The following is a 72,089-nucleotide window of genomic DNA, read 5'->3' as shown; positions in this document are numbered from 1 at the left end:
AGGCTCATAGAGGCTGAGCAACTGGTGGGTGGGAGACCTGGGCTGCAGGGGAGCAGAAAGATTTCTGTGGAGTACATAAGGAAAGTGCACCCCCTGCCTTGCCCTGCCCTGCCATGCCTGATCCTGCAAACAGAAACAGAATATTGGAACTTCTGCTCACACCCGACGACTCTCAGGCATAAAACAGGGCTCGACCCATCTGACACCTCAACCAGTGGAGAACCAGGGACACAGACCAGATACAAGGGAAAGGTAAGAACATATCACTGACAACAAAATGGCAAGAGGAAAGAGAAAGAGTATATCCCAAGGGAACCAAGACAATATAGCAACACCAGAGCCCAGCTCTCCTATAACAGCAAACATTGGAAATCCAAACACTCCAGAAAGAAAAGACACAGACCTGAAATCATGCCTCAAGACGCTGATAGAGTTAATTAAAGAAGAAAGGGAGGAAAAGCAACAAGATTCAGAAGCTTTTAAAGAAGAAACAAGAAAAACACTCAAAGAACTCAAAGAACTAGAGGAAAACAGAACCAAAGAAATAAAGAAATGGAAGAGGAAAATTAAAACAGAGATTGACACAATAAAGAAAACACTAAAAGAGATAACCCTAGAGTCAGAACACCAAAAAATGAAATCAGGAGTTACAGAAGCAAGTATTTCCAATAGATTACAAGAGATCGAAGAGAGAATTTCGGGGACAGAAGACAACATTGCAAACATAGACAAAAGTGCAATAGAATATGCAAAAAACAAAAAGCTCCTAACCCAAAATGTCCAGGAAATCCAAGACACAATGAGAAGACCAAACCTAAGGATAATAGGAATAGAAGAGGGAGAAGAGTATCAACTAAGGGGCACAGTAAATATCTTCAACAAAATCATAGAAGAAAACTTCCCTACCCTCAAGAATGAGATGACCACAAGCATAAAAGAAGCCTTCAGAACTCCAAATAGGTTGGACCAGAAAAGAAATACCTCCCGACACATAATAGTAAAAACATCAAGCGCCCAACGTAAAGAAAGAATACTAAAAGCAGTAAGGGAAAAAGGTAAGGTAACATATAAAGGAAGACCAATCAGACTCACACCCGATTTCTCAACAGAGACTATGAAAGCTAGAAGAGTCTGGACAGACATCATGCACTCTTTAAAAAAGCACAAGTGCCAGCACAAGCTGGTATACCCAGCAAAACTATCAAGCACCATCGATGGAGAGACGAAGATATTTCAAGACAAATCAAAATTCACACAATATCTGACCACAAACACAGCACTACAAAGAATTATAGGTGGAAAACCCAATACAATGAGGGAAAATACAGCCTAGTAAGAACAAGAAACCTCCTAAACAAGAAAAGTAAAAGAAGAAAAAAACACAGACACAACTCAATCCAAAAAAGCAATAATGGCAGGAAACAGAAACAACTATTCCTTGATATCTATTAACATAAATGGTCTCAACTCCCCAATAAAGAGACATAGACTATCTGACCGGATACATAAACAAAATCCAGCCTTTTACTGCATAAAGGAAACTCACCTCAGAGACAAAGACAGACACTATCTCAGAGTAAAAGGGTAGGAAAAAAACTTCCAAGCAAAGAGCTCCAAGAAGCAAGCTGGAGTGGATATTCTAATATTGAATAAAGTAAATTTCCAACCAAAAGTTATCAAAAAAGATAAGGAAGGACACTTTTTACTTATTACCGGGAAATCTGTCAGGAGGAACTCTCAATCCTTAACGTATATGCTTCAAATAAAAAATCACCCACATACATAAAAGAAACCCTACAAAAGCTTAAAAAATACATTTCACCCCACACAATAATAGTGGGAGACTTTAATACCCCACTCTCACCAATGGACAGATCAAGAAAACAGAAACTGAACAAGGGCACTGCAAAACTAGCAGAGACTTTGAACCAACTAGAATTAATAGATATATACAAAACATACTATCCCAAAGTAAAAGAATACAACTTTCTCTCACCACCCCATGGCACCTTCTTGAAAATTGACAACATAATTGGACAAAGAACGAGCCTCCATCGATATAAGAAGATTGAAATACTCCCATGCATCCTCTCAGATCACCATGGTCTAAGGCTGGTCTTTAACAACAACAAAGACAACAAAAAGCCCACATACACATGGAAACTAAACAATGCTCTGTTAAAGGATAGCAGGGTCAAAGAAGAAATAAAGAAAGAAATTAAAAATTTTCTAGAATTCAACGAAAACGAAAACACAACATACCCAAACCTATCGGATGCAATGAAAGCAGTATTGAGAGGAAAACTCATAGCCCTAAGTGCTTCCTAGAAGAAACTGGAGAGAGCTATTAGATGAGAAAGTAGGGAAAACCTTAGAACACATAGGTACAGTAGAAAATTTCCTGAACAAAACACCAATGGTTCAAGCTCTAAGGTCAAAGATTAACAAATGGGACTTAAAGAGATTGCAAAGTTTCTGTAAAGCTAAAGTCATCGTCAAGAAAACAAAACGGCAACCAACAGAATGGGAAAGATCTTTACCAACACCACATCAGATAGAGGCCTAATATCCAAGGTGTACAAGGAACTCAAAAAGCTAGACACCAGAGAATCAAATAACCTGATTAAAAAATGGGGTACAGAGCTAAACAAAACGTTTTCAGTTGAGGAACACCGAATGGCCGAGAAACACCTGAGGAAATGCTAGACATCCTTAGCCATCAGGGAAATGCAAATCAAAACAATCCTGAGATTCCACCTCACACCAGTCAGATTGGTCAAGATCCAAAACTCAGATTACAGCAGATGTTGGCGAGGCTGCGGAGAAAGAGGAACACTTCTCCAATGTTGGTGGGTTGCAAGCTAATACAACCACTCTGGAAATCTGTCTGGTGATACCTCAGAAAATTGGATATAGTACTACCTGAAGACCCAGCTGTTCCACTTCTGGGCATATACCCCAGAGACACTTTAATACACAACAAAGATATATGCACCACAATGTTCATAATGGCTCCATTTATAATAGCCAGAAGCTGGAAGGAACCCAGATGTCCTTCAGAAGATGAATGGATACAAAAATTGTGGTACATATACACAATGGAATACTACTCAGCCACCAGAAACAATGACTTAACCAAATTCTTAAGAAAATGGCTGCATCTAGAGAAGATCATCCTGAGTGAGATAACCCAGTCACAAAAAAACAGACATAATATGCAGTCACTGATAGTGGGATGCTAACCCCAGATGCTTGCACTCCCCCAGAAACAACTCACAGACTGTATGAAGTCCAAGAAATAAAGAAAACAAAAAAATATACATATATTTACAAAACAAGAAGACTTTGACTATTTCCATGTTGCGATTTGTTTTGCATGTACTTTATGCTTATTGTAACTATTATGTTTTCAATGCATACTGTCAAGCCCTTGAAAAAAATCAAGTACTGCCTAAAAAAATATATTCACATGGTTTTATGTAAAAATTATTTCAATGTCTGAAAAAATGGTACTGACAAAAATGTATAATTTTAAGCAAAAAATGTTTAAAATCTGTACTTTTATCTTTGTTTTGTAAAATAAAGTCATTAAAAAAAACAATGACTATATGACAATTTTGGCAAATGGATACATTTAGAAATTATTATACTGAGAGAGGTAATACAATTTAAAAAAGATACATAGTATGCATTCACTGATAAGTGAATATTAATATTTTCTGATAAGTGGATATTAGCCCAAAAGCTCAGAATACCTAAGATACAATCCACAGACACATGAAGGTCAAGAAGCAGGATGACTAAAGTGCAGATTTTTTTTTTATAAGGGGGAACAAAATATTCTCAGGAGGATCTACAGAGGCAATGTTTGGAGCAGAAACTGAAGGAAAGGCCATCCAGAGAATACCCTATTTGAGGATTCAGCCCATATACAGACACCAAATCCATACAATATTGTTGATGTTAAAAAGTGCATGGGGACAGGAGCCTGATATAGCTATCCCCTGAGAGGCTCTACCAGAGCATGACAAATACAGAGGCAGAAGCTCTCAGCCAACCACTGAACTGAGAAAGGGCTCTTTAATGGAAGATTTAGAGAAAGAAGTGAAGGAGTTGAAAGGGTTTGTAACCCCATAAGAACAACCATCAATACTAATAAACCAGAGCTCCCTGAGACTAAACCACTATCCAAAGAGTACACATGGATGGACCCAGGATTCTAGCTGCACATGTAGCAGAGGAAAGTCTCATTGGGCATCCCTAAGAGGAGCATCCCTTGGTCCTGGCAAAGCTTGATGCACCAGTGTAGGGGAATGCCAGGACAGGTAGGCAGGAGGGTGTGTATGGATGGCTGAGCACTCTTACAGAAGCAGGGCGAGGGGAGGGGTTAGGAGATATGGAGGGGAATCCTGGAAAGAGGTTAACATTTGAAATGTAAAGAAAATATACACAATTTAAAAAAAGAATCAAGAAAAAGAAAAAAAAAAAAAACAAAAGTTCAGTTTTGCCCTTAACTTCATTTTTTTATGAAATGGAACACAATTGTATGTTACCCTCGAGATTCTCATCTCCCGTGGCTCGGGTACTAAAAAGATCAAAGATAAGCATCAATGAAGCAAAGCTTCGTGAAATAGTCTACAATAGAATGACTCATTTTATTTTTAAAAGAACCTTTTTCTTAATGGGGTATTTTCTGTTTCTTTTTCTTTCCAATAACTGAGTTCTGTGAGCAGAGCACCATGAATATTGATGATGCTTTGGTGTTTGAAGCTTTAGATCCTAAGAGATGTCCTTTTGTCCCCAAAGTTCACCGCATTCATGTCTATGTTAAAAGTAATTCTATGATTTCTGTGCTTCTAAATACTTTAGGCATACTTTGTACATCTTTCTCAAGTCTTGGAATAGAGGAGTTCTCCAACTTCATAATTGCAGAATAATTTTAGAGTTCAGCAGTGATATGCTTTAGTCCTGATTCCCAGTATTTTATACTTTTCAGTCTTAATTCTAAATTTCTAAACATCTAGCTATATTTTTGATTATGTCTGTTGCATTTCTTTTCTTGGAATAAGGTTCATAAATGCCTACTGATTCCCAAAACTACAAGGACATACCAACGCAATGACTCCATTTATGCTGATCTTGTCAAATCAATAAATTTCCTGGGCTCATTCAAGTCTGGTGATATGTTTACGTACAGGAGAATTTGTGATAAGAAAACAGTTTTATTGCTGACAAGTCTCACTTCACCATGGATTAATTCCCATCAAAGACATATCTTGTGGTATTGTGTACAACTTTAGTACCCCCTTAAAGATATCAACCCCATAGAGACACATGAGCAGCCTGGACACAGAAGAGCCTGGTATGAAGCTTCATGAGAGAAAGTATAATAGTCCATTTTTCTCTTAGTAGAGAAACAGTCTCATAAATCTCATATTCCCAGGTATCATATATGGTTTGGATTTTCATTGCCAGGACTATGGTCTAACATTGAGATATAGATGATAGATAGATATAGAGATAGAAGGGTTAACTAATTTGTAGATATTAGTTGTATCATATAAAATGTGTGATCTGGGGATTAATTTGATTAGTTAATATTAGTATAAAATAATATTTACTTATCTCAGCCAGATATCAAGAAAAGTGAGATTTCTTGCTAAATTGGTTCATCAAAATTGTCATATTTTATGAATCCATTTTTAAATGTATTTAATTTTAATTATATGCATGTGTGGAAATATGTGCATATAATTGCAGGTGACAAAGACATTACACACCTTAGCTTGTCTGAGTGAGAGTTATAGGTGCTTTGTTTAAACATTTTATGTTGTAAAACCTATATATGTACATAAATTATTACACTTTTTATAACTATGTAGCATTGTACCACATGAACTATACAAATGTGATTTGCTGATGGAAATTTATGGTTAGTTAAATTTACTTTATTAGCAAAATGTTTAGTATGGGTGTCTGAGCATACAATTTCAACTCTGTGTAGGCTTTGGCAGAAATAATACAAATTAAAGTCCAATTTGAGCTTAAGAGCAAAAACAGATTTCAGAACAACACAAGCTACCAAGAGAAAGCTTGTGTCAAGTTAAATATTTGCTTTTGTGACATGTGTGTATTAGGTTTATGTATGCATGTACATGAGTAAGTGTAAGCATGTTCATATCCTAAGATTTTTTATGGACAATGTAATGAGAATCTGCTTTAAAAAGAGGACCGAAAAAGAAAGAAAAAAGTGTACTAACATCTTTAATTTTTAATTATTTTAAATAGGAATTAAGTAAAATAAAATGCTAAAAGGTTTCTTTAATTCAAAACTCAAACATAAAGTGTTCATATAAGTTGTGGAGTACTGTCATTGTACCATTGGTGACTAAATATAGTGAGTCTCAGTCAAAACAGGTGAATTATTTCAAAGCTGTGTTTATAGGTTTTTTTTTTTTAATTTTAGGTATGCATCCCAAAGTATTTCTTTTATATGAAAATGTTACAAATTCTAAACTTCTAAACACCTCCAACCCCAAAGATATTTAGATAATAAATTTTTGCTAAGTACTCTAACTGAAAACCACAAATATTACTTTTTCACAACGCAAACATATTGAATCAATCATCTCTAAATTGAGTTTATTATTTGATAGATTTTATGACATAATTTGAGATATCTTCCTCAGTGACATCTAGCATGGGGTGTCACAAGAAATAACTTTAGAGAGCCAGGTAAGGAACAAACACATCTACAAGGAACAACAGATTTAAGCTGGACTGGGATTTATGTAACCACCAAAGGAAGTACTTTTGGAAACTGTCAGCTTTGCATAAATCTTTCTCCCACATAACTGAATTTGCCCCACAATTCTAAATCCTCACAAAAGTTGGGAAATATCTCTTAGGGTCTTGGATTTTCATTCTGTGATAAGTTGAGTAATTCAGTTCATCAAAAAATTCTATCACAACTCTGTTTTTTCATACACAATCTTTTTTTTTTTACTAATTCATATTTCAAAGTAATAATCTAGTAAGGGACCTTGGCAAACTATTTCCATTGAGTTTGTACTGGATTTTTGTGTCAGACTGTATAACGATTTAATTTGATGTTTCATCATTTTGATCTGGTGTGTAACTACATTGCCAAAATTGTTTATGACACCTGGTCCCTTCTGCCCCTAGTTTTAAAACTCTAAGGAGATTGAAGTAGCTGAGAGTACAGTTGTATACCATCAAGTTCATGTTAAACATCTTTTAAAAATACACATAATATTCCAATCAATCAATAAGTCACGAAGGGTGATAAACAACATACATAATAAATTATTGATATAATAATTTATCATAAACAGACTGCCTATATGTAAGAAACATTTAAAATGGTAAAGGTAATATCTTTATTTTAAATATTTTAAATATTTAATATTTAATAAATATTTAATGTTTAATAAATAAATATTTAAAATATTTTAAATTTTGTACATCTTAGATGCCTCATGAGTTGACAGGTTCTTCTTTCCTCTCCAGTTGTATCTATACAATAATGAGTGTGCCAAAAATTCACTATTATTTTTGTGTGAAATTGACACAGCTGATCGTAAATATTGTCCTTAAAAATCCACTAAATCTTTCATAAATTATAGATCACAACTGTTTGAAAATGTGAAATTAAAACTCAGGAATTCCTTGAATTTAATCTTAAACTCACTGCTCCCAGATGTGCATCTTTCTGAGCACTCCATTAATCAGAAAAGCTAGAAACTATTCATCATACTTTAGTGTAACAATCCTTTTATATGTTCCTATCTTTGTTGGACTATACATTTTAAAAATTGCTTACTCTTGGGCAATTTCTCCATTTGAAGATAAAATATCTTTCCATCAACCTAAAACGTCTTCTATAATGTTCCAAAATGTGTTGTTCATTTTGAAAAACATTTTGGCAAGCTGACAAGTTCAAACAGTCAGCATTTCAATCATCACTAGCATGAAAGATTTGAGTACTAAAACAGGCTTATATAATTTACAAAGTCATCATATGTATATATGTGTGTTTGTGTGTGTGTGTTTATGCTAAGGGAGAGTTTTCATTCAATAAGTCCAATTGTTGTGACTTTTTAGAATTCAAAATTAATAAACCAGAGGCAGAAATTATCCAGAGAACAAAGGTAAATAGGGTATTTTGGTGACTGTTTCAATTGCTGTATACTAGAAGAAAATTTTTCAGTGTCTTAATTTTTCTACAGTTTCCAATCGTATTTGTTTACCTTCCTACTTTTAGTAGCACAAACACTAGTAAGAAAATCAAAGGAGATAGCAAATGATTTATTCTTTCATGCAATAAGATTTTTTAATTATCCTAACAGTTCCTGAAAGACCACATTAGATGATTCATGTCTTCATCCAGGAAACAGTACTTGTTATATATCTACACACTTAGTTTCAGGGTCCCAGTGAGGTGTACTGAATTCCAACTTTCACTTCATTCTCATAGCTGCAAATGAGCCTTGGTAGACAATGTTTAGTTTATTAGAATGAATTTAAATAGATGTTAAATATGAATAGTTACTAAATCAAGGAAGATAATTACAGACATGATGTATCTACCACGGATGTTAGTCACATACCATTTGAAAGATATTTCTATTTTGTGGGTGATTTTTTTCTGTATGCAGCTTATAGGAGGCAATTTATAAAAGTAAATCTTAACACAACCCTTCATTTCTATGGCATTTTATGAATGGTACTTATAGCCAAACAAGCAGTTTGATAGCATGTGTTGTATGTGCATTTTTCTTCTAAAGAAGAGCATATAATAAAGAAACTTGCTAGAATGGGACATGAGTTCAGTTGCCTAAGCCAATTTACTCTGCAGTCTCCATTATAATATATTCAACAACCTGTCTCACATTATTTTCATAAATGCCACAAACTAAACAATTTTCAGTAGTTGTTACCTAAAATTATTTTTCAGTTCAAACGTTAGTGTGTCACCAGATTAGGTTCAATTTTTGTTGTTTCCTTAGTTTAAGTTATTCAAATCTGTACCAGTTATTATAAACCAGGAAGTAATATTATATAAAAATGAATGCCACAGTTGCATAAATATATCATGACCTATAATTTCTTTTTATTTTCATCATTTTTAAAACATATTTTAGATTTGAGTGGTTTTTTCAAATACATAAATTGATTTATAGTTTTCATTAATTTACAAAGCTATGATATGTAAATTAATATCATTATGACAATATATTCCTTTGTTTACTTTCTATGTACAGAATATAATCAAAGAAAAATAATTTGAGTTTGATATTTTTCTTAAACTCAGTGATAGAAAACCTGCTCAGATCCTGCGTAAAGTCTTTGGATCAAAATACCTTAAATTATTTTATATACAAGTAACAATGAACATTATTCCTCATGTCAAAAAGTATATTCTCATGTACACAAAATACAAAATAAAGATCTCATCTAATTTTTTATATCTTTAGGCTAATAATGAAGTTGATATATATGTTTCTTAACAATGAACTATGCTTTCATCCTTTGTAAATGAGATACTAAAATGAAACCCAGGAGTCTCAGAAAATTCAGACATATCTCCTTGTCTCAATTTGAATGTAGCAAAGAAAAGAGTGGCATTGATGTAATTAAGTTTTAAATTAGTTGGATAATTAAATTGTCTAATTATAAACATGGTGAACCACTTTGGTGAGGATTTTTTTGTTTCTTTGTTTGAATGATTGATTAGAATATTTGTTTATTTGTTTGTTTTGGTTTTGGTTTGTTTTCAGTTTTTAATCCTGTGGGAAAGAGGTCATCTGGGACAAACATAATTCCATAATTAAATCAGTTGGAAGGGCTCAAAGACTTTTGGATTTCTCCAGTGAGTCTCCTTCCTGTCAGAAGTTTTTTTGTTTGTTTTTTATTTATTTTTGTTTCTGTTTTTTTTTTTTTTCAGTTCCAGAAAACTGTCATGTCCTTCTTTCCAGATTACTTGCACTGGTTTATTGGCCCATATTTTCATACACTGCATCATATAGGTAAAGTGGTCCTGATTTCATATCATCAGGGAACATGTAATAAGAAAAAAGAGATAAAGTTTCACAGTAAAACTCTTAAACCACTTTCCATCACACATCCTTTCCAGATGCAGTTCTCATTACCTCCTAAACTTATTTGTTTTTTTTTTAAAGAACTCATTCTCCAAAGAAGTAAGCTGGAAAACGTGAGTTCTCTATTTTCAGAACTGACTTAAGGTGAGGGTGCTCTCTCACACAGCCTTCCCCAGGATACTTATTACAGCAGCAGCAGATGAATTTAGATGTCAGCTAATGATGCAAGTTGGGTCACAGTGATGAGTTTTATTAGAAAGTGCAATAGCCTTAAGAAAATGAAAACCTAAACCTATGCAATTTACATGACACACTTAAATGACTCTAAACTTTATTCAAATGTTAAAGACTGTCTCTATTTCAGATTTTAATGACCTTTGTATTACAGTCTCATATTGCACTTGTGAGTTTATTTTCCTTTATTTCCTAACTCTGGATATTTTTCCATGCTTTGAAGAGTATGTATATATATATATATATATACATGTCTTGTTTGTAAATTAGAAACATGATACATGAAGCTTTTTTAAAACGTATAGCAAATTAACCATAAATTAATTGTGATATGAACAAAGTATTTGTCAGAAAGTGATATGCTGATTCTTGAAAATTCAGTTCCTCCTTGGCCATTATTTAAGCCTGCCAAGATAAAGTTGATCACACTAAGATTCAGCTGGTTTTGTCCTTTAACTTTGTGAATATTTAGCATATAAATTAAATGAAGCATCATTTACAACACAGCTCTCTAATTAAAGCCTCCTCAATTGATTGGGTGTTTCACAGTAGAACTCCATTTAACTAACATTCACAACTAACTTCACCCAGACCCTTGCACCACAACTCATTCACCATATACCTTGTTTCTTTTACCAGGCAAGGAGGAAGATTACTTCAGAATACTGTGTCCAGTAAGGCTTTGCTCCTCTTATCACTTTGTAGGGCAGTCTATACAGGATAATGGATGATGACAGAATGTAGAAACTGACATCAGCCCTCTGCATATTGTGTCACTCGGTTTTCTGTGGTGGGAAATGCTTGACTTAGAGAGTGGCACTTTTAGGAAATTTGGCCTTGTTGAAGTAGGTGTGGCCATGTTGAAGGAAGGTAGACTCTGAGACCCTCCACCTAGCTTTCTGGAAAACATCAGTCTTCTATTTATCTTCCAAACCAGATGTAGAATTCTTAGCTCCTCTGGGACCATGCCTGCCTGGATGCCACCATTATTAAAAATGGCTGAAGCTTTGAATCAGTAAGCTAACCCCATTTAAATATTTTCTTTTGTAAGAGTTTCCTTGGCAATGGTGTGTCTTTGCAGTAACTGAAGCACTAAGACAGCCCCTTAACTGTAGGAGTGTGGCTGACTATGAGCCTTTTGTGTGCTCTTGAGACCCTCATTCTCCTTTGATGTTTTTTCATCTAGTCTTGATAAGAAGGTACATGCTTAGTCTTATTGTACCCTGTTATGCAGTGATTAGTTGATGTCCCTGGAAGGCCTTCTTTTTTTCTGAATGGAAATGGAGGAGGGTTGGATATGGGAGAGGAGGAAGTGTCAGGGAGGCACTTGGAGGAAAGAGAGTAAAATGTGATTATAATCTGCGAGAGAAATATGAATAGGTAGATAGATGATTGAAATATGAATAAATAGATACATAAAAGACATATACATATGTACCTATACATATTCATACAAGTATACATACATACATTGATGATATACCAATGAACTTAAACTTTCCTACATTTAACTCTAAATATTGGCTCTTCTATAGTTACCTTCTATTTCCCAAGTGCACTAACTCTCAGCCAAATTTGTAGAGTTATTTATACATGCACTTTCATATACTCTTTGCTAAAATATATTTTACATAGAATAAAATCTGTTTTGAATGTCTGTTTGCATTTAGTAAACACATGTATCTACATAAATTATTTCATAATGAAGTCATAAAGCAATTTTTAATTCAGTATAGTCTCAATACCTTTTTTTCAAGTCACGGTCTCCAATAAATATCCTATCTATTACCAGTTTTCTTCTTCATTAAGCATATATTGACTTTTCACAAATCACATGTACAGAGGTAAAATTATATGAATATTATCTGTCCAGTATCTAATCAAACTGTATATATAAGGTATAAAATTTTAGAGAATATCTAGTAAATAATTAAGATGAAAATTTGACCCCCAAAATAATTATATATATATAATTATATATATAATTATATATAATATATTCATATACATATGTAATAAAATAATTCCTATATATATATATGAATATTACAATTTCATACCAATTATTTCATTACATATTAATTTACATTATTGCCATGACTTTACAATATAAAATGACTCCCTACCCTTAGGCCTGAAAACGAATCAGTTTTAAAATGTATTTTTCAGATTATTTATATATGAAATAAAAAAAGACAGGCCAAGATTCTTGCTTACTGTTCAGACTTAGCAAGCCGGGTCAAATCTCTGAAACTCATATATATATATCAATCCAGAAACTGGAAAGTTTTTTTCACATTCTCAATGTAAAGTTCTCATGTTTGTCATGTTTGTCACATTGTCTTTTCTAAATTTTCATGTAAGAGAATTTTGAAATAGGTTTCAACATTATCATAAAAATTAGCAACAAAATTGTTTTCTATTGTGGTATTATTTTTCCACAAACGTATTATCATCTTTTCAGTCCACAAATTTTGGTACCTTTTCCCAGGAGAAGGCCTTCAGCAAAATAAGGGCACTACAGAGCACCAAATAGAGGAATTATAAAACTGTCATAGATGTCAGAATATATTTCAGTCAGCAGCACAGTACCAATGCCTGGAAAGCAGCCATTTCATCTAAGGATCTCTTTATGGTTTGGAAAATCGCATTACATTTAAACAAAATAGAGATGACAAAATAGTTTAATCATTCAGTACATGGTTAATTTTACTGCTACACATTGTTTTTCATCATACAATATGTTGTTAATTTTGAATTTTAGATACCTTAGTACATATATTAAAATGCTTATTTTAAAACTAGGACTCATATGAATAACAAGAAAGGACAAAATTACCCCTGACATTTTAAAAATTCTCAAAATATGAAATATAATTAACAATGTGTGTTCATATACATATAACTAAAAAAAACAGAAAGAGAAAATGAAAGTCAGGAACTCCTAAAGCAGAACCAGAGTTAAATTACATCTAAGCAAAGTAGAAATGACAAAATGGTGCTATCATTCAATAAAAGTTCACTTTTCTGAAATTCCCCCATTTCTTCATCATATGATATTTTGTGCAAGTAGTTAATCAAATAAAGTTGATTTAATTCAAAAGTCTTAAATCTTGACTACAACTTATTTTGAATAGATATCATTGATACTTAGTATATTGTTCATGTTAACATGATTCTTCTTTCTATGGCTACATTATTTTATCCTTTTTTGTTCCATTTTTCAACTTTTGGGTGATTTTCAAGCCATTGCAGTCATTTGGTAATGTCATTAAGAAATACTGGATTCAGGTTTTTATTATTTGATTATCGAGTGTTTTGCACACTCTGAAGCAAATTAGTATTCCAGCTTCTGTGCTGACTGCTAGACACTGAATTCAGAGAGAACACATTATGCATTAGACCAGTTAAGAGGTTTTAAATTAGATTTGTGACTTGAAAGTTTGAGTAAGAAAACTAATAGAACACAAAATGAAGCAGAAGGAAAATTAGATTAATTATCTACATCATTCAGTGTGAACAGCTGATGATGTACTGTGCTGTTGAGAGGTATATTTTTATTAAAACATGCCACAATTCTAAATTCATTCCATAATTATTGTGCAAATCCACATGCATATTTATACATCTTGGACTACATTAACTCTGACAATATGCCTAAATAGGTCAACCATATTCATTCTATCTTCAAACAGAAGTACTTGTTGTGATTATCCCAAATATTTATTTTGCAGATTTTTCTCCTTAAAAACAACTGGTATAAAACAAAGCACTATATTAATTCAAAGATCTATACACAAATGTAAATAATTTTCTTTACATTTTTATTCCAGTCGGCCTCTGAAACATATTATGGTGAAAAGTGTTGAATGAGGGACAATAGAACAGGTAAAATTTCAGATTTCATCATAAAAAAAATTAGTTGAGATACTGCTTATTTATTGAGAGTCTACCCCAATTTCTCATAACTAACTCAGACAACAGAAGCAACATTGGGGTACTGAATTCAGTTCATGTACCACAGTCTCCTGTACTGCATCATGACTGTGAGATTGATGGGTGTGTTGGTATGTCTTTTCCCAGAAGACTAAAATACTGTTACTGAATAGAAACAATTTCAGTCTATATGTCCTGATGCTTGAATTAAAAGCTACAGTGCAAACATCAGAATGAATGATTATTAAATGTAGAGAGAAAGTGCCCTTTACATGCAATAGGAGTGACATACAGATGAGCTCTCAGCTCTCCCTCTGAGTCTCATCGGGATATAAACTTCACTTAATGATATGCTGCACAGTTAGTAATGGATGTCCAACATAAAACAAACTCGGGGGACCCATGGCTCCAGATGGATATGGAGCAGAGGATGGTCATATCTGCCATCACTGGGAGGGGAGCCCCTTGGTCATGTAGAGACTTGATGACCCAGAATAGGGGAATGAGGCAGAAGTGAGTGGGTGGGTGGGGTGGCACCCTCATAGAAGAAGTAGGAGGCAGAAAAGTATAGGGGTCTTGTGGAGGGGAAACTGGGAAAGAGGATAATATTTGGAATGTAAGTGAATAAAATAACAAAAAAAATTAAGCATAATATGTAAATAAAATTAAACAAATAAAACCTGAATGTTAGTTTTGTAGAGGTTTGGTCTCATATTGCATTTTTTTGTGAATTTTATCGTCTTGCTCTTCTTTTTATTATATATTAAGATATCCATTTTTTATTTGTATAGGTTTTGTTTGGTGTGCATGTGTGCGTGCATGCGTGCCTCGGTGTGTTTGTGCGTGTGTGTGTTTTAGGTGTGTGATTCTTATATTCTTGTGCTTTCATTTGTTTCTTTTACTTCTGTACTCTATTTGCTTTCTAAAAAGTGAAAGAACAGACATGAAATTGGAAAGAAAGGGAAATAGGAAAGACTTGTTAAGAGTTGGAGGAGGGAAAATTATGACCAGAATGTACTTCATTAAAAAATTATACCAACAAAAAACAAAACATTAAAAACCGAAAACTAAATAAAAACAGCTTAGCCCCCCCAATAAAAACCAAAACAAAACAAAAATAGTATCAACTATATCCCTCTTGGCATATACCCAAAAGACACCTCGTAATACCACAAAGACACATTCTCTACCATGCTCATAGAAGGCTTATTTGTTATAGCCCAAAACTGAACATAACCCATCATCTGTCCCTCAACTGAAGAGTGGATACAGAAAATGTGGGTTATTTGCACAATTCAATATTATTCAGCTATTAAAAATGAGGAGCTCAGGAATTTTACAGGCATATGAAGGAATTAGAAAATATCACCCTGAGTGAGGCAACTCAGATCCAAAAGGACATGCATAGTATGTCCTTAACTGATCAGTGGATATTATCCACAAAATACAACATACCAAGAATACCATCTACAGAACATAATAGGTGTAAAAGGCAGAGAGACCTAAGTAAGGAAGCCTCAGTCTCACTTAGAAGGGGGAAGAAAGCAATCAGGAATAGTAGAGGGAGGAGGGACCTGGTTGGGAGAGGGGAGAGAGAAAAGAAAGGAAGAAAAGGAAGAGATATTGGGGTGGTGGAGGAGAGAAGACCAGAGGGTAAAGTGAATGACTGATAGGAGTGGCCTCAGGGGGTGGGAAGTATGCGGGACCCTGTAGAAACTACCAGAGATCCAGGAGGTAAGAGACTTTCAGGATGCAATGCGGATGAACTTAGCCAGAATGCCCAACATCGGGGAACAAGAATTCAAAAGTCTACATCCAGTAGATAGGGCCTCGAGTAGAGGGACAGGTTTGCTAACACACAGTCAAAATGTTTGACCCAGAATTATTCCTGTCCAAAAGATGTACTGGGACAAAAATGGAGAAGAGGTTGAAGGAAAGGTGGTCCAATAGCCAGCACAATTTAGGATTCATCTCCCGAATCACCAGTGAGGGGCACAGAGGTTTACCAATATTACTGATGCTATGGTGCACTTTCAGGTGGAAGACTGGCATGGCTGCCCTCTCAGTAACACTTCCAGTCTTGACTGAAACATATACAGATACTTAGATCCAACAATTGGACTGATGTCAGAAGCCCCTGTGGTTTAATTAGGGAAAGAATTGAAGAAGCTGAAAGGGATAGTGAACCACATAGGAAGACCAGCTATCTCAGTTAAACAGTAACCCAGGGAGCTCCCAGAGACTAATCCAACAAACCTTAGCTTACACTGGCCAGTTCAAGGCCCTTGGTTATCCAGGTCATGCATCAGTGGAAGAAGATGTGCTTAATCCTTGAGAGATTTGAGGCCCCAGGGAAGGGGCAAAGCTGATAATAGAGCACCCTCTCAGAGATAATGGGGAGGAGGAATGGGATAAGGAACTGTGGGAGAAGACACCGAGAGGGGGCAAAGACAGGAACTTAAATAAATAAACGATTTTAAAAAATACAGCATCAGGTGCCCCTTCAACACAATAAGCTACATTTTAATCTACATTATTTGGTATATTTTTAAAATCTAAAAACTGTTGCTTACACCCAGAGTTGTATAAGTCTTATATTCTTTGGATAGTGAATGTTTGTCAATCATTGGTAAATATATTAATTACAGTCAAATAATATTTTCTAGTTAATACTCTGTCTAGAATGTTGCAAATTAATTTTCTGAATACTGGGGTAAGAATAGGCTTTATTTCTGGAGAATGTTTAAATAAATTATAGGATACTTCATTCTCTTACTTACGATTTTATTTGTGTTTAATTTTCAATTGACAAGTAATAAAACAATGCCACATTTAGTATGAGAGCACAAATTAGTTTAGTCAAAATGCTAGTATTCCTGGGCAGGATAACACCATTTTGAACATCAAAATAATAAAAGGAAAACATTTTTATCATATATTTTTATTTTAATTTTGAATATTTAATTTATACATTGTCATTTTATCCTCATACTCTCTTTCATTTCTCTCTTTATCTCCATTTGTTTCTCTCTCTATTGCTCTCTCTCTCTCTCTCTCTATCTCTGTGTGAGAGTGTGTGTGTTTGTGTGTGTGTCCATGTGAGTGTGCACAGATATGCTCCAATATTTTCATCTCTACAATATATGGGTTGCATCCAAAGCATTTTGTATTGCTCCTTTTTATCCTCATACAATTTAGTCTTTACGTTTTATTTTCCATGGTTTTCTTTTGAGGATGCCCAAGAATGGATGTTATAGTAGTCTCATTGAGGTCTAAGCATTCTTGTATCTCCAAGATTTTGATGAATTATGAGTATCGTTTCATAAGTTCCATGCTGTTAAGAGTTTTCATTGAATTAATTCATAAATATGCATCAGTCTGTGGCATAAATATTATTCAGAAATTTAAGGTTCTGTCATAAAGGATTGTTACTTTCTTTTTTTTTAATTTTTTTTTTATCTTTTAAACGACTTTATTTTGCAAAACAAAGATAAATGTACAGATTTTAAACATTTTTTGCTTAAAATTATACATTTTTGTCAGTACTGTTTTTTCAGACATTAAAATAAATTTTACATAAAACCATGTGAATATGTTTTTTAGTCAGTACTTGATTTTTTTTCAAGGGCTTGACAGTATGCATTGAAAACCTACTAGTTGCAATAAGCGTAAAGTACATGCAAAACAAAATGCAACATGGAAATAGTCAAAGTCTTCTTGTTTTGTGAATATATGTATATTTTTTGTTTTCTTTATTTCTTGGACTTCATACAGTCTGTGAGTTGTTTCTGGGGGAGTGCAAGCCTCTGGGGTTAGCATCCCACTATCAGTGACTGCATATTATATCTGTTCTTTTGTGACTGGGTTATCTTACTCAGGATGATCTTCTCTAGATGCAGCCATTTTCTTAAGAATTTGGTTAAGTCATTGTTTCTGGTGGCTGAGTAGTATTCCATTGTGTATATGTACCACAATTTTTGTATCCATTCGTCTTCTGAAGGACATCTGGGTTCCTTCCAGCTTCTGGCTATTATAAATAGAGCCGCTATGAACATTGTGGTGCATATATCTTTGTTGTGTATTAAAGTGTCTCTGGGGTATATGCCCAGAAGTGGAATAGCTGGGTCTTCAGGTAGTACTATATCCAATTTTCTGAGGTATCGCCAGACAGATTTCCAGAGTGGTTGTGTTAAAAAGCTAGACACCAGAGAATCAAATAACCCTATTAAAAATGGGGTACAGAGCTAAACAAATCATTTTCAGTTGAGGAACACCGAATGGCCGAGAAACATCTGAGGAAGTGCTCGACATCCTTAGCCATCAGGGAAATGCAAATCAAAACAACCCTAAGATTCCACCTCACACCAGTCAGATTGGCCAAGATCCAAAACTCAGATAACAGCAGATGCTGGCGAGGCTGCGGAGAAAGAGGAACACTTCTCCACTGTTGGTGGGATTGTTACTTTCTTGATAAGAATTAAGCCAAGATATTTTACATTATTTGTTACTATTGTAAAGGGTTTGTTTTTTAAATTTTGTTCCCTGTCCATTTATTGTTTGCATAAAGCAGTGCTAATTTTTAAAGTTAATTTTAAATTTAGCTCTTTGCTGTAGATATTTATCAGCAGTAGGAGTTTTCTGGTAGAATTTTGTGGGTTATTTATCATTTTATCCTCTCATATAATGCAATAATAGTCATATTTGGCTTTTTTCCTTGGCAATTTGTATCTTATTGATATCTGTTTTTCCCTAGTTCTAGCTAGAATTTCAAGTACTAAATTAAATAGATTTCATAGAGAAATAGAGAACGTGGAAGCCTTGTCTTGCTCTTGATTTTAGTGGAGTTGCTAAAAGTTTCTTTCCATTTAGTTTGATTTTCGCTATTGGCTTGTTGTAAATTGCTGTTATTGTTTTTCAGTATTTGCCTTATATCCATGATTAGTCCAAGACTTTTAACATGAAAATGTGTTGGATTTTGTCAAAGGCCTTTTCAGCATCTAATTAGATGATCATATGATTTTTTTTCTTTCAGTTTGTTTAATGATGGATTAAGTTGATAGATTTTGTGTATTGAAATCTCCCTGCATCTCTGGGATGGTAGAAGATGTTTTTGTTGGATGGAGGCAGATGCAATGACACTCAGGGTACCATCATGCAGAGTCTGGAGAGATTTCTGGAAGAGTGATGGATGAAAATGAACAATTCATAGGGGTCATGGACACCACAAGAAGATCCACAGTGTCAACTAACCTAAGACCATGTGACCTCAAGGAGCTTGTTCTACCAACCAGGCAGCATGCAGGAGATACAACACATATGTAGCAAATGTACAGTGTGGTCTTTATTTGGGTTCTCTAACATGTAGAGCAAGGATTGTCTTCCTTTCTGTTCCCTGCCATTGGTTTCTGTTTCCTTTACCTGGCCTGGCTCTTTGGCCCTCCAGAAACAGAAAAATATCTAGTCTGCTGAGATTAGGTGCTCCAGGATGGTGTAGGTAAGAAGAGAATCTCCCCTTCTCTGATGTGAAGGATAAGAGGAAAAGGGGGAAGGAATTTAAAAGGGTAGGGTTGGGAAGACGGAAGTACAGGAACTGGATCAGGTTTTTTTTTTTTTAAACTTTATTTTAAAAAACAAAGATAGAAGAAAAAAAATTTTAAACATTTTTCCATAAATGTATACAAATACAATTGTGTCAGTGCTTGGCTTTTTTTTTTTTTTTTTTTTTTATTGTTTGATACTCTGCATTAAGGTCTTACTATTTACAATGAGCAAAAAGTACGTGTAAAACAGGGTGTAACCCGGAATTAGTCAACATGTTCTTGGTGTGTAAGGATTTAGCATGACTTTTTTTTGTTTGTTTGTTTTCTTTTCTTTTCTTTTCTTTTTTTCTTGAACTTCACACAGTCTGTGAGTTGTTTCTGGGGCAGTCCCAGGCTCTGCGGTTAGTATCCCACTATCAGTGACTGCACATTATGTGTGTTCTTTTGTGACTGGGTTATCTCACTCAGGATGATATTCTCTAGATGCAGACATTTTCTTAAGAAATTGGTCAAGTCATTGTTTCTGGTGGCTGAGTAGTATTCCATTGTGTAAATGTACCACAATTTTTGTATCCATTCATCTTCTGAAGGGCATCTGGGTTCTTTCCAGCTTCTGGCTATTATAAATAGAACTGCTATGAACATTGTTGTGCATATATCGTTGTTGTATATTAAAGTGTCTCTGGGGTATATGCCCAGAAGTGGAATAGCTGGATCTTCAGGTAGTACTATGTCCAATTTTCTGAGGAATCGTCAGACTGATATCCAGAGTGGTTGTATGAGTTTACAACCCCACCAACAGTGGAGGAGTGTTCCTCTTTCTCAGCAACCTCGACAGCATCTACTGTCATCTGAGTTTTGGATCTTGGCCAATCTGACTGGTATAAGGTACAATCTCAGGGTTGTTTTGATTTGCATTTTCCTGATGGCTAAGGATGTCAAGCACTTCCTTAGATGTTTTTCAGCCATTCGATATTCCTCAACTGAGAACGTTTTGTTTAGCTCTGTACCCCATTATTTAATAGGGTTGTCTGATTCTCTGGTGTCTAGCTTTTTGAGTTCTTTGTATACCTTAGATATTAGGCCTCTATCTGATGTGGAGGTGGTAAAAATTTTTTCCCATTCTGTTGGCTGCTGTTTTGTTTTTTTGACGATGTCCTTAGCCTTCAGAAACTTTGCAATCTCATTAAGTCCCATTTGTTGATCTTTGACCTTAGAGCTTGAGCCATTGGTGTTTTGTTCAGAAAATTTTCTCCTGTTCCTATGTGTTCTAAGGTTTTTTCTACTTTCTCATCTAATAGTTTCAGTGTATCTGGTTTAATGTGGAGATCTTTGATCCACTTACACTTGAGCTTTGTACAAGGAGATAAGAAAGGGTTTATTTTCATTCTTTTGCATGCTGAGTGCCAGTTGGGCCAGCACCATTTGTTGAATAGGCTGTCCTTTTTCCATTTAATGTTTATGGCTCCTTTGTCAAAAATCAGGTGACCATATACGTGAGGGCTCATTATTGGATCTTCTATTTTATTCCATTGATCCACGTGCCTATTTTGGTACCTGGATCAGGTTAAGTTAATACAAAATATTTAGAAAGCAGGTTACTTGTGCATACACTAAGGAAGATAGGTAACAGATTTCCTCATAGCAATTGGGGATTAATGTAATGTAGTTAAAAAGAAAGAGGGGCAAGCACATGTGTGAAAGCCTTTTGTGAACTACTACTTCATAACCTAAGTCTTAAATTGTATGTTGAGCACCCTTCTCCATGTAGGTAGATAACACTGCTTCTCGAAGATAGAGGTTTTATTTCAAAATACTAGGTTTTGGGATTATATGTATGATTAATAAGGAAGGTCCTAGATATTATCAGAATAATTCAAACTATTGCCAAAGCTCTTTTTCTTACCAGACATAGACAGTGAAATATGTTGACATGGGTAACACACACTTTAGTTATCATATAGTGAGAAATCAAGCTGGAAGTAAACAGAGACCTTCCTCCCAGATGAACAACATCATAGTGCTGGACATTTTTATGTAAGGTGACTGACTAGTGCAAATTGCAATCTCCTGTTACATAAAGACTAATAATATTCCACGGGAGATGAATGAAATAGAGGGTAGCTTCTCTTTTCCCTGGCTCTCTTCCTGTGTTAGGAAGATCTTCCCCACATTATGAATTCACTTCAAGCATAAGATTTGTACATAACTCAATTTCTTTAAATCAAGCACAAAATTTTCAGTGTAAAACATGTCTACCTTCATAGATTATGGTTTTAAAATATTTACATACTTTCCTCCAATTCATTTGAGTATAACAGGGCAAGGTGAGTTCAAGATTCTACTACTGGCTGAGAACTCATTGCATTTGATAGCTTCATATCAAAGAGGATAAGAGTCAGTTTTATGTTTGTTCAGTTGACATTGTGTTTATTTATTTATTTAATGAACCCTCATATATTCTCCATAAATCAGGGCATGCCTTTCTCCTAAAACTGGTTGATCATCATAAATTAAATTAAGTGACAATAAAGAAGAAAACATGAGTCAGAAAAAAAGGAAAGGTAGAAGAAGACAGGGCAGTTGCCAGAGGAGTTGGGAGAAGAAAGTTGAATATGTTCAAAAAGATTTAATAAAAATCTTATAGAATTAATAACAAAATAATACATTTAAAATTCCTTCACATGTAAAGAAAATTTGTATTTGATTCAAAGTAGGAGCTATGTAAGCTTAACAGAAATTGCCTCATATTGAAGAAAAGTAAGTCATGAACTGAAATTATCTTCCCAAACTGTGCCTAAGATGATTTATTTTGCCATTATGACTAAACATCAAAGACAAATATGTATTTTGAAAATTATTTCACCTCAAAATATCACTTGCCTAAACTTATTTAGTCATTGTTAAAGATAAAATTAAATGAGATAATTCTCACAAAAGCAGATAATTTAAATTACTCATTATATATTCAGTTCATGAAGCCCAAGCAGAAATGCATAAGATGACTTGCAACATTATTATTGTTCTATATGATAAAAAGGAATTTTTTCATATTTATGATACTTTGTTCATGAATATTGAAAGATAATTTATACTAATATTACCTTCAGCAAATCAAAAAGAGAAATATGAATATAGTAAATATTTTATCTTTTGTGTTGATCATTAAAATAGAAAATGATTACTACCTTACTACCTGACATTCAACTCGATTATGCCAAATTAATACTCTGTTCCAATTCCAAAACCAGATTAAAGAGACAGAGGAAGAAAAAAATAAGGTTAAGTTGAAAGAGAAAATGGGTACAGGTAAAGGCTAATAAAAGCTAATATAAAAATTGGGATAATGTATTTCAGAAACTCTCTACTATATTTTGTTAAATCATGATATGAGGCATATTGAGAGATAATTCAATACTTTGACATAAATTCCAATTCCATAAATCAGTATGGAGGATATCATAAGCTTAGCATTTAAACAGCATTGTTAGTTATAAGTATAATATATATATGTGTGTGTGCGTGTGTGTGTGTGTGTGTGTGTATACATATATATAGATATATATTCACATATATGTGTGTGTGTTCAAAATAAGGAAAACTTGGACTCATTTATATCTTACTTAAGTTACACAGAGAATTTACAACTAATCTCGCTCCCAAACTATCAGGAAAAAAAAAAAAAAAAACAATTAGTTTTGGGAAAGCAATTTGAACAAGCTTCTATTTGGCAAAATTTGTTACAATGTCAGTAAAATGCTGATATATTGCACCTTAGAAGGTGAAATTTGTCTTCCCTAGCATGGAGAAAGCAGCATAAAATGACATTACCTTAAACTTGCTTCACTGGCTCCCATCAAAGGCGTCTTAAGGGGATTTAAGGTGACTCTCAATCTTCCCATTCTTTCTAGAAGAAAATCTGTCAGAACTCTGTCATGACTTAGATGCATGTTGCCTTCTTCATGGAATGTGTCCTGACTACCCACTAATGCAAGTCCCAAGTGGAGTCATAAATCTTCTTTGTTGTGTGATGCTCGGGGTCCAAACTACATATGAGGATTTCTATGTGTGATCTTTTGTGCAGTGCGTATAACGTAAAAATGTGTGAAATACGCTTTTGTGTTATAGAGAATTATAGACACCAAACAATTGTAAATGTATTGTCTTTTCTCCACAGATTTCTGCATAAAAATAATAGTACTCTCTATAGTTTTAAACTCCATTTGACAATATTTTTTTTATGTTATCCATCATTTATTTTTCTTGTTGAAGAAAAAATTCTTTTTTTAACAACTTTACTTTACAAAACAAAGATAAATGTACAGATTTTAAGCATTTTTTGCATAAGATTATACAATACATTTTTGTCAGTACATTTTTTTCAGATTTTAAAATAATTTTTACATAAAACTGTATGAATATATTTTTAGTCAGTACTTGTGTTTTTTAAAGGTTTGATAGTATGCATTGAAAACTTAATAGTTACAATGAGCATAAAGTACATGTAAAACAAAATGTAACATGGAAATACTCAAAGTTTTCTTGTTGTATAAAGATTTTTTTTGTTTTGTTTTGTTTTCTTTTCTTTTTTTCTTGAACTTCACACAGTCTGTGAGTTGTTTCTGGGGCAGTCCCAGGCTCTGGGGTTAGCATCCCACTATCAGTGACTGCATATTATGTCTGTTCTTTTGTGACTGGGTTATCTCACTCAGAATGATATTCTCTAGATGCAACCATTTTCTTAAGAATTTGGTCAAGTCATTGTTTCTGGTGGCTGAGGAGTATTCCATTGTGTAAATGTACCACAATTTTTGAATCCATTCATCTTCTGAAGAACAACTGGGTTCTTTCCAGCTTCTGGCTATTATAAATAGAGCTGCTATGAACATTGTGGTGCATATATCTTTGTTGTATATTAAAGTGTCTCTGGGGTATATGCCCAGAAGTGAAATAGCTGGGTCTTCAGGTAGTATTATGTCCAATTTTCTGATGAATCGCCAGACTGATTTCCAGAGAGTTTGTATTAGTTTGCAACCCCACCAACAGTGGAGAAGGGTTCCTCTTTCTCAGCAACCTTGCCAGCATCTGTTGGCATCTGAGTTTTGGATCTTGACCAATCTGACTGGTGTGAGGTGGAATCTCAGGGTTGTTTTGATTTGCATTTCCCTGATGACTAAGGATGTCGAGCACTTCCTCAGATATTTCTCAGCCATTCGATATTCCTCAACTGAGAACGTTTTGTTTAGCTCTGTACCCCATTTTTTAATAAGGTTTTTTGATTCTCTGGTGTCTAGCTTTTTGAGTTCTTTGTCTACCTTAGATATTAGGCCTCTATCTGATGGGGAGTTGGTAAAGATCTTTTCCCATTCTGTTGGCTGCTGTTTTGTTTTTTTGACAATGTCCTTAGCATTACAGAAACTTTGCAATCTCATTAAGTCCCATTTGTTAATCTTTGACCTTAGAGCTTGAGCCATTGATGTTTTGTTCAGAAAACCATTTAACAATATTAATCATGGCATATACTACCTATCATGGTTTAAGATTCAAAGCTTAGTTTATATTTATTTTTGCTGCAGTGAAATACTAAGGAGGAACTCTTGGTTCAATGTCATCTGATGGTAATTAAAAGACAACTACATGTGATGTAAGTTCCAGACCATTAGCTGCCAAGCAGAACCACAGGTTTCTTAAGCATGTGTTTCTTTCAAGAGGAATTATCTTTTGATCAAAATACTATTTTGTTACACATTTTACTCTACATTAAGAATATTTCTGCAACATTTTTAATGGGAGGGTAAATAATGATAGTTAAAATTTGTCTAGAGTGTATTATATAATTTTATAAAATATTTTAGACTGTATTGTGAATGTTGGGATTAAGGGGATTGTGACAATGTTTTCAAAAGGAACTGGCTGGTGTGTTTGTTGAGCTTACATTGTAGTCCCCTACAATGGCACACCCCAGCACAAGAGAACTGTCCTGCTTTATTGCCATTTTCAAGGGGTTTCAAACACTTTGCCAACAAATTTAAAAATCATTGAACACAACTCAGAAGACAAAGATATGTGTATAGTATTTGTTGCACAGAACTGAGGTCATGATGGTTTTCTTAAAAAAATTTTAAAAAGCAGATAACAATCACATATAATACCAGAGTTGACAAGGCAGAGAGGAGGTGAAGTCTTGAGATGTGTTGCCGCTGACTGCCAGCTTACCTCTCAGCAAGCTCCAAGTCACTGATTCAAAAAAAAGGGCAAAAAAGCCAAAAAATAATAAAAATGGGGTGTAGGAGAGATAATTTGTCTTTAAGAAACTACAAACCACAAAACCACAAACAAGGCTAACATTTGGTGTCTGTACATGTACAGACACAAAGTCATGATTCATCAAATAAATATACCAGCACCTCATTGTGAACGCTGGGATATAGTTTGGAAAGCAATTGTGTATAGCTACACTGAGTGTGGTATTTTTAGTATTGCTGGATACTTCTTGTTTGATTTTACTTAACAATGAAACATTCATTTAAGGTTATCTACTTCTTCTAATGAAATGGATTGAAATGATACTTAATCTTTATTATTTAATTTAGTTTTGAGCAGTTTCTTAGAAAATAATGATGAAAAAATTGAGTTACTATCCCATGCATATTTCACTGTTACCCTTGAAGTCGTCATAAACTACAGATAAAAAGATGCATATCTGTGTAAATATAGTTACCTGGTAAAATATTTTCTCCAAATGTCTTGGTTTTATAACTACCAACAAATTAACCAAAAAAAATGTAATCTCTGTATCAGTTACTAGTTTTTGTTGCTGTAATAAAATATTATAACCATGTTTATTCTGCTTTTAATAATTTTTGTGCCCCATCAGTGATCTCTGAGACAATCTCAAAATCAAAAAGTAAATCATAAAAAATAAAATACCATGGGAAAATCTTATAGAAGAGGACATTTATTTTGATTTATAGGTCTGAAGGTATAGTCCACAATGGTGTATGTGTATTTGTGTGTGTGTGTGTTTGTGTGTGTGTGTGTCTGTATATGTGTGTGCATGTGAGTGTGTATGTGTGTGAGTGTGTATGTGTGTGAGTGTATATGTGTGTGAGTGTGTATGTGTGTGTGAGTATGTATGTGTGTGGGAGTGTGTATGTGTGTGTATGTCAATGTGTGTGTGTATATGTGTGTATGTCAATGTGTGTGTGTGAGTGTGTTTGTCTCTGTGTATCAAACACATTGAGAGGACACATTGAGAAAAGTAGAAGAAAGAAAAAGCTATCCAATATTTCAGACAAGCACCAGTTACATACTTCTTCAAACAAAGCTCCAATTCCTAAAGGGGCCAAAACCTACCAAATCATACAACCAAATAAGTAACAAGTTTTCAAATACATTAACCTATAAGAGATATTTTTCTCACAAACCACCATATGGCTTCCTGGTAGTTTATCCTATTTAGTATCTTATATAAGTCAATAATGAACTACATTATTTTCACAAAACAAGTTAAATAAGAGGTACTTATAATATGTCAAATTAGCTAGTGATGGACGAACAAATTTCTTTAAATTAGACAGTATAAATTATATTAAAATGACCACTGAAACACTTTGTATTTACTTGGTGAGGATAAGATTTGATAACAAGTATCACCAATCCTTATCAAATATTCAAATAAATATTTTCTTACAGTATCATGGAGAAAAAGCTCATTCTATGAAATGAAGGCAAATATGTATTTATAGCACTGTACAAACTATATATAATATATATGTGTTGGTATGTTATATATTTGTTTACATTAGTTTTGACAGAATCATTTGCTCTTTTCCAAACCTTAAGTGAACCTACCCATCACCGCTTCTTTTTACTTCTCTGGAAGACATTATTGGCACTGTCCTATGATCTCACTGCTGCATGCAGTCATCTCACACATGATCTCACATGTTATCTCACTGCTGGCTGAATGCAATCATTTCATGTGTTATCCCACTGCTGGCTGCATATACTCATCTAACATATGATCTCACATGTGATCTCACTGATGGCTCCATGCAGTCATCTCAAGTCTGAATCTTGTTTCCCTGTTCATCATAATTAGAATTCCTTTGAGGTTTCTCTTGTTTTTTTTTTTTTTTTTTCAGTATTTGTTGTTTATTTACATTGGTGAAATATTGCCTATGTCTGCAGTCTCTGGCATCCTCTCTACTAGAAAAGCACCATGTAAGAGTATATAAATCTCGACAACCATACACAGGCTCTCCTGAGGTCCCTGGTTCACATGTCACAAAGGGCTGCCTTATCTGGCCTCAGATGGAGACAAAATGCTATAGACAGGGTTGTGGATACCTGGATGAGCCCCCTTGCAGAGATGAAGGGGCAATAGAATAGGGGGAAAACCTCTTTGAGGCAAGACCAGGAGAAGGCCAACATTTGTGATGTAAATAAATAAAATATTTAGTTACTAGAAAGTATATAACCATTAATTTCCCAGCAAAATATTCACTTTGTATATTCCCTTTTATTGATATAGTTTTGTTTTATACTTACATTGAAAAAGATAGCATGTTATTCTGTGCCTATTTCACTTTTCAGATTCAACATAAGAGGCTATGTATATGAAGCAGAGTAGAAAGTAAATACAGATATGTATCTTCATTAAAATACCAACTTTATATTGAGTAAAGAAGTCCACTTTTCAGTTTGTTAATTACTAATGGGACATTTTTAACTCACTATTTTTATTAGAGTATAAGGTCAACACAGTAGTTCTAGTTAAAATCCATCTATGTAATTTATTGACCAGCTAATACGTGTATCAATATCTGATGGTACAAATAGATTCTCATGTAATATTATAGTAAACAAAGCTAGTGTCCTCACTTGTCAATGAAACTAAATTAATTATTCTCCATGTAATAATGTATAGTGGCTTGAGAAGTCAAAAATCTCGAGATCCATAATATTCCAAAATTTTACATGGAAACTTGTTTGCATGTTGATTATAGAGATAGTGATCTACTACGCAACATATGAAGACACTGTTGGAAAGTAAAAGCCAAATAAAGTATTCCTTCTACCTGGAGTTAACAGCATAAGTCCTTCTAGGATGCTGATGTGTAGTAATTATATACATAGCTGTGTGCAACCTGTTGTTAATCATTAATCCACTGCAGTCTCTTTAAAGGGATCGAAAATACAAAGCTTCTAGGCATTTTTTGTCTTCTCAGAGCAAGTCTCTCTCTCTCTCTCTCCTCCCTCTCTTCTATCTCTCTCTATATATTTGTCTGTCTGTCTGTTTGTTTGCCTGTCTGTCTGTCTGTCTCTCTCTCTCTCTCTCTCTCTCTCTCTCTCTCTCTCTCTCTCTCTCTCTCTCTCTTTGTGTGTGTGTGTGTGTGTGTGTGTGTAAACTTTAGCAGGTATTAACCACAGTTGATAAAAACAACATGGGTGCATTAGCTAGTTTTCCAGTCCAAACAAATTCCAAAATTTCATTTCCCGTGGCTATTTTACTGCAGAGCAGAATCTTTGTCCCTGAGATTGGCAGGAATAATGATAATGAATTTCCAGAATTCATCCACTAACACCATTAAGTACGCTGTTCAACTGGCATCCACAGCAGGGATCAGGCAAGAATACAATATAAGACTTGGGTCTTTGTACAAACAACATGTGCTCCTGTGTATCAGGGCCCCAGCAGGAGATTTATTCTAGGGACCCAGAGCAGATGGTATGGTTGCCAATTGACCTTTATGGAGCATTGTTCACTGTTTGGCTTTACTGAAATAAAAGGAGGGGAAAATCAACTTTCCCAATCTCAGCTTAATCCATATAAATGTCTGCTATGTATTCAAACACAAAATTTTACATATTTTCTATCACCTTCAAATTCATACTTCATAATGATGAAATATAAGACATCTAGCATTAATATTTCCAGAACTAATTTTGAATTTAAGTTAAATAAAAAGTACTTGTTTAATACAAAGTTTTTCCAGTATGTAAAAGGTATTTATTGTTTAGGAAAAGTTAAAAATTTACTAGGGCCTATATATTACAGGCTAGGTTGGCCACCTTACAATAGTAGACGATTTACGGTACATTGAATCATTAGTATAATTAAATGCTGAGCTTTAGCGTAATGTGATAACATTTTCTAACTGAGAAATAATTTACTAACTTTTCATATCACATTTTCAGTTTGAATAACATATTTTAAATGTGTCTCTGCAAGGAGTAAAGAACTACAGCCCGTGAATAACATACTCAAGTATTTAGATGGTTACTCCCGTCAAGTTGCTACCAACAGATATGTTCAGCATCCAATTACACTTGCATACATCCCTAAACATCAACAAAATTGGTTTTCTTCGTTAAGTTTTAAAAACTTTCATATGCTGGTCTTAAAGTACCTGTAATAAGTGATATATTACAAGGAAAATCTCCAGTCCATCCAATGTTAGTAGCAAATTCACTGTATTGTCTTCACAGCTGTGCAGAGTGGGGCTGAGCTACCAACTATAATATTGCGTGGAATTGAAAACATCCATCACACTGTGGAACCAACTGGCTGGAGTGAAAAATTTGTCTGTTTGTGCTATATCCCTCTAGGAAGGGAAGGGAGACATTAGGCTTTCTTACCCACATTTTATTGTATCACTGCTCAAAAAGTTCTGTTTCAGCAGAACTCTTTGGAGTATTGACACATACAATTGAGAATCTAGGCCTTCAGTGTGCTGAACATGTAAAGCCATTTTATTTTCAATAGGAAGGTGTAATAAGTAATATAGAAAATTAAAAATTAAAAGTTATAAAACATCTTACAAGTCAAATATGGGCCAAAGTAATTTTAAGAAGGAATCATGTCTATTTATATTGTTTCTATGGGAAGATTTTATTGCCTGTACCTCCACCAAGGAATACACTTCACAGCTAATTTCACAATCTTGAGACAGAAATAAAATAGATATTGAAAGTTGAATAGTATAAGCTGATAGAATGTTTTAAGAGTTAAGAACACTTTCCCAAACTTGGGTTGGATTTTCAGTACCCACATGTGGATTCACAACCATCTGTATTTCCACATACAGAGCATCCATTGTTAGGAACCTGTTGCCTTTGTCTGTCTTCCTCGAACACTGCATGTACACACATGGACATTTATATTGTTGCAAGACCAATACACATAAAACAAAATTAAACTTAAAAAAAGAGCTAAATATTCTACTCACAGTACTTCATGTTGTATGTTTTTACTAAAGATTTTAGTTATTTGTTTGCTTGTTCTTTTGATTTCTTGATAGTTTTCTTATCTTTGGCTTTCTTCATATTAAAGATACACACACAATTTAAAGTGTAACTAACAAAGATAATTCAAAAGTAGATAAAAATCTTATTTCAACAAGGGTTATCTGGCATGGAAGATGGGGAAATGACTTTGAGCACATTGTGACCCTTGTAGAGCATAAAACTAAATCTCTGAAAGATGCTAACGTTGTGGTTCCCTGCAGTCTGGGTGAAGAGGGGAGAGTTGGAGTCCTAGATTCTTTTATGATCAATGTCTTTAGAATATTCCTAAGAATCGTCAGATAAGATAAAGGTAGTCAGTTATCATTAGATATAATATCAATGATTTCCAAACAACTCCAGTGTTCACTGAATGCTAGAAAACAGGGATAACTGGAGTATAACTGAGCAATGCAGATTTTCCTGTTTTCAGCCTTTCCCCTACACCCCCATTCACTTTGCCCCAAATTCCTTCAATTGCAATGTAGTGAACACTCTTCTTCCTCTAACCCACTCAATATGATGGATCTCTCCTCACATCAGAGGTCCACTAATTATGGGACAAACTCTCTAAAAATGTGAGGACAAACAGATCTTTCCTCCTTTAAAATTATTTCTCTTGGTTGTTTGTTCAAGATTCCGACTCTGTTTTTAACATCTGTGCCCTTGCCCTATCACTACTCAATTCTCAATTTGTATGAATCAACTTAGAACATGATACAGAGGTCAGCTTGTCTGATTGGTTATTGTCTGACATAAAATTTGAGAAGAAGGATGTTTGACAAGCATTAGAGAAGAGTCACTTTTGATTATGGTTGCTTTCCAATAGTGTGAATTAAACCCGGGCACTTGTATGTACCAGGCAAGGGTGACTTATAACAAAACAATCACTGTCTTTAGATTCTCATAGCGAATACTGTGGAAGAAAATAACATGGCAGAGAAAAGTAATGTATTTCAAAAGAATATAATAATATTTTAGATCTCATTCCATATCATTGTGAGCCAACATGTGGTTGCTAGAAATTGAACTCAGCACCTCTAAAAGAGCATTAAATGCTCTTCTCCACTGTGCCATCTCTCCAGCCCTATATTTCAGATTCTTAACACAATATTTGTTACATTTTTTCATTGCCATTTTATGAATATAATTTTTAAAATACAGTTTTAAAACAAGATTTAGCAAAGCTTGAGGCTTTATGAACAAAGTATGAATTGGTTCATTATTGTATTGGTCATGTGAGCATGTGTGTTTGAATATTGACCAGTACTGAATCTGTTCTGCTCTGTGAGGGTCTCTCACTCAAACGTTCACTCTTCTGCTCAACACAGATAAGCAACTTTGTTTTACATTTCTATAAAAAATATTGTTCTTTTCACAACAATCCCTAAACCTCCACTAGATATAATTCACCTGAAGATCTTAGCCAGACACTATTGAGCTTTGCTTCCAATAGTGACACTTAGGGGGCCAAGAAAACAGAAATAAAAGTCAGCCATACTTGCCCATGCTTGCTGCCAAGAGAGATAGAAATATAACAAAGACTATGTATTCTTTTTGATCTGTCTCACAATTTGTAGATTTAATACTGAACAGAGAGGATTCTAGTGAAAAGAAGTAACCAATTCACTTAAATAGTTCATCAGTATATTAGCCATTAACATGGCTGAAGTAGTTAATATGTCAAAAGAAACCTAACATAGTAAGTCTAACTTTCTATATTTAATATTTAATAATTAATTTAGCATAGCACTAAACCCAATGGAGATATTAAACAGTGAAGTTTCTTAAATTCACGATAAACTATGTACAAATTTTATTCTTTAGAAATGATTTGTATATCTTTATGTTTTGACAACATGTTCAGTAATGAATCAGAGAAGAAAGATAAAGTAATGTTAAAGTATTTTTGTTCCTGCAGAGGTATTATAAAAATAGCTGATTTGTCATGGATATTTTCAGCAAAATTGTACTTTTTCTATATCATAAAATTTATGATAAAAAACATAGCTTCCCTGGCAATACTAAACCATCTGTTTTATTTAGATCTTATCATTATTTGCTCAATACAACGATAATTAAGTATGTTGGCAGTAAGATTAATAACAGTTTATTTCTCCAGAAGATTAACCGTGTGAACAGTAACACTGAGAGAATTTTTTCCTGTGTTTCGAAAAGAGGGAAATTAACAGTTCCATACTGAGAAACCTGGAGAGCCACCCACTATGTCCTACCTACTACCAAATGGCCGCAAACTCCAGTGCAGTAGCACATTCCAGAGCCTTTTATAACTCAGATAGGTGACGGTTGTTCACGGTGTACCCTTGGCACTGCAGCTGTCACTTTTCTAGTTCTCCCTCATTTCTATTTTTATGCTTAGGATCACATTCTTGCCTCCATTCTTTCTTGTTGCTTTTAACACTATTCTTTATTTTAGGGCAAGCTTTTTTTTTTTTTTTTTAATAGTGGAAATTGGACATGACCTTTAGTTAAACCTTGATCCTCCTATTCTTAGACACAACATAAAGAGATAGGCTCTTTTTAAAACAGGAATATCTCAACCTGTGGATCATAACCAGCAAATGGGTCAAATATTAAATATATTGCACATCACATACTTACATTATGATTCTTAACAACAACAACATTACACGTTTAAAGTAGCAATGAAATCATTTTATGGTTAGGGAAACCATAACAGGAGGAAATACATTATAGTGTCAGTATTTGGAAAACCGAGAACCACTGATGTAGAGGAAGAAAGAACGTTCAGTTCAAAATCTTAATTAGTATTTTTAATATTAAATCACCAAATCAGAACCTGAACATTCAGAAAATATATTTAATAAATAATCCAAGTATGGATAGCATTCTTTCTTATCTGTTAATGAAAGTAGATTTTATTTCAATAAATCTCCTGATTATGGTTTCCCCTCCCCTCTCTACACCTCTCAGTTTCTTCCTAACTCATTCCCCAAAATGATCCACTACTTTTCTGTCTTTCATTAGAAAACAAACAGGTTTCTAAGGGCCAATAGTAGAATGAAATAAACTGCAATGAGACAAAATAAAAACAAACATGCCAGAATTGGACAAAATATACAAACAAAAGCAATGTGCCCAAGAGAAGGTACAGGAATCGGTGATCTGCTAGTTTGCACATCAGTAATCACATATAAACACTGAACCAAAGCCTGTAGTACAGATGCCAAGAATCCATTTAAGACCCATGCAGGCCCTGTGTATTCTCACTCAAGCTCTATAAATTCATGTGAATTTTGATGATGTTGACAGAAAGGACCTTGTTCTCCTAGTGTCCTCTATCTCCTCTGGCTCTGACACCTCTTCTATCTCCTCATCTGCAGGGTTTTGTGATCCCTGAAGAGATAGAATTAATAGGAATATCCTGTTTAGTGCTAAGTGTTAAATTATTATATTTTCTTAATGCCTTCTTTTCTTCTTGAACCCTCCCACATACAACAAATACACAAACGCAAACATGCCTGAGTATATTTCTTTTAATAGCAACAATATACCATATTTTTTATTCATATAATATTCAGCATTGTATGGCATTTTCAAGATCTAGTGAAATAAAAACCCCAATATATATGTTGTACAAACTGTTGAAAATTCATTTAGCAACAATTTACTTAAGTAGTATGCAAGTTCCCACCTTAAAATTACCATAGCAAAGTTACAAGTATAATTTAAAATCAATAGATTTTAGTTCAGTTTTAGATGGTTAAATGGGTAATGGCTAATGGATTATTGTAAAATGTAAAATATCTATACATGACACGGATACCAGGACTGTGTAGGTGTCCATAGGCTGCTATGGACCTGCTCCAGGATCACTATGACCCCTACACAGTATAAGAATCTAGAGACAAGGAGCTGGCTCTGAGCAGTTCTGGAGATGAAGTCGATGTTCTTTTATATAGAACCCTAGACCAAAAACAAAAATTCATCCGAGAATGTCTTACTAGAGAAAGTGAATCGTCAAGGGAAGATGAGTTTGAAAGAGAAATGGAAGCTAAACTAAACTCCACCATGAAGACAATGGAGGACAAGTTATCCTCCATGCAAACAGGGTCTTTCTCAGGAGTTGCCTAAGTGGGAGGCGTTACAACCAAATACTATGATAAGATATATTTTGATTCTGATTCTTAGGATAAAGACAAAACAATTACCAAGAAAAAGAAGAAGAAGAAGCAACACAGGATTCCAACAAATGATTAGCTGCTGTATGATTCTGAGAAAGATAATAGGGACCAGGCCTGGGTTGATGTGAAGAGGAGGGTTCACCATGATTTTGGATGGCAAAAAGCAGGTCAGAAGCCACAGCCTGTTCCAAACAGTGATGCTTTTTTGAATTGTCCAGTCTGTACCTTGATTGCCAGGGGCATGAATTCTACAAGCCTCAGTACAGGGCAACATTTGTGATGACTTGTTCTATCAACAGAGAGGAGGTTCTAGATATAAGAATCCAGAATAACAGGAAGAAAAGGAGGAATGGTCAGAAGATGAAGTCTAATCCTGAAGATTCCACAGAGAGAGAAGTGGAGGAAATCCACCACCCTGTCATGTGCACAGAATGTTTAACTGAAGTGGCAGTCTATGACAAAGATTGAGTCTTTTATGTTTTCAATGCTTTAGCAAGCCATTCTTGAACATTATGACAGGTAATTGCCCAGATCTGTATATAAGGCACATATCGACTCCTATTTTCTTTTTTTCTATTCATATCATTCAGGGACATTGTTATTAAAACAGTATTTCATCTTTCTGAAAAAAAATGGTTATCAACCTCTATCTCTTTTTTTTCTTTTTAGTTTTTGCATGAGTAATGATAGGACTGATTATTCATTCCATTTCTGGTGCATATTTGGAGACTTTGGGGCTTCTATTTATTAAATTAGCTTCCTATAATCAAACAGTTTTGGAATAACTATTTGTTTCCTAGCATTTGGTACATTTTCTATTGCTATAGCAAAATACTTCAGGTTGGATATTTTATAAAGAAATGAGTTTTAGTGGTTTGCAAGATGGCTCTGTACTTGACATGCAAGTCAGATAACCTGAGTTCAAACCCTGGAATCTGCAGTGGAAGGAGAAAACTCTTGAAAGCTTTTCTCTTTCCTAAACATAGGTGCATGCGTGTATACATGCATACCATTACCTCACCCCTCCCCTCCCCAAGCCCCCAAAGGGGCTTTGAGTATGCCCTGAGAGGAACTATTTTCTATCTCTAATTATCTTCTGGGCTTTCTTCAAGCTACAAGTCAGGAGAGCCAAGCTAGTGAACATTTGAATGGAATTGAATGGTGATGATTCCTTTTGTCTATGATGCTGTGGCCATATTGCAACAATAGTCATGAAGCAGAGAAAAAAGAGGAATCCTTATATGTAAGTTATTTTATCCTTTTCTACTTTATGTAAGACTTTGACTCAAGATACGGTCCTACCATATTCAGAGTGAGTCTCCTCTATGACGCTCAACTTTTCAGGATATAACTATCGATGTATTTTCAGATAGCTCTAAATTCTACCATGATTACAAGAATTCCTCATACCCAGCAAACTCTCCTGAGCCTTCAGTGTTATAGGCATTCTAAATATTAACTTATTTTACATGTTTTATGTAATTGAACCTGTATCTAGATATTAAATTTAAAAGACATCACAGAAGGTGAAACAGATCTCCTGAGTGGTAGATCCAAAGGCCAGATGTACTATTGTGAAATTTCCCACACTTTTTTTAGTGTCCTCATAGGACCTCATAGTCCACATAGGAGGATGAGGAGTGTTTCCTTGTTAGGTAATGGCTATGTTTTCATAGTATCTTGCCAGCTTGTATCATCTTAATGGGGTACAGTTATTTTTTTCAGTCCCATGAGTATCAGTGAAACTTGCTACAACAGGTTACTCATCTTGCATTGCTTGCGGTTTACCAGGTTATCTGTCACTCAGGTAAGGTATCTAAGACCAACTAAAACACATTGTCTGGTTATTGCACTTAAACATGACTAGTTATGTCTCATATTCTTATTTTCAGGAACAGCCTTATTCCAAAGGATACACAGACTTATCGAGGTGACCTTTGTTTGCAGGTGGGTAACTACAAGAATATTGAGCCAGGGTGTTCTGAAAAACAGAGGAAGAATAGATTTTTCATGTCATCTATACCAAATTAATTTGACTTCCTCACCCTGGACTCGAAACATGCTTCTTGAATTATCCAAGGATTTTGTTTCAAACTGGAGAAAAGGAGATAGAAATTGAATTTTATCTAATGCAAAACATTAATTTGTTTTTTTCAACATAATAAGATTCTGAAGTTTGAATATTTTCAATTAATTCTTCATAATTAAAATATTTAAATATATTTTATATATTTAATCATATCTACATGTATATCACTTCCAATAATTTAAATAGTTGTGTAAATAAAGAAAAAAAACATGGTATTTATTATATCTTTCCTGGCAGATTATTTCCAAAGTTCAGAAACAATATAGGTTACTTTTAGAGTAGGATCTTTCTTCATGTATTTGGAATTACTACATATCAATAAATTTCTAAAATGTGAGTAATGATAGCCTAAAAATGTATTATGTTTTCTCTTTCCACTTACCTCAATAAGAATATAATTTTTAATAAGAAGAATATATTTCAATTCAGTTGAAATATCAGTTTAGATCTTTATTTTGCAATCCATCTGCCTAAATGAGTGAATTCACAATAATTTCTAATATGAACTAAATATATTTATAGAATTCTCCTTTTTTCCCAATTTTGTAATACCATCCTAAAAATGTATTTGATGAGATAAAATTTAAAGTGTTTTCGTTCATATGAGGTGTTACATGCATTAGCCACCCATTAGTAACTCTGCAATAGTCACTCTTCCTTAAAAAGACAAAAGCTACCTCTGATGAGGTTGAACTCTTTAGATTTATGTATAATTTTAACAGATTCTTAATTTATTTGATTTTGTGCACTTGCATAGCCCTTGCTTTAATTTTACAGAAAGCTTCCATTTCACAAACATTTAACTTTTGTGTTATTATAAAAACCCCACAGGCTTAGAAGTAATGCACCACCCTGTGAGCTATTTATCATGGAATCCCTAAGGTGCTGAAATATCACAAGCTGTTGCTGATGCTTTTGATTGTCCAATAGAAGTGTATTGTAAGACATAATTGCTGAAGACATTACACACTTTGTTGTAGAAAACTGAAAATGAAACTGGACACAAGCTGCTTATTTCTTTCTACTGGATATCTTAAATAATGAGTAAAAGTGAGTGCTCTGTAGGTTTCCTGAGTGAGGGTTGAGGCCACTTATCTATCTAACCTATGACCTATGGTAATAATCCGTCATTCTAGATATACCAGGAATAGTGACATTCTGGATATAACCAATAACATTCTTCTGGTGTTTACAACCCATTCTACCTAAAGACTGCACATGCCTGTTATTGTAAACCTAGTCATAGCCTCTGGCTGGGAAGGTCATTGTCCTTAGGGGAGAATAAATGGCTAACGTCAAGCCACTCCCTTATCACTGGAGTTTATAGGTGTAGATCGGTAATGTATTCAGCCTGCTATGGAGGCTTGCATTTCAGAAACATACAGTTGGCCAGTGTAAAGAGGAAGAGTGAAGGGCAGTGCTCAACCAACCCTGTTGCTTTTGTCCTGTCTGGGTACCACCACCCTGGGGTGGTGTTCCATTTCTCAATTCCAGATTTTTAATAATAAAAAATAAAAAAAGGAGTGTGCTTGGCTTCCCAATGGAGCAGTGTAATCAGAGTAAAACCAATAAGGACCAATAAAAGTTTAAGCCATAATTTTAATATTTACAGTAAAACTTGTGTACTAGATAATTGGTATCTTTGCTTCAAAAGTGTACCAACTGCTCAAGTTCCAGCAAATTGCCTGCTATATACACTCATTTTTAAAATATATTTAAAAAAAAGATAAAAGAAAAAGAATTAAACATTTTTGCATAAATGTATACAAATACAATTATGTAAGTGCTTGGCTTTTTTTTTTTTTTTTATAGTTTGATACTCTGCATTAAGGTCTTACTAGTTACAATGAGCAAAAAGTACATGTAAAACAGGATGTAACCCATAATTAGTCAACGTTTTCTTGGTGTGTAAGGATTGAGCATGACAGCTTTATTTATTTTTTTTTTTTTTTGTTTTTTTTGGTTTTGTTTTGTTTTGTTATGTTGTGTTTTCTTTTTTTCTTCAATTTCACACAGTCTGTGAGTTGTTTCTGGGTCAGTCTGAGCTTCTGCAGTTATCATCCCACTGTCAATGACTGCATAATATGTCTGTTCTTTGTGACTGGGTTATCTCACTCAGGATGATATTCTCTAGATGCAAACATTTTCTTAATTATTTGGTTAAGTCATTGTTTCTAATGGCTGAGTAGTACTCCATCGTGTACCACAATTTTTGTATCAATTCATCTATTGAAGGACATCTGGGTTCTTTCCAGCTTCTGGCTATTATAAATAGAGCTGCTATGAACATCGTGGTGCATGTATATTTGTTGTATATTGGAGTGTCTCTGGGGTATATGCCCAGAAGTGGAATAGCTGGATCTTCAGGTAGTACTATGTCCAATTATATGAGAAATCACCAGACTGATTTCCAGACTGGTTGGACCAGTTTACAACCCCACCAAGAGTGGAGAAGTGTTCCTCTTTCTCCACAACCTCTCCAGCATCTGCTGTCATCTGAGTTTTGGATCTTGGCCAATCTGACTGGTGTGAGGTGGAATCTCAGGGTTGCTTTGATTTGCATTTCTCTGATGGCTAAAGATGTCAAGCACTTCCTTAGATGTTTCCCAGCCATTCAGCATTCCTCAATTGAGAATGTTTTATTATCTCTGTACCCCATTTTTTAATATGGTTGTTTGATTCTCTGGTGTCTAGCTTTTTGAGTTCCTAGTATACCTTGGATATTAGGTCTCTATCTGATGGAAAGTTGGTAAAGATCTTTTCCTATTCTGTTGGCTGCCCTTTTGTTTTCTTGACAAGGCCTTAGATTTACAGAAACTTTGCAATCTCATTAAGTCCCATTTGTTAAACTTTAACCTTAGAGCTTGAGCCATTGGTGTTTTGTTCAGAAAATTTTCTCCTGTGAATATGTGCTCTAAGTATTCCCTTCATTTCATCTAATAGTTTCAGTGTATCTTTGATCCACTTATACTTGAGCTTTGTACAAGGAGATAAGAAAGGGTCAATTTTCATTCTTTTGCATGCTGAGTGCCAGTTGGACAAAAACCATTTGTTAAATAGGCTGTCCTTTTTCTATTGAATGTTTAAGGCTCCTTTGTCAAAAATCAGGTGACCATATACATGAGGGCTCATTTCGGGATCTTCTATTCTTTTTTTTTTTTTTTTTTTTTTTGTTTTTTTCATTTTATATTGGATATTTTATTTATTTATTTATTTTTTAAACGACTTTTTTTTTACAGAACAAAGATAAATGTACAGATTTTAAACATATTTTGATTAAAATTATATATCTTTGTCAGTACTGTTTTTTCAGATATTAAAATAATTTTTACATAAAACTATGTGAATATACTTTTTAGTCAGTACTTGATTTTTTCAAGGGCTTGACAGTATGCATTGAAAACCTAAAAGTTACAATGAGCGTAAAGTACATGCAAAACAAAACGCAATATGGAAATTGTCAAAGTCTTCTTGTTTGGTAAATATATTTTTTTTTGTTTTCTTTATTTCCTGGACTTCATACAGTCTGTGAGTTGTTTCTGGGGGAGTCCAAGCCTCTGGGGTTAGCATTCCAATATCAGTGACTGCTTATTATGTCTGTTCTTTTGTGACTGGGTTATCTCACTCAGGATGATATTCTCTAGATGCAGCCATTTTCTTAAGAATTTGGTTAAGTCATTGTTTCTGGTGGCTGAGTAGTATTCCATTGTATAAATGCACCACAATATTAGTATCCATTCATCTTCTGAAGGACATCTGGGTTCTTTCCGGCTTCTGGCTATTATAAATAGAGCCGCTATGAACATTGTGGTGCATATATCTTTGTTGTGTATTAAAGTGTCTCTGGGGTATATGCCCAGAAGTGGAATAGCTGGGTCTTCAGGTAGTACTATATCCAATTTTCTGAGGTATTGCCAGACTGATTTCCAGAGTGGTTGTATTAGTTTGCAATACCACCAACAGTGGAGAAGTGTTTCTCTTTCTCCGCAGCCTTGCCAGCATCTGCTGTCATCTGAGTTTTGGATCTTGGCCAATCTGACTGGTGTGAGGTTGAAACTCAGGGTTGTTTATATTTGCATTTCTCTGATGTCTAAGGATGTCGAGTACTTCTTCAGATATTTCTCGGCCATTTGTTGTTCCTCAACTGAAGCTCTGTACCCCATTTTTAATAGGGTTTTTTGATTCTCTGGTATCTAGCTTTTTGAGTTCCTTGTATACCTTGGATATTAGGCCTCTATCTGATGTGGTGTTGGTAAAGATCTTTTTCTATTCTGTTGGTTGCCGTTTTGTTTTTTTGACGATGTCCTTAGCCTTACAGAAATTTTGCAATCTCATTAAGTCCCATTTGTTAATCTTTGACCTTAGAGCTTGAGCAATTGGTGTTTTGTTCAGGAAATTTTCTCCTGTGCCTATGTGTTCTAAGGTTTTCCCTACTTTCTCATTTAATAGTTTTAGTGTATCTGGTTTAATGTGGAGATCTTTGATCCACTTACACTTGAGCTTTGTACAAGGAGATAAGAACGGGTCTATTTTCATTCTTTTGCATGCTGAATGTCAGTTGGAACAGCACCATTTGTTGAATAGGCTGTCCTTTTTCCTTGGACTGTTTACTGCTCCTTTGTCAAAAATCAGGTGACCATATACATGAGGGCTCATTTCTGGATCTTCTATTCTATTCCATTGATCCACATGCCTATTACTGTAACAGTACCATGCAGTTTTCAGCACAATTGCCTTGTAATATAGCTTGAGGTCAGGGATAGTGATTTCTGCAGATATTTTTTTGTTGTTGAGGAGGAATTTAGCTTTTAGGTCTTTTGTTATTCCATATGAAATTGCACATTGATCTTTCCAATTCCATGAAGAACTGGGTTGGAATTTTGATGGGGATTGCATTGAATCTGTAGAATGCTTTTGGTAGGATGGGCATTATTAAGATGTTGATCTTTTCAATCCATGAGCATGGGAGATCTTTCCATTTTCTGAGATCCTCCTCAATTTCTTTCTTTAGAGGTTTGAAGTTCTTGTCATACAGGTCCTTCACTTTCTTAGTTAGAGTCACACCAAGGTATTTCATAGTTTTTGTGACAATTGTGAAGGGTATCTTTTGCCTAATTTCTTTCTCCACATGTGTTTTTTGAATATAGGAAGGCTACTGATTTGTTTGAGTTGATTGTATATCCAGCCACTTTGCTGAACTTGTTTATCAGCTGTAGAAGTTCTCTGGTGGAATTTTTCTGGTCACTTAAATACACTATCATGCCATCTGCAAAGAGTGAAGTTTTTACTTTTTCCTTTCCAATTTGTATCCCTTTGATTTCCTTTTGCTGTTAATTGCTCCAGCCAGGACTTCCAGTACTAGGTTGAATAGGTAATGGGAGAGTGGGCAGCCTTGTCGAGTCCCTGATTTTTGTGGGATTGCTTCAAGTTTCCCACCATTAAGTTTGATGTTGGCTGTTGGTTTGCTGTATATTGCTTTTATTATGGTTAGATATGGACCTTGGATTTCTGTTCTTTCCAGGACTTTTAACATGAAGGGGTGTTGAATTTTGTCAAATGCTTTCTCAGAATCTAGTGAGATGACCATGTTATTTTTCTTTTGAGTTTGTTTATATAGTGGATTACATTAATGGATTTCCTTTTATTAACCATCACTGCATCCCAGGGATGAAGCTTACTTGGTCATGGTAAATGATGGTTTTGATGTGCCCTTGGATTCCGTTTGCAATGATTTTGTAGAGTATTTGTGCATCAATGTTCAAAAGTGAGATTGTTCTGAAGTTCTCGTTCCTTGTAAGGTCTTTGTGTGGTTTAGAAATGAGGGTTATTGTAGCCTCAAAAAATGAGTTAGGTAGTATTCCACCTGATTCAATCTTGTGGAATAGTTTGGAGAGTATTGGTGTTATGTCCCCAATAAATCTTTGATAAATTTCTGCACCGAACCTGTCTGGATCTAGACTTTTTTGGTTGTGAAGCTTTTGATGACTTCTTCTTTTTCTTTAGGTGTTATGGGATCATTTAGATGGTTTACCTGGTCCTGGTTTAACATTAGGATCTTTTATCTGTCTAGGACTTCATCCACTTCCTCCAGATTTTCCAACTTTGTGGAGTATAAGCTTTTGTAGTAGGATCTGATGATTTCTTGAATTTCCTCAGTTTTAGTTGTTATGTCTCCACTGTCCTTTCTGATTTTGTTAATGTGTTTTCTTTTCCCTGTTGTTAGTCTGGCTAGGGGTTTATCAATATTGTTGATTTTCTCAAAGAACCAGCTCTAGGTTTAGTTGATTCTTTTTTTTTTTTTTCTATTTGGTCTATTTCTGCCCTCAGTTTGATTGTTTCTTGCCATCTACTCAACTTGTGTGTATCTCTTTCCTTTTCTTCTAGAGCTTTTAGCGGTACTATCAAGGTGCTGATGTATGCTCTCTCCTGTTTCTTTTTGGAAGCTCTTTGGGCTATGAGATTTCCTCTTAGTGTTGCTTTTCTTGCATCCCATATGTTTGGGTATAATTTTTTTTCGTTTTCATTGATTTCTAGAAAATCCTCAATTTCTTTCTTTATTTCTTCTTGACCCTTCTGTCGTTTAACAGAGTGTTGTTTACTTTCCATGTGTATGTGGGCTTTTTGTTGTCTTTGTTGTTGTTAAAGACCAGCATTAGACCATGGTGGTCTGAGAGGATGCGTGGGAGTATTTCAATCTTCTTATATTGATTGAAGCTCTTTCTTTGTTCAATTATGTGGTCAGTTTTCCAGAAGGTGCCATGAGGTGCTGGGAAGAAGGTGTATTCTTTTACTTTAGGATGATATGTTCTGTAGATATCTATTAATTCCAGTTTGTTCATAGTCTCTACTAGTTAAACAATGTCCTTGTTCAATTTATTTTTCCATGATCTGTCCTTTGTTGAGAGTGGGGTATTAAAGTCTCCCACTATTATCGTGTGGGATGAAATGTATTTTTTGAGCTTTAGTAGGGTTTCTTTTATGAATGTGGGTTCTTTTTTATTTGGAGCATATATGTTACGGATTGAGAGTTTCTCCTGACAGATTTCCCCTGTAATGAGTAAAAAGTGTCCTTCCTTATCTTTTTTGATATCTTTTGGTTGGAAATTTACTTTATTCAATATTAGAATAGCCAATCCAGCTTGCTTCTTGGGGCTGTTTTCTTGGAAGTTTTTTCCCCAAACTTTTTCTCTGAGATAGTGTCTGTCTTTGTCTCTGAGATAAGATTCTTGTATACAGAAAAATGCTGAATTTTGTTTATGTATCCAGTCTGATAGCCTCTCTCTCTTTATTGGGGAGTTGAGTCCGTTTATGTAAATAAATATCAAGGAATAGTGGTTGCTGTTTCCTGCTATTATTGCTTTTGTAGGTTGAGTTGAGTCTGTGTCTCTTTCTTCTTTTGGTTTTCTTGCTTAGGAGTTTTTTTGTTTTAACTAGGATATAGTTCCTCTCTTTGTATTGGGTTTTCTACGTATAATTTGTTGTAGTGCTGTGTTTTTAGTCAGTGTGGGAAACCAAAATATATTACAGGTACATAAGGATGATTGAGATCTACAGAAAGTGAGGAGAGACTATAGGGAAGAGATCAATCCAGAAGCCTCTACTTAGAGCTTGAAAGCCATCTTATAGTGTAAAGAAACTAGGTTCATTCCTGTTTCTGATTAATTATCCATCTTAGGCATTGGCCTGTTCTTCACCTGTAACCTGTGAATGGTTCTGCACTGCCTGTTTCAGGAAGATCATCCATGCCTTTGTTTCCAACGATTGTTATGAACACCTTGTTATGATAACCTTGTTATTACCACCTTGAAATCATAGCTTTGCTTTGCAAAGTTGTCTTGCCAGGCTTATTTGCTTGTCAAATTCCTATTCAGTTCTACCTTACCATTGACAATTATTATCTTCTCTAGGCCTAGATGCTCATTTCTTGATCCTCGCCTTATGGGCACACAGCCCATGCACACAAAGTAAAAAGCATACTTTGATTAGTTCCTCATGGCTATCTCAATTTGCTAAATTATTAACTGAGAAAGTCTAATGCTCTTTTCTCAGACATGGACATTTTATTTTTAGGCCTATGAAAATGGCATTGTTTCTTTGATGCAAAACTTATTTTTTTAGGTGAAAATCTCATACATTTCCAAGAAATAGAAAAGTAGTTCATAAATGTAAATTTTATAGAAAATAGATTTTGGCAAAACTTGTCAGAGTCCCTACAGTTCTATGTAGTTGAGATTGAAATATTTTTAATTTAGCCCACAGTCATATCATAAACAATATGGTCAGTAAGAAGCAAGTCACCTGGCATAGTCTGAATTGTCTCAAAAGTATGGCCTGTCGAGCAAAGAACATGTTCTCAAACCTAAAGTATCAGAAGTTCCTCCATCAAAAGGAAAAGCTAGGTAACAAATATAGAAAGTTAGCCTATTTTGAATAAAATGCTCAAAGAAAAAGGAAAATGAAAAGTATTCCACAAAGATTTCCTACTTGGTTATACTAACGTTACTAGTCAGAACCAACCAACTCACCCTAACTTGATCCTATATAGCCTGCAGACATTCCCCTTTAAAATTTGTTTCTGCAAAGCCATTTGGTGCTGTTGCCTTGCTTAGATACAGTCATCTAATCTTTCTGTCTTGCTTAATGAAGTATCTCTGTGTGGTGGAAACAGGGGTCAGGGAGCTGCCTGCAGTGTAAAGTTCCCTTCATACCACCCAGGGAGTAAATCAAATCAGAGGAGAAACCAGGAGGAGATCTCAGGAAATGCTCTGAAAAAACCCCAGTGTAACTTTGTAAGTATTACCAAATGACAACTTGGATCAAGGGCTCATCCATTTATTCTTTTTAATTCATCCTTACATCAGGAAATTCCCCTGTTTGTCATGGAAATATATGATGTGGGCTATTAGTTTTATTATATGTGCTTCTTTTGTCTTATTGAGGAAGCATAATATCCTTGGAGTTTGTCCTCTGTATTTTTAAATTTATATCAAAGTTATGAATCACATAAAACTGATTAATGATTAGTATCAGAAGATATAAAACAAAAAAAATAATAAAACAACATTTTTATTTTCTCTTATTTTTTTTCTTTTATTCTTCCTTCTTTCCTTTCATTCTTTTGTTTATTTTAATTCAATTTAGTTGTTTGTTTAACCTACACTGCTAAGAGTAAGACAGAAAAAACAACTGACAGGATATTATCTGAGAAAGATCAAAGCAATGTTGGGCTTACTGTTCTAGACAAGGTGAAAAACTAGCCTTGGCAAATATTCTAATGCTCACTATAAAACAAAATTAAAAAAAAAAAAGCTGATGTTTTTTTCTTTGCCAGTCAATTACTAAAATGTTTTGTGTATTTTAAAACCTAGACATAAGCTTTCTGACAGGAGTTTGGTGTCTTTCAGCAAGACAAAGCACATGACAAAGAACCTTAAGGAAGAAAAGGTTTCACTTGAAAATAGTTTCAGGTATTTTTCTAAACATACCCTAAATTTTAACTTTTAGAAATAACTAAAATATTTTTATATATCTTTAAAAAAAAAACCCAGATTTTGTAAAAAAGAATACTTGCCATTATTCATTATTTTTCATGTCTCAAGATTTATATATTTTATTACACTCTCACATATCCTCTGTGGGACTATGCTTACATGTGTACATGTGCAAATCAAGAAAAATGTAAAGACTGAAAATATCTCACTTTCATGGTAAATTACCTACTTATTCGTGCAAATTAAATATGAAAATATCCAATGATTTATATTCTTAGCAGTGACTATATATAGGACTTAACCCAAAATACTATTCCTATCATTTCTCTGTTTAATTGAAAATCTTCCAATGAAACATTCTTTGTTATATGTGCATCTACTAAAAAGCTCTCTTAGGAATCAGAAGCACATTACAGTTCTAGGAAATGGTTAAAATTCTATTTGTCAAGCTCATTACAAACATTGTCCTCTGGATGAAGATAGGTTGCTTCATTTTCTCTTTTTGTTACATTTTCAGGCTTCCAAAAATAACATTTCCATGCAAATTACCCTCTCGCAGCATTCATTAAACCCCTTTTTACTGAACACCTAGCTGTCTCTTCAGTCCTCTCAGTTAACTGTGGGAAATCTTCCAAGGGTCAAAACATCAGAACAATGCTATGCTGATTTAATATGAAATATGGAAAAGCAAGATATTGTTTAAAGTTGTGTTTTTTTGATGTGAGAATGTTACAGTGGCATGCTACTGAAATGGATTCTATTTTTATGTGTTAAGCAGAATAATTAAAGCAAGAAATGGCATAAAGAGATTTTTTTTTTTATTAGAGATTCCAAATAAGAATTCTATTGACCCCTTCTGCATCTGGAGTTTAAGCGTCAGGCTGTTTACATCCCATCAGTGCATCCCCAGCAACTAGAATTCTTTCTATTTCTCTTGTCTCTGCCATTGTATGGGCATGGTGAGTGAAGTGAGAAATAGGAATAATCTGCAATAACAGGAAACATGATCATTTATACAGATACATTTGGTTTTCATAATATAATTGCGATATCTAGATCTACTTTCACTAAATTTCACACACACACACACACACACACACACAAATGAATGCATGGACAGACACACAGTAAAAATACATAGCTTCCTAAACCAAATAAAGTACCAAGTAAGGGTTTTATATGAATAAATTTTAAATATAACATCATATTGTCATTTTAAAATGTACTTCTTAAGCTGATTTAATGAATGACCACAGCCTCATTAATTTACTTAACAACAGAGATAATCTTACTAGAACATAGTCATGTTATAATGGATTTTATTTTGAAGTAACAATTTATAATATACAGTTTTAGCATCATAGATATAAATAAATATCACAAGAAACAGCTACATATAATTTCAAACTGTTGTATTATTAACAATTCCACTAGGTTTTTAATAATTTCCATACTCTATTTTTAAAAGTTTGCAATAGCTGAAATTACTTGGGTTTTCATTCATTACCATTTCTCTGAACCTAGTGCAAAGACTCTAAAACACCTTTAAAATAATAAGAGTCAGCTGGAAAAAATAATTCTATAATTTTTTAAGTTTAAATTTTTTTTAGTTTTAGTAATTATTCTCTGTATTTACATTTCAAATACTATACCCGCCCCCTGTCCCCATCCTCCTCACTTTCAACATGTTTCCATGAAGGTTTTCCCTCTCCCAATCACCCTCTCTACCTCAGTGCCTTGGCTGTTGATGATATTGTTCTTCCCATGAGGGGACATATCTTTCAAATATACACCAATGAAAAAGCTAGAAAAAAGAGAAAAATAGTGATTCCCGCAGATGTTTTTTTGTTGTTGATGATGGATTTAGCTATTCTAGGTCTTTTGTTATTCCATATGAAATTGCACATTGATCTTTTCAATTCCATGAAGAACTGGGTTGGAATTTTGATGAGGATTGCATTAAATCAGTAGATTGCTTTTGGTAGGATGGCCATTTTAAGATGTAGACTTTCCAATCCATGAGAATGTGAGATCTTTCCATTTTCTGAGATCCTCCTCAATTTCTTTATTTAGAGGTTTGAAGTTCTTGTCATACAGGTCCTTCACTTGCTTAGTTAGAGTCACACCAAGGTATTTCATAGTTTTTGTGGCGATTATGAAGGGTACCTTTACCCTAATTTTTTTCTCCACATGTTTGTCCTTTGCGTACAGGAAGGCTACTGATTTGTTCCAGTTAATTTTGTATCCAGCCACTTTGCTGAACTTGTTTATCAGCTGTAGGAGTTCTCTGGTGGAATTTTTGGGGTCACTAAAGTACACTATCATGTCATCGGCAAAGAGTGATGTTTTTATCTCTTCCTTTCAGATTTGTATCCCCTTGATCTCCTTTTGCTGTCTAATTTCTCCAGCCAGGACTTCCAGCACTATGTGGAATAGGTAGGGGGAGAGTGGGCAACCTTGTCAAGTCCCTGATTTTAGTGGGATTACTTCAAGTTTCTCGCCATTAAGTTTGATGTTGGCTGATGGTTTGCTGTATATTGCTTTTATTATGTTTAGGTATGGACCTTTGATTCCTGTTCTTTCCAGGACTTTTAAAATGAAGGGGTGTTGGATTTTGTCAAATGCTTTCTCAGCATCTAGTGAGATGACCATGTGATTTTGATCTTTGAGTTTGTTTATATGGTGGATTACATTGATGGATTTCCTTATGTTAAAACATCCCTGCATCCCAGGGATGAAGCCTACTTGGTCATGATGAATGATCGTTTTAATGTGTTCTTGGATTCGGTTTGCAAGGATTTTGTTAAGTATTTTTGCATCAATGTTCATAAGTGAGATTGGTCTGAAGTTCTTTTTTCTTGTAGGGTCTTTGTGTGGTTTATGTATGAGGGTTATTGTAGCCTCAAAAAATGTTTTAGGTCATATTCCACCTGATTCTATCTTTTGGAATAGTTTGGAGAGTATTGGTGTTATATCCCCAATAAATGTCTGATAAAATTCTGCACTGAACCTGTCTGGACCTGGGCTTTTTTTGGTTGGGAGGCTTTTCATGACTTCTTCTATTTCTTTAGGTGTTATAGGGTTATTTAGATGGTTTACTTGTTCCTGGTTTAACTTTGTGATCTTGTATCTGTCTAGGAATTCATCCCTTTCCTCCAGATTTTCCAATTTTGTGGAGTATAAGTTTTTGTAGTAGGATCTGATGATTTCTTGAGTTTCCTCAGTTTCAGTTGTTATGTCCCCACTTTCCTTTCTGATGTTGTTAATTTGTATACTCTCTTTGCCCTCTAGTTAGTCTTGCTAGGGGTTTATCAATCTCGTTGATTTTCTCAAAGAACAAACTATTGGTTTTGTTGATTTTTTCAAAGGTTCTTTTTGATTCTATTTGGTCTATTTCTGCCCTAATTTTGATTATTTTTGCTGTATACTCTTTTTGGGTATATCTGCTTCCTTTTGCTCTAGGGCTTTTAGCTGTGCTGTCAGGTTGCTGATGTAAGCTCTCTCCAGTTTCTTTTTGGAAGCACTTAGGGCTGTGAGTTTTCCACTCAGTACTGCTTTCATTGCATCCCATAGGTTTGGGTATGTTGTGTTTTCGTTTTTGTTGAATTCTAGAAAATCCTTAATTCCTTTTTTTATTTCTTCTTTGACCCTGCTCTCGTTTAACAGTGCGTTGTTTAGTTTCCATGTGTATGTGGGCTTTTTGTTGTCTTTGTTGTTGTTAAAGACCAGCCGTAGACCATGGTGATCTGAGAGGATGCATGGGAGTATTTCAATCTTCTTAAATCGATTGAGGCTCACTCTGTGTCCAATTATGTGGTCAATTTTCGAGAAAGTGCCATGGGGTGCTGAGAAGAAGTTGTATTTGTTTACTTTAGGATAATATGTTCTGTATATATCTATTAATTCTAGTTGGTTCAAAGTCTCTACTAGTTTTGCAGTGTCCTTGTTCAGTTTCTGTTTCCATGATCTGTCCATTGGTGAGAGTGGGGTATTAAAGTCTCCCACTATTATTGTGTAAGGTGAAATATATTTTTTGAGCTTTAGTAGGGTTTCTTTTATGAATGTGGGTGCTTTTTTATTTGTAGCATATATTTTAAGGATTGAGAGTTTCTACTGAGCGGTTTCCCTGGTAATTAGTAAAAAGTGACCTTCTTTATCTTTTTTGATAACTTTTGGTTGGAAATTTACTTTATTCGATATTAGAATAGCCACTCCAGCTTGCTTCTTGGAGCTGTTTCCTTGGAAGTTTTTTTTCCCACCCTTTAACTCTGAGATAGTGTCTGTCTTTGTCTCTGAGATGAGTTTCCTGTATGCAGCAAAATGCTGGATTTTGTTTATGTATCCAGTCTGATAGCCTACGTCTCTTTATTTGGGAGTTGAGTCCATTTATGTTCATTGATATCAAGGAATATTTATTTCTGTTTCCTGCCATTATTGCTTTTGTGGGTTGAGTGGTGTCTGTGTCTTTTTCTTCTTTTAGTTTTCTTGTTTAGGAGTTTTCTTGTTTTTACTAGGCTGTATTTTCCCTCATTGTATTGGGTTTTGTACCTATAATTTGTTGTAGTGCTGGGTTTGTGGTCAGATATTGTGTAAATTTTGATTTGTCTTGAAATATCTTCATCTCTCCATCGATGGTGATTGATAATTTTGCTGGGTATAGCAGCTTGGGTTGGCAGTTGTACTCTCTTAAGGAGTGCATGATGTCTGTCCAGGCTCTTTTAGCTTTCATAGTCTCTGTTGAGATATCGGGTGTGAGTCTGATTGGTCTGCCTTTATATGTTACCTGATCTTTTTTTCTTACTGCTTTTAGTATTCTTTCTTTGCTTTGGGCACTTGATGTTTTTACTATTATGTGTCTGGAGGTATTTCTTTTCTGGTCCAACCTATTTGGAGTTCTGAAGGCTTCTTTTATGCTCGTGGTCATCTCATTCTTGAGGTTAGGTAAGTTTTCTTCTACGATTTTGTTGAAGATATTTACTGTGCCTCTTTGTTGATACTCTTCTTTCTCTTCTATTCCTATTATCCTTAGGTTCGGTCTTTTCATTGTGTCCTGGATTTTCTTGACATTTTGGGTTAGGAGCTTTTTGTTTTTTGCATCTTCTCTGGCTGTTTTGTCTATGTTTACAATGTTGTCTTCTGCCAATGAGATTCTCTCTTCCATCTTTTGTTATCTATTGTAAATGCTTGCTTCTGTGAATCCTAATTTCTTTTTAGGTGTTCTACCTCTAGGGTTATCTCTTTTTGTGTTTTCTTTATTGTGTCAATTTCCGTTTTAAATTCCCTCTTCCATTCCTTCATCTCTTTGATTCTGTTTTCCTCTAGTTCTTTGAGTTCTTTGAATGTTTTTCTTGTTTCCTCTTTAAAAGCTTCTGAATCTTTTTGCTTTTCCTCCTGTTCTTGTTTAAGTATCTCTATCAGCATTTTGAGGTATGATTTCAGGTCTGTGTCTTCCTTTTCTGGAGTGTTTGGAATTCTGATGTTTCCTGTTATGGGAGAGCTGGGCTCTGGTGTTGCCAGGTTGTCTTGGTTTCCTTGGGATATACTCGTTCACTTTCCTCTTGCCATTTTATTGTCAGTGATATATTCTTGCCTTTCCCTTGTATCTGGTCTGTGTCCCTGGATCTCCACTGGTCCAGGTGGCAGATGGGTGGAGCCCTGTTCTATGCCTCAGAGTTGCTGGGTGTGAACAGAAGTTCCAAAGTTCTATTCCTGGTCGCTGGATCAGACAGGGCGGGGCAGGGCAAGGGAGGGGGTGCACTTTTCGTGTACACTCAGCAGAGATCTCTCTGTTCCCTGGCAGCCCAGACCTCCCATCCACCAGTTGCTCAGCCTCTATGAGCCGCCAATTCTATATTTTATAGTCTTAATGTTTACTGTGCTCAAAAATAACTTTTAGCTATCAATACTGTCTTAATAAATCACTCTAAAAGCTTCATCAAATAATCACAGTTCTCAAAACTTGTAAAAATCACATTGAGGAAAGATTGGAGAGGTACCAGTACTTTTTCTCACTGTTAATGTCCAGGTAGTATTAAAGGTTTTGTTCTTTTTCTGGTATTACACTTTGTTAAGGCCTCAAGATAATGTTTACATTCAGTCTTTTAATTATTTTTAACAAATTTTGAGAATTTACAAAATGAATATATTCATTATATTTAGGTATTACTACATATTCTGAAACATGAAGTAATTATGATATCATTAAGTCAAGTTTATTAACACATGTAACATTTCATATACTATATTAGTCAATTTTGTTAAAACAGATTGATTGAAGATGGAAAAATTATAAATGAAAACAATATTTACAGGCCATCTTTTTAATGTCAGAGTAGTTCAAGAGATTTTGCCTTATAGCTGTTCTTCTTCTGGTGATTGCCTCATGCTGTGTCATGTCATAACAAAGAAATAGATGAATAGATTTAACATAGAAATACTCACCCTCTGGTACATACAATTAAAGTAGAACTCACAACACAGGAAAGACCATCAATTTGCCTTAATAACTTCTGATGTAATGCAAAGAATTTTATTGTTGGCAAGTCATAGCCTAAACATATCACCAACCTATGACATTTTCATAGAAATCTTTAACGTCTGCAGTTTACAGAAATTTGAAGTCCACAGCACACTGCCATGACCAACTGCCACCACATTTATCCTGATTCTCAAGTCTATTCACACAATTATAACGTACTATTTTGACAATATTTTCCACCTTTTTCCTCTTACTCCAGGGCACCTCCTATTAATTTTTCTGAAATCTCAGTTTTGAAAAAAAAATGTATGTTAATTGTTATTTTTTCATAAAAAATAATATTGTTTAGATTTCCACTCTGATTTTTTTCTAAAACTTACTTAAACCTTATCAGTAATATCAAAGTGTGACTGGAGAGACAACTTAGTAGTTAAGGGATTGCACTGTTCTTCAGCTGTGTTTCCAATACCCTCCTCCTGGTCCGCCCTCTCACAGTTCATCATCCTCCCCCCCCCCCCCCATGTCTTCAGGATGCCCTACTTCTGCCAAGCCTACCCACTCCCTGGGGTTATTTTGAGGGTAAGGATCTTCTTCTCCCTCTGAGGCCAGACCAGGTTGTCTTCTTCTGTATACAGGTTGGGGGCCTCATGTGAGCTGAAGTTTACTGCCTGGTTGTTGGTCCAGTGTCTGAGAGATCTCAGGGGTCCAGGTTAGTTGAGAGTGCTGGTCTTTCTATAAGGTAACCCTCCTCCAATCTTTGGTTAAATTGGGAAAATGTATAGGACCCATTTTCTGAAAATGAGAAAGAAATAATAATCAACTTGGAATCATGATGATACTTTCCTTAATTGTAGTTTCCTGGTGTGCAGCATCTAAACCATCAGCAAAGTTGCATATCAACTCCCTAAACATAAGTGGCAATATGTCTGCTTGGAAAGCCTTTGCAAATCACTGACTGTGAAATATTCATACTTCTAAAGATGGAAACAAAATTATGAAGGTGATGCATTAACACTGGCAGCAAATTGTGAACAGAGTTAAAATCATATTAACTTTGTTCAGAGTCAGTCAAATAAAGTGTATGGTTATAATATTTTTTACAGATGATAAATAATTTTAAGTTTTAAGCCTTTTTGAAACAATCCCACAGCAATGTTAAAAAGACTTAGGACTAATTAAAACATAACTGGATTAATGTTCCATATTTAACTCTTTTAGACATGTCTGATGCTCATTGTTCACACCAGAGAGATGAGTTACCATGACAGCAGACATGTAACATTTTTAATTATTTTGGTATAGCAGGCTTTTATACAATATATTTGATTATGCATTTGCTATTTAAAAATGATCTAATATCCACCCACCCACCATGCTAACCCTTACTAAAAGAAGAGAACCACATATTAGAGTGTAGATAAACTCTGTTTTCTCATAGCTGCATATTTCTTTGAAAAGATTAATATATCTCATTCCATTCTATTTTTTCTCCTACTTTTTCTCACTGCTGCTATTCATGGGGTTTTCACACAGGACATGGTACCTCATATTTCTTCTAAAATAGTATTCAGATATTGTCACCCACACTCACCTGTTAGAATTATATCTTTATATATACCATATATTGATACTTAACTCCCATCTTCTTTTAACTACTCTATTTTTTGGTCCCTTTCTCTATCCTAAAGCTGAACAGCTTACATTTGGAACAGATGCCTCTTCAAGTAGATAAAGGTGATAGTGGATTGATAAAGAAACAATGCTATTCTGCACTGTGATCTGAAAATTAAAACCAATGAAACATACCTGATACTGGAAGATAACAACACTGGGAGATAATGATAGTAGGAAAAGAAATTTATGACAGAAAAAGATTTAAATAGAATTTCTGAAAAGTTGATGTATGCTCATTTGCACAAATCATAAGGGTATCTTCAGAGAACAGCAATGTTTAATCCTATCAGACACTGGATAGGTTTCAATTGGGTCAGTGGTAGTTTGTGATTGTTTAACAAAATCAACAGATTATGAGGCACAGAAATGAGTAAGACTCAGTGCATTAATAATTAGTACATAGGAGATAATATGTGGGTATAACTCTGCTATGGGTACAACTTAAAAGTAAAATATATATAGTCTCTTTCTCTCTCTCTCTCTATATATATATTTATATATATACATATATATATATAAATACCCTAATTTTATATATATATATATATATATATATATAAAATTAGAAGCTATAAAAGTATAATCAGCAGGGTTAAAATATTATCTACTCTGTCTAAAAACATATTTTTATACTATTTCAAATATATTATCTAAGAAAGGGTACTTTAATTTTTTAACAAACTAGAAAATTTCAGCTTTTATATTTATACACATAAATACATAAAATAAATATATCATATATTTTTTCTTTTTGATATATTTCTATACATACACACATATATACTCATAATCATATGCATACACATACACATATGTATATGGGGTCACAAAATTTATTGAAAGAGAGTTTAGCTGGGCTGGAGAACTCAAGGAATCTTTGGGTATTTAACACTAAAAATAAACTGCTAATCATGAAGTCTGTATCAAACAAAAATATCAATATTTATAGCATACCAAATTATAGTTTAAATATTTTCCTATTTATATAAAAATTTACTGTTCTATTCTATGAAATCTTCACAAAATTATTTTGTTGATCTTGTGAAACCAATAATTTTTGTAGAGATTTTGAACTTCCATAGAAGATTTTATCCACATGACCTTGCTATTCCACATGCCGACTCTTTTCTCTCTTGTTATTTCTTTTTAGTCCAGGAATCTTCTCTGAAAGTACATTATGGTGTATAAGCAATGAGTTCATTACTGCTTAATTTATCTGAAATGCCATTATGCTGTATTCATTTTGCATGACAATTTTGCTTGATATAGATTGTGGGGTTAGCAGTTTATTTTCAGTCTCAAACACTCAAAGCTTTGCTTGAGTTCTCTAGCCCTGTTAACACCTCTTTCAATAGTGATTCCTTTTAACTCAATTCTACTACAATATGGCAATTTAATATACATCTGTAGTGTCAATTTATAAATATATTCACCTTGTTCATATTTCATATGTGTGGGAAATACAGACAATGTTAACATTTAAGGAGCTATGAATATATTCTATTTAAAGGCTCCTAACATAGTCATGAACAGTTAGGTTTTTTTTTTTTTTTTTTGATTTTTGAAAATACAATATGGAGCCTTGTATGTTGATACATGAATTAGGAAATACTCAATACAAAGTTTGCCTCAGTCTAAGGTATGCATTACATTTCAGTGGGGGATTATAACCAAGGAAGATAACATTCCCTAACAAAGACAGGAGAAGATGGCTACAACAAAGATCACTTCAAATACTGTAGTGTTATCTGCCTGGATCTGAGCACAGAGGGACAAAAGGAACAGCCAAGACAATGTGCTCTCACCAGTCTGGCAGCCTCTTGTTATATGGCCTGAAACAAGCAATTTAACTTGAGCACAAGACAAAGACTTCAGAATAGTAATTATGTGTTTCAAAAGAATAAAAATAGTAAAAATAAATGTCTTAATAAGGGTCATGATGATGACTTCAGAATAGTAATTATGTGTTTCAAAAGAATAAAAATAGTAAAAATAAATGTCTTAATAAGGGTCATGATGATATAAACAATCAAATGAAATAACGAAAACCATTTAATGCATAAAAATATATCCTATGAGAAAAAAAATACCAGTAAGTGAAAAAGTAAAGATATTGAATTGTGGAAATTCTCTCAAATTACCTGCAACCCTGAGATCAAACTCTGATCCACCAACGAGTACGAGCTGATAAGAGACTCCCAACATATACACACAGAGGACTGATTGATCTTACACTTCAGTAAAAGAAGATATACCTAACCCTTAAGAAATTTGAGACCCCAGAGAATGGGAAGGTCTGGTGAGGAGGGGGGGTATGATAATCCTCTGGGAGACGCGGGAAACATTGGGATGGAGAGCATTTGGGGGAAAGACCTGGATGAGGATGAAGACTGGACTGTAAAACGAATTAAAGTTAATAATAAAAATAAACACTAATAAAAATATTCAAATATAAGCTTCAAAAACACCTTAAGTCATGGAAAAGAGAATTTTATAAGTGGATAATTTAATCAAAGGAAATGTTAGATCAGAAACCAAAACTCAGGAACCAAACATGCAGGAAATCTGTAACATTCTGAAAAGATTAAGTCTATAAGAGTAAGTACAGATGAGGGAGGGAAATGTCAGGTCAAAGATACAGGCAATATGTTTAACAAAATCAAAGAAATAAATGTTCCAAATCTTTAAAAAGTCCTTCAGTAGATGAATGGATACAAAAATTGTAGTATATTTACACAATGGAGTACTAATCAGCTATCAGAAACAATGACTTTATGAAATTCTTAAGAAAATGGATGCATCTAGAGAATATCATCCTGAGTGAGATAACCCAGTCACAAAAGAACAGAGATAATATGTTGTCACTGATAATTGGATGCTAACCCCAGAAAGCTTTGAACACCCCAGAAACAACTTACAGACTATATTAAGTTCAAGAAAAACAAAGGCCAAAAAAAAGAAAAATCATAATGCTTAATCTTTACACACCAAGAAAAATTTGACTATTTTCATGTTACATCTTTTTTTACATGTACTTTATGCTCATTGTAACTAGTAAGATTTTAAGGCATACTATCAAACCTTTAAAAAAAATCAAGTACTGACAAAAATGAATTCATATACTTTTATGCAAAAATTCTTTTAAAATCTGTATATTTATATTTGTTTTTTTTAAATAAAGTTGTTCAATTTAAAAAAAAAGAGATATACATTATGGAACAATAATCATGTACAACATCGAAAGGATAGAACAGAAATCCCCATGACACACTACAAACCCAACACTAAATATACCAGACAAAATCAGAATATGTAAAGGCTCAAAGATCTATGCAGAAGGGAGACAGAAAGATTGTAAGAGACCAAGGTGATAGGGATCTCCAAGAGAAAATATGGTTTCCTGGCACAATAGGATTGCTACACATCTGAGTCTACCAAGACTGCTATAACAAATATAAGACCTGCACAAGTGTGAGTAAATATAGTCCTTGGTCTGTGGTAGTGGAGTAAACATGTGATTTCACACTTAACCAAGAAGCCGTTTGCAATTAATATCCACTAGCAAAGGGAAAATTAGTTTGCTCCAATGGCATCTCATTGTTTATATTAACCATGATCCAGCCTCAGACCCCCAAAAGTAGTCTGCCAGCAAAATTAATACCATGATTTTATTCTTGTTGTTATTTTAATAGACTTTTTATTTTCCACTTTCTTTCTTTCATTCTTTCTTTCTTTCTTTCTTTCTTTGGCTTATGGGTATTTAGGTTGTCTAGGTTTGTTCTTGTTTAACATATAAAGAGGGAGTAATTGAGTGAGTGAGGAGTGGGTAGAGTATGTATACTTGGAATGGGTGAAGAGGATTTAAGAAGAGTTAGGGTAGAGAAAAACGTGATTAAAATATATGACTTATATTGTTTATATATAGTTGGCAAATGCACATGAAGTAATGGGAAGCTACTACCAAGGAGAGTGTCATGAGTTTACCGCAGTGGATTCAATTTGAAAGATATTACTCTGTATATTTGTTTTTGCAGTTTTGTTGAGCCTCAAGAAAATATTCATATTGATCTGCTGAAAGCATGTTTGGCCGTTGTGGATATCATCTACGGTGCAGTTAACTATGTGGATTAAAGTTAGAATATAATGTGAAAAGACTAATATAAATTTTGACATAGAGAGCAGAGACCCAGAGAGACAGGCCTGGAGAGAACTGAGTGAGAACAGGTTCCAACTAGCCAGGGGGCAGAGAGATCTCAGTGGAGCAGACATAAACTGTGCACCTGCCAGGCTTGACCCAGGAAACCAGGAACCCGGCATCGGGCCCTCTGTTCCCAGCCAGCAGATTTTGTGTGCACAACAGGCATTAGGACCATCCCTCACCAGGAACGGGGGAAATCCAGGCACACAGGCCAGGTACAAAAGAAAGGCTGGAACCAATCACTGACATCAAGATGGCAAGAGGAAAGCCAAAGAACATACACCAGGAAAAGAAGACAACCTGGCAAAACTAGAACACATCTCTCCCATCACAGCAAACAGCAGAATGCCAAAAACTCCAGAAAAAGAAAACTCAGACATAAAATCCTACCACAAGGTGATGATAGAGATCCTTAAACAAGAACTGGAGGAAAAGCATAATAAATTAGAAACTTCTAAAGAAGAAACAAGAAAAACACTCAAAGAACACAAAGAACTAGAAGAAAACTGAAGCAAAGAGATGAAGGAATGAAAAAGGAATTTAAAATGGGAATGGACACAATAAAGATAACACTAAAAGAGACAACCATAGAGATAGAAAACCTAAAAAAGAAATGAGGAGTCATAGATGCAAGCATTTCTGACAGACTACAAGAGATGAAAGAGAGAATATCAGGGACCGAAGACAACATTGAAAACATAGAAAAAACAGTCAGAGAAGATGCAAAAACCAAAAAGCTCCTAACCCAAAATGTTGAGGAGATCCAGGACAAAATGAGAAGACCAAAACCCAAGCATAATAGGAATAGAAGAGGGCAAAGAATATCAACTAAGAGGTACAGTAAATATCTTCAACAAAATCCTGGAAGAAAACTTCCCTGCCCTTAAGAATGTGATGACAACAAGCATAAAAGAAGCCTACAGAACTCCAAATAGGTTGGACCAAAAAAGAAATTCTTCCCCACACATAATAGTAAATACACAAAGTGCCCAAAGCAAAGGGAGAATACTAAAAGCAGTAAGGGAAAAAGGTCAGGTAACATATAATGGCAGACCAATCAGAATCACACCTGATTTCTCAGGAGACTATAAAAGCTAGAAGAGCCTGGACAGACATCATGAAGACCTTAAGAGAGCACAGGTGCCAGTCCAAGCTGTTATACCCAGCAAAACAATCAATCACCATAGATGGAGAGATGAAGATATTTCAAGACAAAACTAAATTCATACCATATATGATCACAAACCCAGGACTACAATAAATTACAGGTGGAAAACCCAATACAATGAGGGGAACCACCTCATAGTAAAAACAAGAAAACTACTAAGCCAGAAAACCAAAAAAAGAAAGACACACAGGCACAATCCAAACTACAAAAGCAATAATGACAGGAAACAGCAAAGAATATTCCTTGATATCTATTAACATAAATGGACTCAACTCCCAAATAAAAAGATATAGGCTATCAGACTGGATACATAAACAAAACCCAGCATTTTGCTGCATACAGGAAACTCACGTCAGAGACAAATACAGATCCAATCTCACAGTAAAAGGTAGGGAATAAAACCTTTCATGCAAATGGCCCCAAGAAGCAAGCTGAAGTGATCATTGGAATATGGAATAAAGTAGATTTTCAATCAAAAGCCATCAAAAAACATAAGGAAGGACACTTTTTACTCATTACAGGAGAAATCAGTCAGGAGGAACTCTCAATCCTTAACATATACGCTCCAAATACAAAAGCAGCCATATTCATAAATGAAATCTTACGAAAGCTCAAAAAATATATTTTAGACCAAAAAATAATAGTGGGAGACTTTAACAACCCAGTCTCATTAATGGACAGATCATGAAAACAGAAACTGAACAAGGACACTGTAAAACTAGTAGAGACTATGAATCAACTGGAATTAATAGATTTCAATAGAACATATCATCCTAAAAACAAAAAAAAAAAACAAAACAAAAAAAAAAAAGAATACAACTTCTTCTCAGCACCTCAAGGCACCTTCTAGAAAATTTACTACATAATTGGACACAGAATGTGGCTCAATCGATATAAGAAGATTGAAATACTCCCATGCATCCTTTTAGATCACCATGGACTAAGGCTGGTCTTTAATAACAACAAAGACACCAAAAAGCCTATATACATATGGAAAATAAGCAATGCTCTATTAAATGATAGCAGGCTCAAAGAAGAAATAAAAAAAGAAATTAAGGTTTTCTAGAATTCAACGAAAATGTAAACATGATATACCAAACCTATAGGATGAAATGAAAGCAGAACTGAGAGGAAAACTCATAGCCCTATGTGCTTCCAAAAAGAACTTGGAGAGAGCTTACCCTAGCAACCTGACAGCACAGTTGAAAGCTCTAGAACAAAAGAAAGCAGATACACCCAAGAAGAATAGACAGCAAGAAATAATCAAATTTAGGGCAGAAATAGACCAAATAGAAACAAAAAGAACCATTCAAAGAATCAACAAAACCAAGATCTGGTTCTTTAAAAAAATTAACAAGATTGATAAAGCCTTAGACAGACTAACTAGAGGGAAAAGAGAGGGTATTCAAATTAACAAAATAAGAAAGGAAATTGGAAAAATAATGACTGAAACTGAGGAAATTCAAGAAATCGTTAGATCCAATTAAAAAACCCTATATTCAACAAATGTGGAAAATCTGGGGTAAATGGATGAATTCCTAGACAGATACAAGATACCAAAGTTAAACCAGGACCAGGTAAACAATCTAAATAATCCCAAAAAACCTAAAGAAATAGAAGATAATTTGTTAAAGTCGTGTATTATCTATAAATTTTCCCGTTGAATTTTTTGGGTCACTTAAATATACCATCATACAAATCAGAAAGGAAGATTTAAAACATCACTCTTTGCCGATGACATGATAGTGTACTTAAGTGACCCCAAAAATTCCACCAGAGAACTCCTACAGCTGGTAAACAATTTCAGCAAAGTGGCTGGACACAAAATTAACTCAAACAAATCAGTAGCCTTCCTATACTCAAAGGACAAACATGTGGAGAAAGAAATTAGGGAAAGGGTACCCTTCACAATTGTCACAAAAAATATGAAATATCTTGCTGTGACTCTAACTAAGCAAGTGAAGGACCTGTATAACAAAAACTTCAAACTTCTAAAGAAGGAAATTGAGGAGGATCTCAGAAAATGGAAAGATCTCCCTTGCTCATGGATTGGAAAGATCAAAATTTTGAAAATGGCCATCCTACCAAAAGCAATCTACAGATTCAATGCAATCCCCATCAAAATTCCAACCCAGTTCATCATAGAATTGGAAAGATCAATGTGCAATTTCATATGGAACAACAAAAGATCTAGAATAGCGAAATCCATCCTCAACAACAAGAAAACATCTGCGGGAATCAATATCCCTGACCTCAAGCTATATTATAAGGCAATTGTGCTGAAAACTGCATGGTACTGGTACAGAAATAGGTATTGGGATCAATAGAATAGAATAGAAGATCCAGAAATGAGCCCTCATGTATATGGTCACCTGATTTTTGACAAAGGAGCCGTAAACATTCAATGGAAAAAGGACAGCCTATTCAACAAATGGTGCTGGTCCAACTGACACTCAGCATGCAAAAGAATGAAAATAGACCCTTTCTTATCTCCTTGTACAAAGCTCAAGTGTAAGTGGATCAAAGATCTCCACATTAAACCAGATACACTGAAACTATTAGATGAGAAAGTAGGGAAAACCTTACAACACATAGGCACAGGAGAAAATTTCCTGAACAAAACACCAATGGCTCAAGCTCTAAGGTCAGAGATTAACAAATGGGACTTAATGATATTGCAAAGTTTCTGTAAGGCTAAAGACATTGTCAAAAAAACAAAACGGCAGCAAACAGAATGAGAAAAGATCTTTACCAACTCCACATCAGATAGAGGCCTAATATCTAAGGTATACAAAGAACTCAAAAACTAGACACCAGAGAATCAAATAACCCTATTAAAAATGGGGTACAGAGCTAAACAAAATGTTCTCAGTTGAGGAATATCGAATGGCTGAGAAATATCTGAGGAAGTGCTCCACATCTTTACCCATCAGGGAAATGCAAATCAAAACAACACTGAGATTTCACCTCACACCAGTCATATTGGCCAAGATCCAAAACTCAGATGACAACAGATGCTGGCAAGGTTGCAGAGAAAGAGGAACCCTTCTCCACTGTTGGTGGTGTTGCAAACTAATACAACCACTCTGGAAATCAGTCTGGTGATACCTCAGAAAATTTAACATAATACTACCTGAAGACTTAGCTATTCCACTTCTGGGCATATACCCCAGAGACATCTTAGTACACAACAAAGATATATGCACCACAATGTTCATAGCAGCTCTATTTATAATAGCTAGAATCTGGAAGGAACCCAGATGTCCTTCAGAAGTTGAATGGATACAAAAATTGTGGTACATTTACACAATGGAATACTATTCAGCCACCAGAAACAATGACTTGACCAAATTCTTAAGAAAATGGCTGAATCTAGAGAATATCATTCTGAGTGAGATAACCCAGTCACAAAAGAACAGACATAATATGCAGTCACTGATAGTGGGATGCTAACCCCAGAGTCTTGCACTGCCCCAGAAACAACTCACAGACTGTATGAAGTCCACGAAATAAAGAAAACAAAACAAAACAAAAAAATCCTTACACAACAAGAAAACTTTGACTATTTCCATGTTATATTTTGTTTTACATGTACTTTTTGCTCATTGTAACTATTAAGTTTTCAATGCACACTATCAAACCTTTAAAAAAATCAAGTACTGACTAAAAAATATATTCATACAGATATGTAAAAATAATTTTAAAATCCGAAAAAAAGTACTGACAAAAATGTATTGTATAATTTTACGCAAAAAATGCTAAAAATCTGTACATTAATCTTTGTTTTGTAACAAAGTTACAATAAAGTTGTTTAAAACAATAAAGTTGTAAACAATAAAGTTGTTTAAAAAAAAAGAAATAGAAGCAGTCATCAAAAGCCTCCCAACCAAAAAATCCCAGTTTTATATGGGTTCAGTGCAGAGTTTTACCAGACATTTATTGACAACATAATACCAACACTCTCCAAACTTTTCCACAAAATAGAATCAGATGGAACACTATGTAACTCATTTTTGATGCTACAATAATCCTCGTTCATAAACCACACAAAGACCCTACAAATAAAGAGAACTTCAGAACCATCTGACTTATGAACACTGATACAAAAATACAGAACAAAGTCCTTGCAAACCGAATCCAAGTACACATCAATACGATCCTTCAACATTATCAAGTAGGCTTCATTCCTGACATGCAGGGATGGTTTAATATGCAGAAATCCATCAAAGTAATCCACCATATAAACAAAATAAAAGAGAAAAACCAAATGGTCATCTCACTAGATTCTGGGAATATATTTGACAAATTTCAACACCCTTTCATGATAAAAGTCTCAGAAAGAAAAGGAAACCAAGGCTTACACCTAAACATAATAAAAGCAATATACAGTAAACCAACAGCCAACATCAAACTTAATGGTGGGAAACTTGAAGCAATCCCAATAAAATCAGGAACTAGACAAGGCTGCCCACTCTCCCCCTGCCTATTCAGCATAGTATTTTAACTCCAGGCAGAGCAATTAGACAGCAAAAGGAGATCAAGGGGATACAAATCAGAAAGGAAGAGGTAAAAACATCACTCTTTGCAGATGACATTATAGTGTACTTAAGTGACCCCAAAAATTCTACCAGAGAACTCCTAAAGCTGATAAATAAGTTCAGCAAAGTGGCTGAATATAAAGTTAACTCAAACAAATCAGTAGCCTTCCTTTATTCAAAAGAAAAACATGTAGAGAAAGAATTAGTGGAAAGGTACCCTTCATAATATTCACAAATACTATGAAATACCTTGGTGTGACTCTAATTAAGCATGTAAAGAACCTATATGACAAGAACTTCAACCTCTAAAGAAGTAAATTGAGGAAGATCTCAGAAAATGGAAAGAACTCCCAGACTCATGGATTAAAAGGATCAACATTTGAAAAATGGCCATCTTACCAAAAGCAATCTACATATTCAATGCAATCCCCATTAAAATTCCAACCCACTTTTATTGACTTGGAAAGAGCAATGTGCAATTTCATCTGGAATAACAAAAAACCTAGAATAATGAAATCCATCCTCAACAACAAGAAAACATCTGTGGGAATCACTATTCCCAACTTCAAGCTATATTTCAAGGCAATTGTGCTAAAATCTGCATGGTACTGGTACAGAAATAGCCCGAGGATCAATGGAACAGAATAGAAGATCCAGAAATAAGCCATCAGTTATATGGTCACCTTATTTTTGACAAAGGTGCTGTAAACATTCAATGGAAATAAGACAGCCTATTTAACAAATGGTGTTGGACCAACTGGCACTCAGCATGCAGAAGAATGAAAATAAAACCTTTCTTATCTTCTTGTACAACTCTCAAGTGTAAGTGGATCAAAGATCTCTACATTAAACCACGTACAATGAACCTATTAGATGAGAAAGTAGGGAAAACCTTAGAACACATAGGCACAGGAGAACATTTCCTGAAAAGAACACCAATAGCTCGTGCTCTAAAGTCAAAGATTGACAAATGGGACTTAATGAGATTGCAAAAATTCTGTAAGGCTAAGGATATTGTTGAGAAAACAAAATGGCAGCAAACAAAGTGGGAAAAGATCTTTACCAGCCCTACATCAAATAGAGGCCTAATATCCATGTTATACAAAGAACTCAAAAAGCTAGACACCAGAGAATCAAACAACCCTATTAAAATGGGTTATTGAGTTAAACAAATGGTTCTCAATTGAGGAGTATTGAATTGATGAGAAACATCTAAGGAACATCCTTAGCCATCAGGGAAATACAAATCAAAACAACCCTGAGATTCCACCTCACACCAGTCAGATTGGCCAAGATCCAAAACTCAAATGGCAATAGATGCTGGCGAGGATGTGGAGAAAAAGAACACTTGTCTACTGCTGGTGGGGTTGTAAACTGATACAACTACTCTGGAAATCAGTCTGTCGATTCCTCATAAAATTGGACATAGTACTACCTGAAGATCCAGCTATTTTACTTCTTGACATATACCCAGATACACTTCAATATACCACAAAGACGCATGCACCACAATCTTTATAGCAACTCTATTTGTAATAACCAGAAGCTAGAAAGAACCCAGATGTCCTTCAGTAGATGAATGGATAAAAAATTATGATATGTTTACACAATGGAGTACTACTCAGCTATCAGAAACAATGACTTAATGAAATTCTTTTTTTTAAACAACTTTATTTTACAAAACAAAGATAAATGTACAGATTTTAAACATTTTTTGATTAAAATTATACATTTTTGTCAGTACTTTTTTTCAGATTTTAACATAATTTTTACATAAAACTATATGAATATATTTTTTAGTCAGTACTTGATTTTTTTCAAGGTTTGATAGTATGCCTTTAAAACTTAATAGTTACAATGAACATAAACTACATGTAAAACAAAATGTAACATGGAAATAGTTAAAGTTTTCTTGTTTTCTAAATATTTTTTTGTTTTGTTTTCTTTATTTCTTGGACTTCATACAGTCTGTGAGTTGTTTCTGGGGGAGTACAAGCCTCTGGGGTTAGCATCCCACTAGCAGTGACTGCATATTATGTCTGTTCTTTTGTGACTGGGTTATCTCACTCAGGATGATATTCTCTAGCTGCATATAGAGAATATCATCCTGAGTGAATTAACCCAGTCATAAAGAAGAGGCATAATATGCAGTCACTGATAATGGGATACTAACCTCAGAAAGCTCCAAACACCCCTTAAACAACTCACATACTCTGTGAATAAAGAAAAGAAAAGAAAAGAAAAGAAAAGAAAAGAAAAGAAAATATCATGCCCAATTCTTACACACCAAGAAAATTTTTACTCATTCCGGGTTATATCCTGTTTTACATGTACTTTTTGCTCATTGTAACTAGTAAGACCTTAATGGACACTATCAAACCTTTGGAAAAAAAACAAGCACTAGCAAAAATGTATTTGTATACTTTTATGTAAAAATGCTTAAAATTTGTTCATTTTTCTTTGTTTTTTTAATATAAAATTGTTCAAAAAAAAAACTTCTTGGGATCAGCAGTAGTGCTTGGGTTTTGTTGCTACATATAGGGTGGCTCTTAAGGTAAGGCAGCCTCTTGATGATCTTTTCTTCAAACACAGTTTCTCCATTTGACCTTGTGTTTCCTCCGTTGAGTGTTTTATTTTCTTTCTAAGAACTGATGGATCCACTTACCTGCCTTCCATCTTATTGAGCTTCATATGGTCTGTGAATTGTTTCTTGTTTATTCAGAACTTTTGAAAGCTAGTATCCACTTATCAGTGAGTACACACTCTGTGTATTTTTTTGTGATTGGTTTACCTCACTCTTGATGATAGTTTCAAGTTCAGTCCATTCACCAAGGTATTTTATAAAGTCATTGTTTCTAACAGCTGAGCACTCCATTTTAAAAATGTACCACAATTTCTGTATCCATTCCTCTATTAAAGGACATCTCTGGTTTTTACACCTTCTGGATAGTATAAATATGGCTACTATAATTATGGTGAAGCTTTTGTCCTTGTAATATGTTGGAGCATCTGTAGGGTATATGCCCAGGAGTAGAATAGCTGGGTCATTAGGTAGTACTATGTCTAGGTGGAATCTCAGAGTTGTTTTGATTTGCATTTCCCTGATGACTAGGGGATGATGAGAATTTCTTTAGGTGCTCGTGGACATTTGTTATTCCGACATTGAGAATTCTTTGTTTAGCTCTGTACTCCAATATTAAATAGGATTGTTTGAATCTCAGGTGTCTAATTTCTTGAGTTCTTTGTATATATTGACTATTAGCCCTCTATCAGATGTGATATTGTAATGATCTTTTCCCTGTCATTTGGTTGCTGTTTTGTCTTCTTGACAGTGTCCTTAGCCTTACAGAAACTGCAATTTCATGAGGTCCTATTTGTCGATTCTTGATCTTAGAGCATCAGGCATTGGCGTTCTGTTCAGAAATGTTTCCCCTGTGCCTATGTGTTCTAAGCTCTTTCTCACTTTCTCTTCTAATAATTTCAGTATACCTGGTTTTATGTGAAAATCTTTCATCATGTTTCAGTTAAGCCTATCCTCTTTTTTATGTTAAATCAGTTGATTTGGTTTTTTTATTTTTTTTTACTTTATATTAATCATTCCATTTGTTTACATCATACATGATATTCTATTTTCTGTTTCCTTTCTACCAGCCTCCTTTCCACAGCCAGCCTTTTCTTGTGTGAAAGTGCTCCCTCACCCATGCTTTCCTGCTCCCCTGCTCCAGACTCATCTTACACTGGGGCATCAAGCTTCACCTGGACCAAGAGCCTCCCCTCCCAATGCTGGCAGGCAAGGCCATCCTTTTCTACTGCTCTGCTATTTGGAACCATGGGATAGTGATTTCCCTAGAAGTTCTTTTATTGTTAAGAATAGTTTTCACCATCCTAGGTATTTTGTTATTTCAAATGAGCATGAGAATTTCTCTTCCTAATTCTAAAGATCTGAGTTGGAATTTTGATAGGGATATGACTGAGCACATGGATCATGTGTTCTAATGTGTGGTCTATGGTTGAACACATGGCTCATGCATCTACTTTAAGTTTTCATATTTCAATGCATTATTAATCTGTCAACATGTGACAGTTTATTGTTCAGTATTATACAATATAACTTAAATTTCTTTAGAAAAAAGCTTTAAAGCAAACGCTTCCTAGTTCTTTTGCACTTGAATAGTTTACTCTCTCACATTATATAATGTCCTGTTTTTTTCATCACTATTGAGAATTGAGAGAGCAAAGTATTTGGATATGGGTACAACTCAATTCAAAACTAGCAAATGAATGTAGATATTGTTACAAGCATTGCTTCTCCAAAAGTTAGCTTTTACCATAAATGACTACAAACTTAGTCATGACATTTCAATATAGTGAGAGTCAAGCATAAATTCCTTCTATGTGGATAATACACTTTGATTATTCTCAAATTTCAAATTATATATTTTAGCATAAATTTCAAATGGTATAACAAAAATATAGAAATTGTTTATACTTAAATTATTCAGTCAAAATATAACTTGATATTAAGTTGAAATTATTTATTAAGAGAACTTTCGTCTCTTATCAAAGGTCTGTGTTAACATTTTTCATGATTCAATAAATTGAATAACAATTTGATATAGCATAATAAATTAGTCACAAATATATCAAATTGTTACTACTGACTTTTGCTCAACAGAAATATATATCAAAATTTTAGAAACTGTTTTATAATATTTTTTTAATTTTTTGGACAAAGTACAATTACAGAGTTTTATTTAAATGTCTTGGTGAATAAAAGGAAAAATAGTAGTTTTGATAATCTTTCATTAAATGGTAGAAATTTTCATGATCCCTTCTCTTTATTATACATTCTTTCAGAATATGTTTGCTACTATAACTATTCAAAATTCTAATGAATATTCATATCATGTAACCTTATCTATAGCTGAATTTAGTTCATACTAAAGGTCATATAATTGAAAATATTAATTGGAATAACCTAATAGTGCCTATAACTTGTAGGATATAAATAGAGACAAATTATCTTCTTCATTATGCATGCCATATCTTGCAAAAACATAAACAGTGGACTTGTAGAGAAGCTTCAAGTTACTAAACTTTAACCTTTGTAAAAGGTCATGTGAGAACTGAACAGTGGAGGAGGCAGAAAAAAATGAAACCATGTGGTTATATTGTTTAAGGTTTCTAAAAGAGTGGTACACATGTTTTTAAGTCTACATTACAGAAAGCCACATTTAAAACTATGAAGTTTAGCCTGTTGTTAATTTCAATATAAATTTTAGCACATGTATATGACATGTTTATCTTATTGATATACCTTTTTTTAAAATTATTGAATATATTTCATTTGTATTTCAAATGTTATCCCCTTTCTCAGATTCCACTCCATATCTCTTATCCCAACATCACTCCTTTTGCTTCTATGAAGGTGTTTACCCACGCATCTTCCCCTGACCACCTAACTGCCATGACATCCCTCTACCCTGCAGTATCAAGCCCTCAAAGGACCAAGGGCCTCTTCTCCCTTTGATGCCCCAAAATGCCATCCTCTGCTACATGTGCAGCTGGAGCCATGGATCTGTCCATGTGTACTCTTTGGATAGTGGTTTAATACCTGGGAGATTGGGTTGGTTGTTAGTGTTGTTCTTCTGGGGTTGCACACCCATTCAACTCCTTTAATACTTTCTCTAACTCCTTCATTAAGGAACCCATTCTCAGTTGTATAATTGGCTGCAAGCAACCACCTCTATTTATCAGGCTCTGGCCAAGCCTCTCAGGAGATAGTTGTATCCGTTACCTGTCAGCATGAATTTCTTGATATCAAGAATATTGTCTGGGTTTGGTGGCTGAATATGGTCTGGATGCCCAGCTGTGGCAGTGTCAGGATGGCCTTTCCTTCAGACTGCTCCAAGCTTTGTTTCCATATCTCCTCCTGAGAATATTTTTGTTCCCCCTCTAAGAAGAACTGAAGCATCTGTACTTTGGTTTTCCATCTTCTTGAGCTTCATATGGTCTGTGAATTGTATCTTATGTATTTTGAAATTTTTGGCTAATACTCACTTATCAGTGAGTTCATACTGGGGTATATTTTTGTGATTGGGTTACCTCATGCAGAATATTTTCTGGTTCCATCTATTTGCCTAAATATTTTATAAACACATTGTTTTTAATAGCTGAGTGATATATCTTTTTTTATAATACAAATGATATGTTTGTTTACCTCACATAGAAAAAAATAGAATACCACTGTTAGATGTTAAATGTATCACTTTATTTTCATAGAATTTAAATTCCATCAACAGCATTCTTTAATAAAGATAAGAAAATTTAAATTCAGAAGTTATACAAAGAAAACTGGTCAAAAACTAGTATCATATAAAAATATAAGCTAGATATAAAATTCTTTGTTAAGTACCCTTAATATAATCATATATGCAGAGCTTTATTCATGTATAATTATTTCCTGAATTAAAAATATTTTACAAGATTTATAAAAATTAATATCTTAGTATTCATATGTCTTGGTTAATCATAAATATATATAGATGATTTTAAGAATAATTTCTTAATTTATAATATTCTTACTTTGAAACTGGTTCTAATACTTATAGATCTAATTATGCATTTTTGAAACTAATGCAAAATATATTAATTATACTGATAATCATGTATTTTAAATATTTTTCCATTTTTTATTCACACACACTGAATGAAATATGCTTAATATTTCTCTTTCACTTAGGCAATGTTGCTTGACTCTTGTTTTCTTTCATCTTTGGTGAGCAATGATATCTTTTCTTGTATAGTCATACCGTGCTTGCCAAATGTGTGTTTGTTCCAGAGTCTTCACATTATTGTTAGGAAGCCTGGAATACAATTCATTTTTTAAATGATTTATTTATTTATTATATAAGAGTACACTGTCACTGTCTTTAATCACAGCAGAAGAGAGCATCAGATCTCATTCCGTATGTTTGTTAGCCACCATGTGGTTGCTGGGAAATGAACGCAGGACCTCTGGGAGAGCATTCAGTGATCTTAACCATTGAGCCATTTCTCCAACCCTACAATGTATTTCTAATGTAGTTGACATCAGCAGATTTCGTCCAGGGACAGTTTTCCAATCACTTGAGTCAAATGGGGCACTGAATTTCCCAGGCATGTTAC

General features: G+C 34.3%; 1 pseudogene across 1 annotated transcript; it reads left to right on the top strand.

Annotated features, from left to right (window-relative positions):
• The first annotated feature begins 34,957 nt into the window (after positions 1-34,957).
• Positions 34,958-35,793, top strand: LOC308420753 (E2F-associated phosphoprotein-like; annotated as a pseudogene). The gene is made up of 2 exons: positions 34,958-35,422; positions 35,524-35,793. The product of its transcript is annotated as an E2F-associated phosphoprotein-like (transcript).
• The last annotated feature ends 36,296 nt before the right edge of the window (positions 35,794-72,089 follow it).

Source organism: Micromys minutus, assembly GCF_963924665.1.
Source record: "Micromys minutus genome assembly, chromosome: 5".
NCBI lineage: Eukaryota > Metazoa > Chordata > Mammalia > Rodentia > Muridae > Micromys > Micromys minutus.
The sequence above is the reverse complement of the archived record's forward strand: the minus strand, read 5'-3'. Positions and strand labels throughout refer to the sequence as shown.